This window comes from Myxocyprinus asiaticus, chromosome 13, assembly GCF_019703515.2.
Source record: "Myxocyprinus asiaticus isolate MX2 ecotype Aquarium Trade chromosome 13, UBuf_Myxa_2, whole genome shotgun sequence".
NCBI classification, from domain to species: Eukaryota; Metazoa; Chordata; class Actinopteri; order Cypriniformes; family Catostomidae; genus Myxocyprinus; species Myxocyprinus asiaticus.
The window spans coordinates 36,897,489-36,969,577 of record NC_059356.1 but is presented as its reverse complement, the minus strand read 5'-3'; the positions used below and the strand labels follow the sequence as shown (position 1 = coordinate 36,969,577).

Sequence of the window (72,089 nt, the reverse complement as noted above, 5' to 3'; positions counted from 1 at the left end):
AATCTTTCAGGAACAACTGTGCATTTGAAGATTGAAGTGCACCACCCTCACCTGTCCATGAACCACTGCGCTAATACAAGAGTTTTAACTTTGCTGGTTACTTGTGGCTTTAAAAGGAAATAACCATCTGATTGAAAAATTTGAAAAAACGTGTGTGTATATATATATATATATATATACACGCGCAGGAGAACTTCATGGATGTTCTTCAGTGTGCCTGATATCAACATGCAACGACACAGATGAGAAGCACACACATTTGAAGCTCAGATTAATTCAGGAAATCCACTAAAATAACAGATAATTCTGCTCGAAATGTTGCGTTTGTGGTTAAATTAAATTTCAGCTGCATCTGGGAGAAACATTGCACTGAAACATTGTTTTTTGTGTGTGTGTGCTTTATTTTATATTTATTTGCTTTAATATCATGCAGTAACACAGTAACATAATGATTCATGTATGTCGTCATGAAATCAGAGTCCCTCCCTTCGAAATCCGAACATAAGTGGTCACAGGAGACTCTTTTACAGTTTTTTTCTGATTGCTTAGGCACTATCTTTAAATCTATAGGCAATTTTTGCAAAACTCTACACGCTAACCACAAAATCTTACACCAAACCAGAAAAACATACATCTCTTGCAAAAGCAAACAATTCTTGCAAAACTCTTTTAAAAATTTGTGTTTTTGTATCAATACAGTACACACAAACCATCATTTGAATAAGCACACGAAGCGCCAACTATGCACTTATACCCTATATGGCCAAAAGTTTGTGGACACCCCTTCTAATTAACGAATTTGGTTACTCCATTAAATCCAGTAAAGAAAAATCTTAATGTTTCTTTATGTAATGGCTTGAGCTTTGTGTGTCTGAATGAGAGCAAATCCCTGCAGCCATGTTACTACATACAGTATAGTGGAAAGCCTTCCCAAAAGAGTGGGAGCTGTTATTACAGCAAAGGGGGAAATTGATGCCTAAGGTTTTGAAATCAAATGTTCATCAAGCACATATGGTGTCCACAAACTTTTGGCCATATAGTGTATTTCTGTTGACTGCATCATTACAACTAAAATACTGGCTTTTGGTGCCACTCTGTTGACATTTCTCCTATAAACTGAGCTTTTGATCTACTGTGGCCAAATTCAGTGTGATCAGTCTGATCTGGTAAAGGCAGCATTCCACTAGAAAACAACAGCATCTGCAACACTATGGGCAAACTTGTGATATGCCTTGTTGTGCTCTTGTGGTTTGATGCACACCTTGCCATCTATCTCCTGTGGTTCTTCTAGTGCCAGTACATGTCATGACCATGGCTATTTCTATATCCAGCAGCATAACTGTGACCATGTGAATTCATTCTATGTCCACTACTATTCTGCTGGCTGGTTTCATGTCCATTTTAGCATGTGAGCCCTGAGCCGCTGCTGTGCCCTTGTCTATGCCCAGTGCCATATATGCTCTTCCTGTATTTTCTCTTACCATGCGCATTTGCTCTGGTTCTGCTCCTGTGTCTCTTTTTCTCTAGTGTCATCCTGTGTTGTAAGGTTTCCATCCTCTCGAGTGCCATTGAAAATGCTTCATGTCGGAGGGCTGGGTGACACCATGCAAGGAGCAGACGTGTGAGCGACGAGCTCTGCGCACTTTGCTGAATTTTCGATTATTCTCGTTATAATCTGGTGAAATTTGATACACCCAGTTACACATTTGCCCTTTGTTGCAAAACATGGCAAAGAAGTCAAAATCCTTGGGCTCTGGAGACATTAAAAGACACTTACTTGTTCAGGATGAAAGCCCCGACAGGCCTACAGACCAGGGACTCGATTTGGATGGTGCAGCGGGAGAAGGAATCTTGCTGACTTAGAGGATCTCGCTGTGATACGTCGATCAATTACGGTGATGGAAATAAAATTCTCTGAGTTAGGTACAAGAGTGACTGATGTTGAAAAACGAATCGATTTTCTGGAATCTTCGGAGAGGGAATTAACTGCTAATCCACCCGCGACCAAAGTTGATTTGGAACATCTCCTTGAAAAGTTTGAAGATCTTGAGAATAGAAGCCGCAGGAATAACGTTGGAATTCCTGAGCATGAGGAGGGCAGAGATATGGTGAAATTTCTAGACGAGTTTTTCCCGAGTCTGCTCGACATAACAGGCCACAAGCTGGAAATCGAGCGAGCTCACAGAGTCCCAGCTCACAGATCTGCTGAGGGAGATAGGCCCCGACCGATTCTGGCCAGATTTCTGAGATCATCTGATAAAGATCTTGTGTTGCGCCAGGCGAGGAGCAAAGGAAAGCTTTCTTGGAAGAACCATAATATTTTCTTGTTCCCGGACTTTGCGAGTTTGACAAGAGGGAAACGCGATCGGTTCAAGGAATGTAAGAAACTCTTACATCAGAAAAAGATCTCGTTCACTCTGATGTTTCTGGCCAAACTGAGAATAGAAACGAAAAACGGTCGCAAAGTATTTACATGTCCAAATCAGGCAATATCTTTTATAGAATCAATGTCTGAGTAAACCATTGGATGTTTCTCATGTGAGTGGGTCTGACTCACTGTACTTACTCTTGAGGAAGCTGGGCGACATTTTGGGTTTAATGCATTGGCTCCGCCGAGCGGGTGGAGCTTGTTTTGTGAATAACACTTTTCCTTAAAGAAACCTTTGCATTGATGAAAGATTACATTTACGTTGAAGTTCCCGGACAGATTGAGAGTGGACACTACGGATGACAGGCGGCTCACTGAAGATTAATTTGTCTGTCTGAGGAATCTGAACTGTTTTATATTGTCTGGAATTTGTTTTGTGGAAGATCACACCTTTAAAACAATTCTGTGAATGAATCTACACATTCTTTGTGTTTATTCCTATTGAATGGGTTTATTTCACAAAGTATTTTCTGTTATGTAATTTTGCCTCACAAATTTGTGAGGCAAAATTGAGCAATTCGAAGGCAAAGTTGTCATGGGGGCTCATGGGCGTTCATGGACTCTTTGAGTTTAGAGGGATTGATGCCGGTTGGTGCTTTCGTGCGTGGGGTTAATGTGCACGTTTTTCTTTTTTCTGTTTGTTTTTTTCGGGGGGATTTTCGGGGGGTGATTGTTTCACTAATGGGGAATCTGGTCTGTATAATTTTGTTTTTCAAACACAATTTTTTTTTTTATTATATCAATATATCAGTTGTTAATATGAGTGTACTATCTCTCTCCACATGGAATGTGGAGCCCCATAAAAAGAAGAAAGGTTATTTCTTTTCTTAAACGTAAGAAATATGATATAGTATTTCTTCAAGAAACACATCTCTCCCTGCAGGAAGCTGAAAATTTGGGAAGATATGGGGTGGACATGTTTTCTTTAGTGCTGGCTCAAGTAAGAGCAAGGGAGTCATTATATTGGTAAATAAACATCTACAATTCAAATGTCTCAAACAGATTAAAGATAAATTAGGAAGAGTAATTATTGTTTTAGCTGGAATTCAAGGGCAAAGTCTGATTTTGGCTAATATTTACTCACCTAACGCTGATGATCAGGACTTTTTTATAGATCTTGAAGGGATGTTGCAAGCCACTGGCACCCCTCCTGATATAATATTGAGAGGAGACTTTAATCTTTTGATGGATTCAGTCCTTGATCATAGTGAAACAAAAGTGTATAAACCCCCTAGAGCAACACTGACGCTTCACAGGATGTGTAAAAATCTTTTGAACTTTTGAAGAGACTTTTGAACTCATCCGGTAGGGACTATACATTTTTTTCATCAGTCCATAAGATTTATTCTAGAATATATATTTTTTTTATATATCCAAATCCCTAATTTCATCTATTGTTGATTGCTCAATTGGAAACATTTTAGTCTCAGATCACGCCCTGGTGAGTTTAGAGGTGATGCCACATATAGAGAAAAAGAAATCATATAGTTGGCACCTTAATGTATCCCTTCTGCAAAATCCTGATTTCCAACAAATGTTAAAGACTGAAATCAGTGTTTATATGGAGACCGACTGGTCCTTTTTGGAAAAGGCCATGAAGCATCAGTTTATTACTCCCTACTAATTCAGAGTCTGGGGGATGGAGCCTTGAATTCTCTGGAGAGAGTATGGGAAAAAGATTTGAATTTGGTATTGGAGGATGGAGTGTGGACTAAGATTCTTAAAAATGTCAAGTCTGTATCTAGAGATGCAAGGGTTCGCTTTATGCAATTTAAGATTTTACATAGATTTTATTGGACCCCCTCTAGATTAAATAGGCTTGGTCTTAAAGTCATACCCACTTGCTGGCGATGCCAGTCAGAAGTTGGAGACACTACCCATGTCTTTTGGGGGTGTGTTAAGATCCAGGAGTTTTGGTTGAGGGTTCAGAGGTATTTGTGTGATGTTTTGAACACTCAGGTTTTGCTTTGTCCCAGACTCTGTATTTTGGGTGATGGGGCGGTCATGCATTTAGGGGATAATCACATAAAAAATTGGGTTATGACCAGTCTCATGATCGGCAGGCAAGCAATTTTAAGGGGTTGGAAGTCAAGTGGAGCACCCTTTTTTTCGGAGTGGTGTGTGGAAATGGGGAGGGTAGCTGCATTTAAAGAGGCAGTAAGTAGAAGGCTGGGGCAAATATTTAATTTTTTGGGGGGACTCTCGGGGAGGGGATGTGGAGAGTGTAGTTTAGTTTAATCATGTATGTTTATTATTATTTTAGTTATTTGTGTATATATATATATATATATATATATATATATATATATATATATATATATATATATAAACATATATATTATATATATATTTTATTTTATGTGTAATATATATATATATATATATATATATATATATATATATATATATATATATTTTTTTTTTTTTTTTTTTTTTTTTTTTGGATCGTGTGTGTTATGTGGGACCACAGGGGTGTTCGTTAGGGGTCAGGGTGGGATTGTATTAGTAGGGTTTAAATGTAAAATGTTGATTCTTTATATATGTGTTGAGTGTTTTCCACTGTCATATGCATATGAATCAATAAAAATGTTAATTACAAAAAAAAAAAAGAAAATGCTTCATGTCCTTGTTGGCCATCTTAGACACAGGGTACAAATGAACTGTTGGTCCGTCCGACAGTAAACCCCCAACAGCCTGTTGTGCTGAGAGCAAATATTGGCTTAAGGTTCCCCGCTAACAACAATTACTGCGTTTCTCTCTGGGATAGTCATTATTACGATGGCTTGGATAGGTCCTGCAGCATGAATCCTCACATTATGGACAGAACTTCGGAGACTTTAGTGTTTTTGCAAACAAATTTCACACTCCATGTGTCCAGGTCCATAAAAATGCTTTGAAGAATCCTGAAGCCCTGTCTTTTTAAACCTCTCCAAACATGGTGTTCTTGTTGAGAATGGGTCTAAGTACAAAGGTCTTTCTGCACTGAGGGCAACTATAACCTGTCTCTTATAACCTGTTTATCCCAGTAGATTTTAATGCAGTTCATGCAGTAGTTGTGTCCACATGGAATCGTAACTGGATCCTGGAGTGGGTCCAGACAGATAGAACAGTTGAAAGGATCGAGGTCTACAGAACACTCCTCTGCCATTTCGCACACTTTTGTACTAACAAATGGCTGAAAAAAAAGATTTTCACTCTGTCCACATGTCAGAAGAGTTCATGAAGCTGTGTAATAATGCTCTGCAGAGTATGTGAGACTAATTTGTAAGAAGTAAAGAAAGGTGTGTTTGAGTAGTGTAAACTATTCAACAGGAGTTTCAACCCTGTCAAAGTGTTTGTATTTTTATTTCTTGAGAAATCACTGCAAAAAAAAAAAAAAAAAAAAAATTTATTTTAACATTTATTTAGCCATTTAGCAGATGCTTTATCAAAATGAGGAACATAAGCACTTTGTCAGTTTCTTCAGTATTGGTCTATGAAGTTACAATAGTAGTTATATTTTTGTCTTATTTTCAAGTAAAGATATCTAAACATCCTTAAAGAAAACTTTACTTGAAGTCTTTTCAGATCAAAATTGTTAAATTTTTGTGAATTGTGAATTTTATGCTTAAGAAAAAAAAAACTATTTGCCAATGGGCTATGAAAACATTTACAGTGTTTTCCCCTTTTGAAAAAAATGTGATTTTTTTTTTTTTTTTGGCTACAAAAAATTCAGTTGTGCAACAGCACTGTAATCCAGTGCAAACTATACATTGAAATGGGTGCAAAATCAATGATAAATTGGTAAGGATGTTATCAGCGTAGCAAGGTTGCTGAGGCAGGAGTGTTAAGATCCATATGAAAATTTAACAACAGAATAGTAAAACAAAAACAAAAAAATAACGAAGGCAGGCAGTGGTTCGGTATACAGGCAGACAGTCCAGGAACGCTAACCAAGTAAATCCAATAGGCAGAAGGGAAATCCAGTAAACGGGAAATAAATCCACAAAACCTCACAAGCAGGCTGGGAAATACGAGAAACAGGCAGGAGTCAAAACACAGGGAAAACAGGATGGGTTAATAACGCGTTTTTTGCCTTGTTTAACCCCCCCGCGAATGGCTCCTGACGTGAGGTTGTCTACATCGGGGTCTACCTCGACCTCTGGGAGAGGGACGATTAGGAAAATTGTGGTGGAATTCAGCGCAGGATCAAGAATGTCCTCTGAGTTCGTCCCGGAACGCTCCTCAGGGCCATATCCCTCCCAGTCCACAAAGTATTGAAGCGTCCGACCTCGGCGCCGAGAGTCCAGGAGCTTGTGCCCGATAGGCTTCCTCTCCATCAATGAGGAATGGAAGGGGTCTCTGGGGGTCTTGAGGGTCCTACTCTCATGGAGGTTCCGCGGGTTTGAGCAGAGAAACATGAAAGGTAGGGGAAACACAGTAATTAGCAGGGAGCTGAAGTTTAAATGTTACTGGATTGATTTGACGAAGAATCTTGAAAGGACCCACATACCTGGGACTTAGTTTCTTCGCAGATGAAGATCTCGGGTAGACTGCCAAACCCATTGTCCAGGAGCACTGTTAGGGCCAGGGCGCCGATGGAGATTGGCGTGTTCACTCTTTAAGTAGACGTGAGCTTGATCCCAGATAGCCTCACTGCGCTGTACCTGCAGTCGATGACTGGATGCATCGGATGGCTCCCCGGACCAGGGAAAGAGTGTGGGTTGAAAACCTAGGATACACTTGAATGGCGTGGTTCCGGTAGCTGGTTTGAATAGTGAGTTCTGAGCATATTTTGCCCAGGGCAGGAAACGGCTCCAGTCGTGCTGGTTGACTTGACAGTAGGCCCAGAGGAATTTACTAAGGTCCTGATTTAGATGTTCGGCTTGACCATTGGATTGATGGTAACCAGAGGTTAGACTCACATTGACGTTGAGCAGTTTGAAGAATGCAGACCAGACTCGGGAGGTGAATTGAGGACCACGGTTGGAGACAATATCTTCGGGTAGGCCATAAAAGCAGAAGACGTACTGAAACAGGACGTTGACGAGGGGAGCTTGGGCAGAGGGATGAATTTACAAGCCTTAGAGAAGCGGTCCACCACGGTTAAGATGGTAGTAAAACCTCGAGTTGGGTAGATCCGATATGGGACAAAGGACGTCGAGGGGCAGGTAGAGGCTGAAGGAGACCAGACGGGAGCTGTCGAATAGATTTAGAGGTAGCACACACATTGCAGTTCTTTACATAGTCAGCAACCTCAGTCGCTAGGTTCTCCCACCAAAACCGGTTTTGCACTAACCTGCAAGTAGCTTGAGTGCCTGGATGTCCCGAGCAGGCCGAGTCGAACCCACTGTAGAACTGTTGCGTAAGGAGCTGGGAACAAAGATCTTATCTGGAGGGCAGTCAGCGGGAGTGTGTTCTAGGTTCTGAGCTTGGGTGATGTCTGCCATTATGTCCCATTGTACAGGAGCGACAATGAGAGTGGGTGGAATAATGGAAGTCACAGGGTTGTTACCAGTAGTGGACCCATGAATGTGGGACAGGGTGTCAGCTTTGGTGTTCTTGGAGCCAGGTCGAAATGTGATGGTGAAATCGAACCTGGAGAAAAGACCATAGAGCTTGATGAGGATTTAAGCATTTAACAAATTGAATGTACTCTAGGTTATGATGACCTGTGATCACCAGAAAAGGATGACGAGCTCCCTCTAACCCAGGGGTGTCAAACTCAGTTCCTGGAGGGCCACAACCCTGCAGAGTTTAGTTCCAGCCCTGCTCCAAAATGCCTCCTTGTAATCTTCAAACACTCCTGAAGACCTTGATTAGCTGCTTCAGGTGTGTTTAATTAGGGTTGGAGCTAAACTCTGCTGGACTGTGGCCCTCCAGGAACCAAATTGGACACCCCTGCTCTAACCAATGTCTCCACTCCTCAAAAGCCAGTGCAGCCACCTTCAAGGCTAAGAGCTCTCGATTGCCAACTTTGTCGTTTCTCTCAGCCGCAGATAACATGCGTGAGTAGAAGGCACAGGGATGGAGTTTGGTGGGAGATCCTTGTCATTGGGAGAGTACCGCACCAACACCTGAACCAGAGGCATCAACTTCGAACACGAAGGGTCGATTGGGGTCTGGTTGAAGAATAGGGCAGTAGAAGCGCCGTCAAAGGCTTGACAAGCAGGAGGTGTCCAGTTTAGTTTCTGGGCTTTACCTCGGAGCAATAAGGTGAGCGGGGCCACCACAGAGCTAAAATCTCAGATGAATCATCTGTAGAAGTTGGCAAAACCAAGGAAGTGCTATAGTTCTTTGACTGACACAGGCAGTGACCACTGCAGTATGGCTTGTACCTTGGAAGAGTCCATGGTGACCCCCTCGGAGGAGATGACATACCCCAGGAAAGAGATGGTAGACTGGTGAAACTCATATTTCTCCATCTTGGCATAAAGTTAATGTTGGATGAGGTGGTTGAACACCACTCGGACGTGTTGAATGTGCTCATCAAGGGAAGAAGAGTATATTAAATGTCATCAATGTAGACTTTAACCCATTTAACAACGATGTCGCAAAAAATGTCATTTACAAAGGCTTGGAAGATGGACTGTTGGAAAGTCCGAAAAGGCATTACCCGGTATTCGTAGTGGCCGGTGTGTGTAGAAAAGGCTGTCTTCCATTCATCCCCCTCCCAGATGCGGATTAAATAGTGTAGGCATTACGAAGATCCAATTTAGTGTAGATTTTGGAGTTTCGTAATGGCTCCAATGCTGCTGGTACCAGGGGAAGGGGATAGCGATACTTGGTGACAGTGTTCAGGCCTCGGTAGTCAATACATGGACGAAGACCCCCATCCTGCTTTCCTACGAAGGAGGCAGCAGAAGCAGGAGAAGTGGATGGTTGAATGAAACCTTTTTCAAGGGAAATGTACTCCTCCATAGCTTTAGTCTCAGGTTCGGATAAGGGGTATATCCGTCCGCGTGGAGGAGAGGAGCCTGGCAGAAGGTCAATGACACAATCACAGGAACGGTGAGGAGGAAGCTGTGTAGCCTTTGATTTGCTGAAAGCCTCCTGGAGATCAGAATAAAAATGTTGTAGGATCGAAATGTCCTTTTCAGGGAGAATCATCGTGGTGCTTACAGGAGGGAGAGAGATGGGTTCAGGAAGGTTGAGGCAAGACTGGAAACAGGAAGTACTCTGAGTGATTTGTCCATCTCTCCAGGAGATCTCTGGGTTGTGAAGTCTTAGCCATGGCAAGCCAAGAACAATCGGATTCTTAGGAGAGTGAATGACAAGGAACGGAGTCTCCTCATGATGAAGGATTCCAACTTGATGAATGGGTTGAGTGACTTGTAGAATCTTGCCAGAGCCCAGGGGTCATCCGTCTATTGCTGAGACATGTAGAGGAGGGACACAAGGGATAAAAGACAAATTAAGATTCGTGGAAAGACCCAGGTCAATAAAGTTACCTGCAGCCCCTGAATCTAAGATAACAGATAATTCATGTTCACTATTTTGAACATGCAATGTAATAAGTTCAAACTGTTCAATAAGAATTGTGTTTGAAATTTCTAAACTCACCGCGGCATCCCCCTTCCTAGGGGGACGAGTAGGGCAGGCAGCCAGTAAATGTCCCGACTGTCCGTAGCAAATACACAATCTCTCTCGAAGACGGCATCGTCGTTCCTCGGAGGTGAGAGAAGAGTGACCCACTTGCATGGGCTCATGATGACTGGTTACAGCGATATCAGAGTGAAGTGTCTAAAGGGGACTGACTGGACGACGGGCTCCGATTAGATTATCCAGGCGAATGGCTAGTTTGATTAATTCATCAAGACATGCTAGCTCAGTCTGAAGATCAGGATTTAACCCCTGACGGAACAACAGCTTCAATCTGTCCTCCACCCACAAAGTTTGCACTGCTAGCATGCGGAAGGATAAGGCAAATTCAGTAGCAGACCTATTCCCATTTTAAACTCAATAGAAGTTCTCCCGGGTCCTTCCCACCCTCAGAGTGTTTAAAAGAAAAACTCCCGTAAACGAGCAAGAAAGTGAGACAGGGACCCCTTTATGTTCTCACGACTCCATATTGCCGTAGCCCAGTCTAGTGCTTTTCCTGACAGCAGTGATACAATGAAGGAAACACGAGCTTCATCATTGGGATACATGAGGTAGTTAAGACAGAAAAAGCTGACATTGTAAGAGAAATCCTCGTCATTTACTGGGTGATCCATCAAACTTCTCTGGAAGCGAGAGTCAAGGATTGACAACAGTTGAAGAGTGTGATGTGCAGCAGGCAGAGTTGTTAGTGGAAAACCCCTTCGGAGATACTTGCGGGTTTGGCGGCACAGACTTAAAAAGTTCTTCCATGATTGAGGCGAGCTTGCACAGCTGCTGGTGGTGACTGGCAAGCATGGCTGCTTGTGCTGAAACAAGCTTGTGTAATTGTTGGAAAGCTGCTGGATCTAAGTTTGGCGAAGTCTTCTGTAGCAAGGATGCCGAGGCAATAGTGTTAAGATCCATATGCAATTCAATAACAGAATAAATAGTAAAACAAAAGTAAAACAGAGGAAAAAGGCAGGCAGTGTTTCAGTACACAGGCAGACAGTCCAGGAAGGCTAACAAAGTAAATCCGATTGGCAGAAGGGAAATCCAGTATACAGGCAATAGTTCGACACACAGGTAAATAGCCCAGAAAGGCAAACCAAGTAAATCTGATATGCAGAAGGGTAATCCAGTAAACAGGCAATAAATCCAGATGTGAGAGTAATCAGTCTGTGCGGAGGATTATGGGAAATGTAGTTCATGAGAAGTTAGTACTCTGGGGATGGCGACCTCCAGTGGCGTACAGGAGAGATAGCAGGTGCTGCAGGTGTACAAATCAGTGATTTCATGTTGAATCCACATTTTCTATTTAGAATTATAAGAACTTACAAACCATCAGTTTTTAACAATCATAACGACACTATCTATTAAGGTATATATACCAGGGTCAGAAAATAAAGGGCCTCAGGGAAAAATGGTACCTGAAATTACAAAATTCTAAATGCAATGACAAAATAAAGCCCTTGTAATGAATTCTTCTGTTTTTTTATTTGTAACATCTGATATAGTTGGAGTTGATTACATTTTTAGGGTAAAAGGTAATACATTCTCGATCTTTTAAGAAAATCTTGATCCTGATTGATTAAATTGAAGTCAGTGGATGAGACACTCTTTGTTTTAAATGGTTAGGGAAAAAATGGCCCTCATAAAGGTAAAAATGCCCCTGAAAAACAAATCCAGTGACAAATATTGCCCCTTCATAAAAATTACAAGCACAAGAGGCATTGGAGAAAAGTTCTGAGGCCCTTTTTCTATTCTTTGAGTCCCAGCAACCGCTACTGCAATCCATGCAGAAACTCTGCCCATAGGGAATCGTCACTGAATCCAATAGATTGCAGGGCCAGTCTGAGCAGCAGATCTTATGGCTCAGCCATTTTGAAGAAGACAAAACAGTGGTGAGACTAAGAATGCTGCTTAAGTCAGGTTTTCTGTCTTAAAAGCAAAGAAATTAGGTTGGTTCTCTAGTTGACTGTGTGTAGGCCCTGCATTGTAAGGTAAAGATGCTGGGAAAATAGATAACCAGAGATTGCAAAATATTTGAATATACACTGACAATGTTCAAGATGTTTAGGCATGATAATAACAATTTGAACGTTTACTGTATTTGAAAATGTACCAACATACTTCATTTAAAGATTTAACTAATATGAATTCAGTCTGATTTGTTTTCTTAAAACAATGTTCAACATGCTAGTCCAATTTAGAAATCCAGTTTTAATTTAATCTATCAAACAAGTTAAATTGGTTACTGATTAGCTCACTAACTCCTAATGAGCCACATGCGCCTCTCCAGGGAAAATCTTTTGTCTGTAATAGCTCTCAAATCTCATTCACTTTCACGTGCATTCAAATATGACACATCTAATGTGCCGCGCCAGGTTTGATATCAGTGATTTCAAACGTTATTGGTTCTCACCTGCAACACTTACATAGTGTCTTATCTTATTTTTCTGTAAAAGTAACAAAGCTCCTTTAAACAAGAAAACATTACTTGAGAGGCAGAATGACATAGGATATTAAGTCTTGTTTTCAGAGAAATGGGGCTAAAGCTTAAAAAAAAAAAAAAAAATTATATATATATATATATATATATTTGCCAATGGGGTAAGAAAAATAATATTGTTTTATAATAAAATACCAACATATTTGGTGAATAGTTATTTTTCCTTGTCATAAGTATAAACATTAATATATTTTGTTGTCTTTAAAAATTATATTGTTTAAAGGATGTTTAAATATTTTTTCTGGAAAACAAGTCAAAAATACTTGTTAATAAACATACTTTCTGCAGTACATACCTAGTCATTGACATCAAACGCTTCTTTACACGCCATATGCTGATGTACACAAATGAGATTTGAAAGCTGCTGTGGAGGGGAAGATTTGAAGCAAGTAACAATTCATATTTTGGTTAAATCGCAGTTTATCATGATGTGAGCACAGCACTGCCTAAAAAAAGTCCTGTGTACATGAATGATCGTGTAGTTCCTCCAAAAAAGAGCTCATTTTTGGTGAATTTCAGTGTATGAATCCAAACACACAGTACAAGATTTCACTGCCTTTAATTGTTTTCTATTGCAGACTCCACATTTAACCTCAATTTGTTTACAGATGAAATTGGTAACCTGTCTCTTTAAATATCCCAATCACTGTAGCAATTACAGTGTTTTTGTTGAGAGCAGATCTCAGTGTAAAGGTCTTTCCGCACTCAGGGCAGCTGTACCCTGTCGCTTTTGTTGATCCCAGTACTCCTTGACCCTGTGTACACCTGGTATTAAGATGCGTCTCGGGTGATCCGATCTCATGCGGTCAGGTGAGACACATCACTGTTTACACAAATCAGAGCTTGAGCACTATAAATAGGCCACAGGTAAACATTTAGTTTGGACAACCATTTTTTTTTTCTTCCCCTGTTTTTTATTTATTTATTTATTTTTTTTTTAACAAATGTTTTTGTTTTCTTCTACTGCATTTTTGTTGTTTGAGAAGTGTAAGAACATTGAGAAAACAAATACAGTAAATAACTTTTTCCCCTTATTTGTATTGATAGTGTGTTATGTTTGGAATACACATCCATACTTTACACATTTGGATGCCTGTGTGTATGTGTGTATACTACATGTATGACAAAACTTTATTGCAAACTGCTCTGCCCTGCACACAGAAAAAGCAAAAGCCACAATTGTTTTTCATTTAAACTACACTATATGGCCAAAAGTTTGTGGACACCATATGTGCTTGATTTCAAAACCTTAGGCATCAATTTCCCCCTTTGCTGTAATAACAGCTCCCACTCTTTTGGGAAGGTTTTCCACTATACTGTATGTAGTAACATGGCTGCAGGGATTTTCTCTCATTCAGACACAAGGCTATCAGTGAGGTCAGGAACTGATGTTGGTCGATGGGGCCTGACTTACATTTGCTGTTCCAGTTCACCCCAAAAGTGATCAGTGGGGTTCAGTTCTGGGCTTTGTGCAGGCCAGTCAATTTCTTCCACGCCAGACACAGTAAACCATTTCTTTATGGACCTCACTTTGTTCACAGGGGCATTGTCATGCTGGAACAGAAAAGGGCTATCCCCAAACAGTTGCCACAAATTTGGAAGCACACAAAGCCCAAGCCATTACATAAAGGAACATTACGATTTTTCTTTACTGGATTTAATGGAGTAATCAAATTCGTTAATTAGAAGGGGTGTCCACAAACATTTGGCCATATAGTGTTCAAATTTTATGAACTGTACCCCTTAATCGAAACCCCAATCCTAAACCTAACCATCCCTTGAGAAAAAATAGAAATTTAGAGCAAAAATCATCCTCCGAATCGTGCACATCATTGATTATGTGAACGCGATTACTTCCTGGTTCCCATGGGACTAGAACTGGAGTCTCGGAAGTTGCTCATGCAACATGCTATCAGCAGTGCTGGATGGAAATTTAACAGTAATTGAAACGATGCAAAAATGTCTAGTATGGGATGGCACTTGTCAGTAATTCAGCATTATGGGGTTGATTTCACGGTACATGAAATTTCGGAAGCAACATGTTGATTTCACGTGTGATCATTTTGACCAGATTCAGGTGTTGAATGCAAAGCTCACGTGTCTTTCCAAAAGTCACATTTCTTTGTGAGTTTCAGCAATCCACTTCTCTCCTTTTGGGCACATTGTGTATTCTCTTACATAACTGAATAGTATTAATTAGCCATGATTTTTTGATAATGTTTTTTTCTTTTTTCCAACAATTCACAACATTGGATGTAACAAATACTGTATGATTAAGATGGGAGCAAGAAAAAAAATAACATTGTACACGCTGACTTCTTATTGATGTTAAAAACAACCAAACTAATTTGATTTGAGGAGTTTATGCCTATATATGTTCATTAAAAAAAGTGTTTGTTTTTTTCCATATCAATACAACTTTGGTCACATTCAGATAATGGCCTACTACCTTACTATTACTGTTTCTACAGTTAAAAGATATGGTAGAAATAGTAAGAGTAGTATGGGCATACCATTTTTGATGGCTGGATAAGGATTTTTCAAAGAAAATAATTGAATAAATGTTGCACTCACAATAAGACATTTATTTTATATTAATTACAAACTATATTAACTACAGAAATTATCACAAATTTCCATGACTTCTTTAAATTGTTATTAATTTCCATGACTTTCTTGCCTGGGAATCACAATTTTAAAATTTCCCTAGTTTTGCAAGAGCATGGGAACATTGATTTAATGTGAAAGACATTTAAAGCTACACTACATGTACATAACTTTGTGCTCTCTAGTGACATCTGTGGAGCCGGAGTTCAAAACACGGGCGGATTATGACTAGCCAGGGCCCAGGGGCCAATTTTCTTTTGAAAATGGTAATGAGTTCAGGCAGTTCTGGCTCGCGCTGCTATATCTTTTCTAACTCATCTGAATGATGGGGTGCGTTCCATTCAGAATCGATCATCCCTGCACCCTGTTTCCTTCAAAGACTTTATACATTGTGAGAGCTTTGAAGGGCTGAAAGGTGTGGGGCTCAAAAATAGAGGTAATTTGGTCATTTTTTGGAAAATTCTGTTTGGAATGACCCTACAGCTTGGCTACCATTATTATTCTTCCATCGAAAAGCCCTGGAAAGGCATCATTTAAGCCTTTTCAAAGTGTCCAAAAATCCCCTAGACTACAGACATAATATTTAAATGAGCTACGAGTCTGTTTTGGAATGTTCATAATTTCAAACTTCAGCTCTCAAAACTTACACACAAGCCTTTTATAAAATAATAAGCACATGTTGCTTGAATTCAATAAATACTAATTTTGAAATATCAGTAACGTTATAAACGTTATTGTTAATTTTACTTTATTAAAATCAGCAAAGATTTCAAATGAAAAAAGATGAGTGAATCAAAACATGAAGGTAGCTATTTTGGAAATTATTTTACAAGGTCTTCTACCTCCAGAAGAGCATAGAAACTTTCACCAGGTGGCATTATAAGATTAAAGAGTGGCTCAAAAAATTTTATTAGAAACAGAAAGGCAAAAGGGTCCTATAAGAGGGCTGGGGGCCCTCGTAGTCACAGGGCCCTGTTGAGGGGGCCTTGTGTAAACTGCGGGGCCAACAAATTTAAGCACATACAAACATTTGTTTTCAAAGTAGATGGGCCGCGAGACTTTTCAGCTCAGGGCCCCCTGGGCCCCTGGTAGTCAAGGGTCCCTGGGCACTGGCCCTATTGGCCTGGTCCGTAATTCGCCTATGGTCATAATGTGCTATTTTCATGTTGATATTATGTTATACGATTAAACATTTGAAACGGATATATTATTTGCTTTGATGAAGATAAACAACACTCTTATTTACATATTTGAATGAATTTTACACTTAAATCGCTTTTCTGACACTACACCCAAAGCACTTTTAAATAGAGAACAGGGGACTCTCCTCTCCACCACCAGTAGCTTTTAATAAGATTATTCAAGTGTTTTATCTACTTTTAATGTTTGAATTGTACTACAATTTTCAATTTAAGAGTTTCAACTCGTGATATGGCTGATGCGAGTTCAATAGAAGACTTCATTATTTTTAAACTATATTTTCCAGCCTCAGTTACTACAATAGCATGTCTATGCAATGCACAAAATAACGCCGTAATCTAAAAACATAAAATGAGGATTCAGTAATGATGGGGATAAAATATACTTTATTAAACGTAAAAATAATATGCTTAAATATGCAATATAACAATTACAAGAAGTCAATTTCAGAAGTCATACATATTATACATGTCACAGTAACTTCACCAGACAACATAGATACATCACGATCGGTTAACACACGAGTAATGTTCAATTCATAAAAGCATGACAAGCAATATTAGCTTCAACAACCCTACCAGAAAACATATCCAAGCATTATAGCAGGTAAATAACTTCGCCAAATGGATAAAATAAACATCCATCTAGACTGCAGCAATGCTGTCCTGAACTGTGTGAGTGCTACTGAACTGAGTTAAACAGTGTAGTTATTTTCTCCAGCAGGAACATGAGACAGCCGGCACTTCTTTCCTGTGTGTACAGACATGACGTAATGACGCAAGGATGACATCATAAGCCAGTGATTTCGCGCTAAATCGAATGCGACAGCTCAAAATACAAATAATTTTTATAGACTTACCGTAGTGAATCGGGGTAAGGTAAGGACATTGTTTTGAACACTGATTGTTTATGTACTCAATCAATAATGGCAATTTGTTCATTTTAAACCAAAAATCTTACATAGTGCAGCTTTAATGTGTTTGTACTACCTCAACAGATAGTTAAGAATACAAGTATGGATTTTCTTTCTTGTTCATTTACACCAGGGGTGCTCATTACGTCGATTGCGACTGACTGGTCGATCTCATTAACTACTCAAACGGTAAAGGGAGTAGAGAGAAAAACTATTCAAATAATGAAATTATATAAGATCACTTTTTATTTCCTCATTTCGGCTCCCATGCGGGTGGATTTCCATAACGTACGATGGCAGGAGAAGACTCCTTCATATTTATGAGGAAAGCTCTTCCTGATTGGTTACGGATATGATTGGGGTAGGGCTATAGCTTCTCCAGCCAATCAGGTAGCGCTTTCCTGATAAATATTACCGAATCATCCAATCAGGTATCACTTTCCTCATGAATATAGAGAACTCTTCCCCTGCCATACTACGTTAAAGGGATAGTTCATCCAAAAATTAAAATTCTCTCATTATTTACTCACCCTCATGATATCCCAGGTGTGTATGACTTTCTTTCTTCACCAGAACACATTTGAAGAAAAATAGAAAAATATCTTAGCTCAGTAGGTCCTTAAAATGCAAGTGGATGGTGATCAGACTTTTGAAGCTCCAAAAATCACAGACAATCAGAATAAAAGTCATCAATATGACTCCAACGGTTAAATTAACATCTTCTAAAGTGATACGATCACTTTTGGTGCAAAAAAAAAAAAAAAAAAGATATAAGTACATTTTAACTATAATCCAACATTTTGGGTAAGTGGTCTCTTGTGTGACGTATTCGCATTGCCATGATACCGATGTAATCTCACGTTCTCCACTTAGTTGAGACATCCAGGATACAAGCACACAAACGCACCATTGTGAGAAACAGATACAAATTCAGATCTAAACCGAAACCAACTAAGCTTCTGTATAGCGTTCCTCCTTCTCACTTGTAAACAGCGCTGTTCTTCCGGCTGTGACGCACATGCGTTAGTTCTTGCATGTCTCAAATGCCAATGCGATTACGTCACATGCGTACCGCTGCTGACCGAAAGCATGATCTAGAGTTAAAAAAAAAAAAAGTACTTAAATATTTATCTTTTTCACACCAGAAGCGATCGTGTCACTTTAGAAGACATTAATTTAACAGCTGGTGTCGTATGGATGATGTTTATGCTGACGGTCTGTGATTTTTGGAGCTTCAAAAGACAAATCTCAATTCACTTGCATTTTAAGGACCTACTGAGCTAAGGTATTTTCCTCGAATGTGTTCTGGTGAAGAAAGAAAGTCATACACATCGGGGATAGCATGAGGGTGAGTGAGAGAATTTAAATTTTTGGGTGAACTATCCCTTTAAGAAACTCGTGTGTGTTGTGAGATGCGGATACGCGCCTGTGTTATGGTCAAATACATTTCAAAATGAATGTCTTAACGCACTATTTATATCAATACCTCGCTACGTCTGAAGTAAGCGTAAACACCGGGACAAAAAAAAAAAAAAAAAAAAAAAAGAGCAGACTTGTATAAAAATATCGGATCTGTGCATTAGGACTTGCAGTGTAAATGCAGCCTAATAATAGCCTTGCCACTGTCCATGTCATTAATATTAACAACAATAACAAGAAAACCATTAATTGCTCTTGGCTGGATAACTTTAGTAGATTTAAAATAAAGTATTTATGTATTATAATCACACAGTGAAGACCTGCAATCAACGAGAATGAAAGAATGTTTACTTGAATACTGTTATAAATTTTAAGCAGTTTTCTTCATTTGTTTCTGTGTTCTTACTTTATTACTGACTGTTTTCTTGTCTTGAATTACTTGAGAACTTGAAACAATGTTTACCCAGTTAACACATTAGTTTGTATTAGTTTTTGCATTGAGAAATCAAATTCACTGGTATTGGTTCCGACGCCTGAAATGTTGGTATCGTGACAACACTGCCTGCAATGTATATTTAAATTGTGCATGGTAGATCTCACTGTAAAAGCATTATGAAAAGGTTGATCTAATGTCAAAAAAGTGTGAGCACCCCTGATTTACACTATTCGAAAGCTTATTCACAGTAACTTCAATTTGATTTTTGACGTGTATGAAAACGAGTCTGTGATGGACTTACCATCTTTTCAATGGCATCCGCTGTATAAAGCTATAAACCTCCTAGATCACATAAAATTTTCCACAACTAGTGTTTTCTGGAGTTTTTCGTCAACTGAAATGGACATTTTTCAATGTTTCTTCAGTGGAATAACAGTAGCCTACAAACACATTGTATGGAGGACCAAGTCTGCCAATTTTTAAAAAAAATCAATAAATTTGGAAATTTTGTGCAAGTTCTAAGTGTACATAGAAATAAATTCATTTTCAAATGTGACATAAAAACTATTATTTTTACTTTTAGTTCCTTATGTATTTATATATTTGTTTATTTCAAATATATATTAAATTCAGACATGTTTGCTGAAATATATATGATACCAATTTTAAAACTTAAGTCAGAAATGTAATGTATTAAACTAATCAGTAAGAACATGATATAATGCTTTGTGAATCATAATGTGGGGAGTAAAGTATTTGGAAAACTAATAATTTGATTTCCTCAGCAGACTGAAATGAAATCCCATTTACTAGATACAATGTGTATCTGTGTGTGTTCCTCTGTATATGTGAGAACATCATAATATGGCAACACCTTCAATAATGACTCCATCAACAACAAGCATGTTTATTTTTTTTTAGTTATGCTCTTTAATTAGTCCTGGAAAACATGTAAGGCAAAATGGTCACATCACACACAGAAGCGTTATGAACTCTACGGTCCTCACGACCACACGCAGTCCAACCAACCCAGAGTCAAGCACAGAAACAGCAGCACTTTAGATCCTCAAAATGACATGGAGACAGTTCTGATGGAGGGTTTCAAAGAACAAACAACAACAAAAACAACAACCCGTAGTGCTTCTCTGACGTGTGTGGAGTGGGCGTTGACTTAATGCCGACAGATAGGGGTTTAGAATTTATAATGAGCCAATCAGTATACAGGCACATCAGCTGCTTAACTGTTTAGTAGAGAAGTCAAGCAGAGTGCAAACGGAGCCTTATGCGGTCACAAAAATCTACATTTTCGAAGTCACCATGCATCTTTGTTCTCAGTATGCATTTGAACGCACATTAAGGTGCATCATTACCACAGTGTGATGTGTGTAGTTTCCACATGTGAGACAAAGATAACCCTCTTTTGAAGAGTATTTATGAGTTGTGGGAAACAATCTGGAATAACTCACTGTTTCCAGACAAACTGAAGGCAAATACATTTGATAACGCCAGCTGTATAAATGTATAGCTTTTAAAGGGATAGTTCACACAAAAATTAAAATTTTGTTTTCAAAACCAGAATGAATGACTCTCTTTCATGGAACACAAAGAGTGTCTCAGTCACCATTCACTTTTATTGAATCTTCCATATAATGGAAGTGAATGGTGACTGAGGATAACATTGTCTAAAATCTTCTTTTGTGTTCCATAGAATAAAGTCATACACATTTGCAACAACATGAGGTAAATGACCAAATTTTCATTTTTGAGTGCACCATTCCTTTAATTTCAATAGTTTAATTTCATTAGTGATTTTATTAACAATTACTTTTCTCTGCTGGTATACAGGCATACTAAACTGTGAAATATAGGCATACTAAATTACAGTTTTGAATCTAATGTCTAGACATGATGTTGTTTAGCATAGGTTAAGGCTGCATGTGTAACCAGAATTCTGCACTCTGCAAACCTGAGGGCTGTTTCCTGTTCTGGGAAAGCTATTGGATTGAGGGACTGAGGAAGGAAGCAGCTTGGCTCTATCGGAGCCTCTCTCTGGCTCCCAGTCGCACAATTCCATATCCACTTGAGGCACTCACACCTGCAGCTGAGATCATTTTGGAGCCGTATGCACTCAAAAATGGAAGGAGAACACTCCAAACCAACTTCTTATGACGTCTAAACCTTGAGAGATTTAATGAAAGCATTTCCAGCCCAGATGTCATTGTAATTGGGTGTGTGTTCCTTGCGGTCTCTGAACAGACCCAGTGGCGATTAACGTTAGCCATGCAGACAGAATTAAAGAACAGCAGAGGGACGAAACCGAATCTACAGCCACTCTGATGTCATAAGCAGCTGAGTTCCAGAACCGGAATACCGATGTTGGAACGCATGTTAAAATGACACAACGGGGTTTGGTCGTGATCTAGAATGTTAAGATGACCCACTGGATTTTTACGGTTAGTGAGAAAGAAACCAACAATAAAATCACAGCACAACTGAACTGGACTAAGCTGTTAATGCCCGTCAAAATCAAGAGGCCTCAACAAATACAATTAAAAAAGCCCCAAGCAAAAAAAAGATTTGTGGCCTAAAATGACTCAAACTACACTCACGTTAATGACACTGCATAATCTTTTTTTTTTTAATTAGTATATTTTTGTTTTTCTTGCCAATAAAAATACATAAACATCCTTGACATTTTTTAAAAAAATTTTATTGAGAAGCAAAATGACAGGATAAAAAGACTTGTTTTTAGAGGATATTTCTTGAATTAAGCTCTTCTTAGCCCACTGGCAAAGAGTTCTTGTTTTTAAAGGAATAATCCGGGTTCAGTACAAGCTAAACTCAATTGACAGAATTTGTAGCATAGATTACCAGAGAAAATAATTTTGTCTTGTCCCTCATATATTTAAAAAATTATAAAAGCAAAAATCGTGGTTACAGTATGGCCCCATTCACTTCCATTGTAAGTGCAATACTGTAACCACGATGTGTTTTTTCGTTTTATTAATAAACGAAGGACGAGTCGCAATTGTGGTAATCAACATTACGTCACAAATGTTGTCGATTAAGCTCAACTTGTACTGAACCCAGAACATTCCTTTTGATGTTTTACACTTACAACACAATTTTTTTCCCCCAAATGAGTTAGAGAAATAAATGTCATTCAAGATATACTCTCTGCAAACAAGTATTGATATCTTACACAAATTTGCTTCAAGTAAATGTATCTTGTTCCACGGATGTTTTTACAAGACAAAAATACTGATTAAGTAAATGACTTTTGCAGTGTAGTTTGTTCTGGCTGCCGCTGGATCTTTTTGTTGGGTTACCTCTGGTCATTAGCAAATATGCTATCTCTCGACCTGCCTAATAACCTACGAAAGCACACAAAATACACAGCAGTGTATCCGTAAACAACAGTGCACCTGATCTGGTGGTGCTCAGATCAGTGGGAATGAGTTATCAGCCCTTCAAGACAGCAGAGCTGAGACTGGGTGTAGGGGAGGGACTAGCATTTACAAGTGGTGTGTATTTGCGTGTAAACGTGCTGAGGCAATCTGGTGTTGGTCTACGACTGAGGCACAGTGAGAATGAGAGGTTTTTCATGGATTTGAGCAGAAAAAAAAAAAAAAAGTTGGAAATCAGTCAGCACCAATAATATCCAGGGCGTAGTCGACCACACACGACAGGAGTGCAATCACAATCTTAGATATTTTAACTGCGAGGTCATTTCGACAATCACCAAAGAAAGTTACGGAATTTCATCTTTCATTCTCTTTTTTTTTCTTTTTCAGTACAGTAAGCACATTTATAGCGAAGGTCGCGCCTTCACAAACGTTTGGCACACTTGGTCAGGACCAACGAAACATGATTCATCACATTTTAGAGGAACTGCAGCAAAGCCTTTTGAACTCAAACTACTTAAGTGCAGACCACAAAAACAAACAAACAAACAAACAAATGAAATCAAACAAAATACAAAGAGGACGGATATATATATATATATATTTTTTAACTGAAGGGTTAGTTAGGGTCACATGGTGCTCTGAGTCACCATCCACAAAAACACAGGAAGAGAACCAGTGGAGAACAACAAAAAAACAGAAAATTGAAACTCAACCTCCTGATCCACAACTCAAACTGGATCAGGATTCAGTTTCAGGCCGTAAGTGGGAACGGGGTGACTCTACAGACTAGTATGGCAGTGCCACACCCACTCCAGTGCATTCTGAGCTAGAATTGTTAACAGAGTGCGAAATTATCTGCACGTTATATATGGATTATGTAAACATGAGCATGCATCAAACAATACAGCCTTCTATGCATCTCTGTGCATGTTAAAACACTTGTTAAGGGGGCATAAAGAGTGAGAGTGTTGGTGGGAGAGAGACAATGTGACTGAATGTGCTGAAACTGAGGGTCTGAGCAAAAACTCGGATGGGAATCAGAGAAACAGTGGATTGGGAGTGGAACTGCCATCTTTATAAGTGCAAGCAGAGTGCAAATGATAGCAAACCAACACAGGCAATTCATAGGAGTCTGAATATTTCAGAGTGATCATGAAAGTTGGAAATTGATACAGGAGAAGAGAGTAAGAGACAATGTTAAAATGCCAGACGGTAGCATAAGGTAGTATGAGGGAGGTAGAGAGACAGGAAGAAAAAAAAACATTTGAATTTAAATTTGACAACAGACCTGAGGACAGGCGGTCAAATACAGAAACGAACATACGCACTGACTCATATACAACAAACACACATATACAAGAGGGGTCTGGTTTGTTTCACACAAACACTTCAGGTAGATCACTGAAATGAACCAGACTCACAGTGCAAAAAGGAAAAGAGTCATCAGCAGGTGTCTTGAACACTTGAATGATAGCACTGCAATGCAAATAAATCACCAGCAGAGGCAGTAGATAACTGCTCTCTGAGAAATAGGTGGGAGGAGCCAGAGGGTTTAAGTGACAGGACTCAGAGAGGCAGCAGGGGGAGTGGCCAGATCCCTCATATTTAAACACACTAAAATAATGCCTCAAAATCTCTTATGTGTTGTATGTTGTTTTAAAGCTGGTTTTGTGATTTTCTTCCTTCCATGGAACAGAGGAGATATTAGACAGAATGTTAGCCTCAGTCACCACTCCCTTTTATTGCATATTATTTTCTATACAATACAAATAAATGAAGACTGAGACTGAACCTTCTACCTGAAATCTCCTTTTGTGTTACAAGAAAAAAGAAAGTCATACAGGTTTGAAACACCATGAAGATGATAAAGTGATGACAATTTATTTTTAAAAGAGTTTATATAGGTTTTCAAAGCATAAGGAGGAAGAAAACAGCTGTGATTAACAATGCTGTATGTTTGTGTGTCTATTGGGTATGTGGGGGTGAGACCTGACTGTCATCTCTAACTGGCCTAACTGCTGTTGCTATGCCAACCATGATGACGAAAAGGGTAACAGCAGGAGAGAAAGTGGAGTTAGGAGGGCCAGACAGTGCAGATCATATTTAAATGTTATATGCAGGGAGTGTGCTGCAGGTCAGGCCGATTGGATGGCGACCCGTCATGGGAACGAGGGGAGGAAAAGCACCAGGATCCTGTGGAATCCTGTAGGAGGTTCAGGAATGAAAGGCCACTCCTCTCTTTATCTGACCCATTGCTTCCACATCTTAGAGTTTATACAATGAGAGAGAGAGAGAGAGGAGAGAGAGGGATGGGAAATGGCTGAGAGAATATTGTCTACAATTGATCCTGCTTGCCAGCTAGGCTCATTAAAATCCTGGCACTTGCCCGGTCTAATGACATGACACATTGATCAGCTAGCCACTGAAGCCTGAGCCACCCTCACGGTTGTTCCCGTCAAGCTTAAAGGTGTCGATGGGGTTCTTTAATGCTGATATGGGTTATTTGGGGCACATCAAAGAAGCTTCTTGTCTCTCTTAGCCAATCAGAAACCACCCTGACTCCTCCAGGTTATGAGGCAGGGTGCATATCAGTGAGTCTGGTCCAATGGGAGAACAACATTAACAATGGGAATGTAGGTGGGTGCCCTTGTTTTGTGTGCCAGTGGGCACAGAAAGCTCTTTCATTGTTCGAACTAGCAATCGAGCACACTTTTGATGACGTACGGCAAATCAAACAAGTGCACCCACTCCAGAACAAAAATCAAAAGGGGAGGGGTTTGGCAAAAAGGGCTGTTTTCACGGAAACGGGGCTCCCGCATAACCCAGGCTTTAGCACGTGAACCTCTCGTTTTGTTCGACTGTTTAATGGGCGAGTACACAAAGACACGGAGGGGTGTAGAGAACGAATGTGGGAGTGTTTTTTTGGTTTGCGTCTACAAAGATAATTTTATAGTGCATTAGTTTGGCAGGAGTAATAGAGAAAATGGTAGTATATTTTAACAGGGTGCTGAATAAGATTATTCACTATGTAATTGAAGACGTTGGATGAGTAAACACTGAAGTGATAGTTATAAAAAGGATAATACTGCACTAACACGCCTCGGTAGCGTGCAATCATACGAAAGAGTTAGAAAGGACTCAGCAAAACGCAGAGGAACTGGGAATAAATACTACCAGGTTACAATAGAACAATTAAGTGGTGTGTTCCCTTGCTGTATAATATGTGTGTGTGTGTGTGTGTGTGTGTGTGTGTGTGTGTGTGTGTGTGTGTGGATGAACACAAGAGGTGTGTTTCTGAATGATTGCAGAAATGTGGTTTTAATGTCAGAGGAATCACCTGGGGTTGAGCTAATTAAACAATACACCCCCCATACACACACACAAACACACACTCAAATAACACACACACACATACACACACGCAGACCACTCCCAAAACCCCTGACACTGACACAAAGCACATCCACGATTTTTTTCAGCCTGTGGTTCCCTTTCAGTTCTCCTCTTTCTTGGCTTCTTCCTTCTTCTCATCCACTTTCTTGTCCTCTTTCTTGGTCTCTTCCTTCTTCTCCTCCTTTTTCTCGTCCTTCTTGGCCTCATCTTTCTTCTTGTCCTCCTTCTTGTCCTCCTTCTTCTTGTCATCTTTCTTCTTGTCGTCTTTCTTGGCCTCCTCTTTCTTCTCCTCCTCCTTCATGGGTTCGGTGGAGAGGAGGATTTTACCGATGTTGTTCCTCTCCTGCATCCTACGCATGGCATCACCGACCTAAAAGAAAGAGAGAGAGAGATAGTGAGAGAAATTGAGTGAGAGTGAGGAAGGGACCCACAGAGAGAGCAGCTTGACTGGCCATCTGCTGTGGTAAGAATATCTAACAAGCTGTTGAAAGTTGATCTAATACTAACTTCACGCGCACACAAACACCATTTATGAGATCATATATGCCTCCAGTTTAGTGGCTGACTGATGGCAACCTCAGTCAGTAACCATTCACTTTCATTGCATATTTCCCAAACATAAAATTTAACGGTGACAAGACTGAATGTTCTGTCAAACATCTACTCTTGTATTTCACAGAAGAAAAAAAAAAGTCTTATGGAATAGGAAATAACATGAGGGTGAGTAAATGAGATCATATGCCTCTAATTTAGTGGTCAACCAATGAGTTTTTTGAAAACCAATGCAGATATGAGATAAGAGCAATGGCCAATGCGAGTATAATGGCTATATATGCATATTAGGGCTGGGAAATTTAACGCATTCATTTCTGCGATTAATATTTTTTTGTTTAACGATTAAAAAAAATTAACACAATTAATGCAGTGTTCATTTTTTTGTACTTCCTGAAACCATGCAAAAGGAGAAAGGTGTCCCGAGTTGTTCCTGGCAGGCTACTCAACCTTACAGGCTCCAATTAGGGTGGGGGCAGGGATAGAGCATCTGCTGCCTGCCAGGAACAAACCTAGAAGCCTTGTACAACTGCCAAAACTAATTTTTCTCCACTTTCAGTGGCTAAAATTGCATATACATTTTCAGGAGGTACACGCTGGTCTCAACTGCACATCCTAGAAAAGAAACGGCTTGTTCGGAGCAGCGCACGCTTAATTATTACGAACGATGCATGTCAAATCCCTTTTATCGTCACACAACCATATACACACCTGTCCCGGGCATAATAAAAACCGAAGCGGATTTACTGTACAGAGAATTGAGACTTCACCCGTAAGCGATGAACCAGGCATGCGAGAAATATGGGCAAGCTGCCGAATCTATTCGCATCACTCGAAACGCTCATCTGGACCAGTGTCAAAAGCGGAACCACCTGAGAGAGACCCAGAGTGTGTGCGATACAGACCGAAGGACCTGGACGTTCAGCGAGCTGCAGCCAGGTATACTTCTAGAGACTGAATGGCAGCCAGAGAAAATAATAGTTTTGAGATTTCAAACTTGAGCAAATTTTAGTTTAATTGCCAATAAATTTTATATGAATTGAATTTGCCCATTTGATCCTATTATTAAAAGAATTCCACTGGAAAACGGTAGAAGATTTTGCCCAAATTTTAATTACAACATGTCCACTGATATTATGGCATGTTTACATATACTTGTATCCATGATTAATACCTGTAAAAATGTGTCTAATTAACTAGGCTGATATATCAGCCTTATCAGCCTGGCTAATACATTTTTTTATCACTACTTCAGTTTATGGTTATACAGTGCATCTGTAAAGTATTCACAGCGCTTCACTTTTTCCACATTTTGATATGTTACAGCCTTATTCCAAAATGGATTAAATTCATTATTTTCCTCAAAATTCTACAAACAATACCCCATAATGTCAATGTGAAAGAAGTTTTTGAAATCTTTGCACATTTATATATTTAAAAAAAAAAAAAAAAAAAAAAAACACATGTACATAAGTATTCACAGCCTTTGCTCAATACTTTGAAGCACCTTTGGCACCAATTACAGCCTCAAGTCTTTTTGAGTATGATGCTACAAGCTTGGCACACCTATTTTTGGGCAGTTTCTCCCATTCTTCTTTGCAGAACCTCTCAAGCTCCATCAGGTTGGATGGGGAGCGTCGGTGCACAGCCATTTTCAGATCTCTCCAGAGATGTTCAATCGGGTTCAAGTCTGGGCTCTGGCTGGGCCACTCAAAGACATTCACAGAGTTGTCCCGTAGCCACTCCTTTGTTATCTTGGCTGTGTGCTTAGGGTCGTTGTCCTGTTGGAAGATGAACCTTCACCCCAGTCTGAGGTCCAGAGCGCTCTGGAGCAGGTTTTCATCTTTCATGATGTCTATGTACATTGCTGCATTCATCTTTCCCTCGATCCTGACTAGTCTCCCAGTTCCTGCCGCTGAAAAACTTCCCACAGCATGATGCTGCCACCACCATGCTTCATTGTTGGGATGGTATTGGCCAGGTGATGAGCGGTGCCTGGTTTCCTCCAGACATGACGCTTGCCATTCAGGCCAAAGAGTTCAATCTTTGTTTCTCATGGTCTGAGAGTCCTTCAGGTGCCTTTTGGCAAACTCCAGGCGGGCTGTCATGTGCCTTTTACTGAGGAGTGGCTTCCGTCTGGCCACTCTACCATACAGGCTTGATTGGTGGAGTGCTGCGGAGATGGTTGTTCTTCTGGAAGGTTCTCCTCTTTCCACAGAGAAACGCTGGAGCTCTGTCAGAGTGACCATCAGGTTCTTGGTCACCTCCCTGACTAAGGCCCTTCTCCCCCGATCGCTCAGTTTGGCCGGGTGGCCAGCTCTAGGAAGAGTCCTGGTGGTTCCAAACCTCTTCCATTTACGGATGATGGAGGCCACTGTGCTCATTCGGACCTTCAATGCTGCAGAAATTTTTCTGTACCCTTCCCCAGATCTGTGTCTCGATACAATCCTGTCTCGGAGGTCTACAGACAATTCCATGGACTTCATGGCTTGGTTTGTGCTCTGACATGCACTGTTAACTGTGGGACCTTATATAGACAGGTGTGTGCCTTTCCAAATCATGTCCAATCAACTGAATTTACCACAGTTAGACTCCAATCAAATTGTAGAAACATCAAGGATGATCAGTGGAAACAGGATGCACCTGAGCTCAATTTTGAGTGTCATGGCAAAGGCTGTGAATACTTATGTACATGTGATTTTTTGTTTGTTTTTTATTTGTAATAACTTTGCAAAGATTTCAAACAAACTTCTTTCACATTGTCATTATGGGGTATTGTTTGTAGAATTTTCAGGAAAATAATGAATTTAAATCAATTTTGGAATAAGGCTGAACATAACAAAATGTGGAAAAAGTGAAGCGCTGTGAATACTTTCCGAATGCACTGTACATACTGAAATGAGAAATGTATAAATTAAAGCTTTCAAGAGTGTATTATGGATGAAACTGTATTGTTACATTGAAATTGTCTTTAAATTTTGCATAAAAAATAGTTTGGGGAAGAGAACAAAGTTGCATGGTTACTGGTATAAGTATTATACATACTATTGATATCGTTGTTTACTCATACATTATGTGTGTGTTTGCAATTTATTGTTTGGTCATATCCATTTCTTTTTGTTGTATGTTTTTCTTTTGTTTGCATGTGTAATAAAAAAAAAAAAGAAAACATTTAGGCCTTTATAATTTAGTTTAATTATTTTGTAATTATACAAGTAATTGAGTAAAATAGCAAAAAAAAAAAAAAAAAACAAACAAACATACATACATACATACATACATATATATATATATATATATAAAATAATTTAATCCCCCAAAATAAAAATAAATAAATTAAATTTGGGGATTTGAAATGTGCATTGTCTATTGATAACCTCAACATGGCCCAATCTGGATGACATCAGTCTAGCACTACACACATTTCACGTTAAAATATAACCGAGCATAATGCTCTCTTTCTCTCTCTCTGGCTGTGGTACGGAGCGCAAGACACTGAATGTCCAACAGATCTCAGCTGCTCTCTGGTCACCTGTCTTCCTCTCGTTTTGTTCTCCCTAATTCACCTCTCCTTTACCTCTCTACCCAACAACCAGCGCCATGGCAACAGCCAGCCATCTCCTAGCAACGGGAAAAGCAATTGGCCCTGACGATTGACTGGTGGACAGAGGAGGACAGAGAATGAGACAGGAAATCAGAACGAAGGACAGAGTTATGAACAAACAGAATGCTTAAAAACAAATGTGAAATTTCATATTTTTGTGTTACTTGAATGCAAAAGTACTTTGTAATCCTTTAGCAAATCTTCAATAACACAAGTGTGATGAGTGATAAAAGCCCAGATCGTCATAAAAGCATCAGCTCTCATTCACCGTGACATACTGTAAGCAGGAAGAGACGTCTCCATAGCAACAGGAGAGAGAAGAAAAGACAGGAAATAGAGAAAGATGGATGAAAGAATGAGTGAGTGATTGAGAAAGAAAGAAAGCTTGATCAAAAGGTAGAAGGACTACAAGGCATGGATGGTGGTTCAGGTGACAACCACAAAAGAATAACCACGCACATCGATCTGCTCAAGGTGAAATTTCGATGGATTTTCAAACATTTGGCACAAATGCATAAAGAAATACTTTTTCCAATCACACATCCAGCAGTTCAAATTTCCACTGTCACACACTCATTTATTCACCTGTTCTAGATGGTAGGTGGAGTCAATTCGGGGCTTGATCTTGCCTTGTCGGTACAGGTCCAGAATCACCGTCATGGCCTGGGAAATGAGCTCGGTCTCAGAGTCCAGGTATCCCAGGTGAAAGCCACACACAGATCGGTTGCCTTGGATCAGGCTCAGGGTGTGTACGGAGAACTGCTGGTACCAGGTCTTAGCCACGGCAAACAGGTTCTTCTTCTGGCCCGCCAACATGTTGGCGGCACCTGCCAAAAACATAATAGCAAAAGACATCATTATAGAACAGCTCATGCATTCTTCTAATCTGATTGGAAAAGAGGCGTTCCAAGAGTGCTGATATTTAGTATAACAACACTGGGATGCTTCACTGTTTGTATCACTCCGCTTGCTTGGCAACAACGTCGATCCTTCTTTGGCTTCATTTTGAACTATTTTGGTTAGCGAAGCAAAAATAGACAAAAAAAAAAGTAACTGGCCATATTGTGTCTAAAATGTAAGTAACTCAATATGAATTCCTTGTTTATCGAACTGTTGTATAAAAGCATTTTATTAAACGGCCATTGCATAGACCGATATATCAGCCAGGGTGATTAATCAACCGATATTTGACCATTTTGCGATTATTGGCATTGGCCCATAACCGGGTTCACTTGGCCAATTATTAGAAGTGTTAACTTTCTCTCGTGTCAGTTCCAAAATCTTCCAATAGATTTGACAATGGATAGTCAACACTTTGTTTTCAAAGTTTTTTTCTTTTCAAGTTTATGCAAATTTGAGAAAATATTGCATAAATCAGTGTTTGTTTCATTCTAGAAATTGGTGGTGTACATCTGATTTGCTGTTGTTACATTGTTTTGTTTATCTGCATTTATATCGGCCATCCTGCTCTCTAGATATTGGTAACGGTATCAGCCATATAAAAACCCTTATCGGTCAACCACTAATTATTTCAATGCAAATTAATATTTCATGCCCATTTATTTGGTAGGTAGTCATGTAGCAGGTTAAAGTACAGTCGGCCGGTCGTTGTCGCAAAATAACCCCGACAGGGTGGTTAGGACTCCGGCACAGATGCTTTAAACCCAGTATCTCTCTTGCAATCGTGCTGTGGTGCTAAATATCACCAGAGCTGTGATTTGATATTTAGTACTACAACACAATTATAACTATCAATACAAAAATATTTCCAAATGAAGTCAAAGAAAGATTAACTGTTGCGTGTTGGACAGATTGGAAGAGACTGGAAGCCTGTCTGGCACCCTGCAAACACAAACAAGCAGAGTAATACAAATAGTAAAGCATCCCAGGGCTGCAATACTTTCATCGTTATACTATAGAACAGTGTTTGCCCAATCAAATTAGAGGACTGAAATTCAGTTCAACAGCCCTCTTGCTAGTGTTATTTTGCTTAATTTTATATTGATGCATATGGATCATGGATAAGGATCCAGTTTCAGGATCCAGGTGCTCAATTCTGGCAATGGATTACGATGATTTATGGGTCCAAGAATGTAAAGCTTTCTTTTTATGTGTGTGCGAGGTATCTAAATTGTGAGCATGCTCCTTGAGTATGAATAAGTGTTTGTGCTAGTTCATTTTCTGCATGTAATGTGTGTGGTTCACCAACGGCTGAGTTATTACTTTATGACTCCCAACAGTGAGAGTTCTTCATTTACAGAGGAATGACATGATTCTCTGTCCCTCCTTCCCTCTCGCTTTCTCTTTCCAACACTGCACTCTTTGACCCGTCTTCATTCTCTCACTGTCCGCACATCCTCTCACATCGTTTCCCAAGTATGTCACTCCCTCTCTCACTCTTGTTTTAGTGTTTCTCCACACGATTATCCTCTCCCTTTGTTGTTGTCTTTTGTATGTCCTCTCTTTCATTTTCAAGCTCCTTCTTTGGCCAGTCCAACTCCCTCTATTCTGATCCCATTTCTTTTGCTCTCGGTTCACTTCAAAGTGATTTATTAGCATGAAATAAGAACTCCATATATTGCCAAAACAAAGGATAAATACAGGGTAAATTATATTATGTAGTACTTAATTCACAGTAGAAGGGTCACAAATTTTAAATGTATATCGGTGTTCAATCAATGAATCACAATGACCTATCCAGCCATTTGTGATAAAGATTTTTTCTGATAATTAATCAATTAAACAGATTTGTAAAACCATCATTAGAAATAACTGATTTAAAAGAGTGATTTGCTCTTAATACAAACATCACTATAGCTTGCGAGCAACTTTAACGCTACCCAAGAGCAGTATTTAGCTCTTGGTATTTCTTAATTTATGAAAATGTTATAATATTCATATCAATAATGTTTAATATGTAAAATAATAGTAATAATAATTATAATAAAATATATAATATTTCAGAAATAATGTAAATGAAAAATGTACAGGTATATTCATTACAGGAATTTCCATGACTTAAAACTTTTTAGGCTGGATATTTCCAGATTTCCCATGACTGTGGAAATACCGTTTTATTAAGGGGCAATATTTGTCCCCAGAAATTGATTTTCAGGGCCACTGGGGGGGTGGGGGTGGGGGGGGGTCACTGTGAGGTCTGCAGAGGAACTCAACCCATAACTACAAAAACCTGGAGTAGAATATTATGAAAAACATCAAATGTTAGAAAACATAACAGATAAATGTGCCTCTTGGGCATTTTTGCCCCCAAATTTTAAATATCTGGGGCATTTTTGTCACTTTTAGTGGCATTTTGGCAGTGAGCCTTGGTTAATTTCTGACCCTGCTCTATAGTAGCATTAGAGGAGGAATAAATGTACACAAAGCAATGAATGTCTCTCTCTCTCTCACACACACACACACACACACACACACACACACACACACACACACACACACACATTCACACAAAGCCAGCTCTGAGTTGGAGTGAGATTTGGACCTGACCCAGTCTGCTACATTCGGACACATTCTGGGTTCTGTGTCAGATAGAGGAGCCATTGTTCTTATAAAGCAGGATAGAGGAAGAGAGTGAGTGAGAGAAACTGGGAGAAGGAGATAGAAGGAGAAAGAGAGATTGGGTGGAACTACAGACCTCCATGATGTTTAGGGGGTCTTGTTCCGGGTATTGTGTTTCTGAAGATGATTTACTGTAATATGTCACTTATCCAGTGTCAACTGGGGTTTATTCAATTTTTCCAGTAAAAACATAGGATTTTTTGCTGTGTAGAGCTTTCTTAATCAGTATTTTAGTCTGCTCTTTTTCCCAGTAAAAATATCTAAACACCCAGAGAACTAGATCAGTTTACTTGAGAAGCAAAATTGAATTGAAGAAATGTTTCGGGTTTAATACAAGTTAAGATCAATCAACAGCATTTGTGGTACTGTGTAATGTTGATTACCACAAATTAATTTCAACTCGTCCCTCGTTTTGCAATATGGTGCAATATGTTACAATTTTCATGTAATATTCACCTTTTTTTTTTGCCAATGTGTGAACGGCTTGTAACGCAACTTAAAAAAAATGAGCCCTTCCCGGACTTCCTAGGTTGCCTATTAAAGCCTGTAGACTGAAATTCATGTGAAGGGAGCGGGTCGCTTTTGCCGGGAAACTCCAAAGGATGTGACGTGTATGCATGCTCCAGAAAGCCTTGCCTCAGTGCTTCCGCTATTCAACAGCGACAACAAACCGCAACACTAGGTAACGTTATCTTAGAGATGGAATCCAGCAAACGTCCGGCTCCCAGCACAACACTGACTCCTACAAAAAAATAAAAACCATTTATCTACTGAATCCAGTCTAGCTAAGCTAAGCGGTATGTAGCTGAATGTGTGTATCAGTATGCTATGTTAGCTGATCAGTAGTTTTAGTTTAGTCTCAAAGTTTGTAGTAAAACAATCATAACTGTAATTTTAATTATGCTACCTCATCTGTCAGCATGATGCCGGTGAATCACGTTCAGCCTCTTTGTACATTATGTCATTGTTTTGGTCGATGCTCGCTCACTCGTGTCCCTATGTGAGTGTGTGCACGAGCGCGAGCAACATTTAGCTGGCTACAGTCCACTTAACGGCCACAGGTGTCATTAATAACAAGGGTTTCTGAATCTTACATACTGCACCTTTAAAAAAGCAAAAATTGAGGTTACAGTGAGGCACTTACAGTGAAAGTGAATGTGGCCACATTTTAGAGGGTTTAAACGGAAATGTGAAGCTTATAATTTTATAAAAGCACTTACATTAATTCTGTTAAAACTCATGTATTATTTGAGCTGTAAAATTGATCAAATGGACATTTTTACAGTCATTTTAGGGTTTGTTGATTACATCATGGCAACGAAGTTGTAAAACTGGTTGTAAAAAAAGTGATTTTATTACACTAAAATAATTTTTACATGCTGTGTAAAATACTTTTGTGGCTATACTTTTTAAACAGTGAGTATTTTAACATAAAAAAAACTGGCCCCATTCACTTCCATTGTAAATGCCTTGCTCTAACCCATATTTATGCCTTGTTTATTTTTGTAATTAACATTTTTTTATTGATTCCTACATTAAATAAAGAACAACAAAACATTTATACATATTTTGTGGGGTTCAACATTTAAACCCCACAACCACCCCTCCCCCTCCCTGCCCTGACCCCCAACAAACATCCCTGTGGTCACATGAGTATATACCTATGATTATAGACACACACACACACACACACACACACACACATACACAATAAATAAATAAATAAATACACACATCCAGCAACGTCAGATTTCCGCCCCATTTCTCCATAAACAAATTCAATTTCCCTAGTCTTCTAAAAGACCCTTCTTCACCCTCCCCATCTCGGAGCACCACTCCTGAAGTGAGGGCGCACTAGCTGACCTCCAACCCCTTAAAAGAATCTGTCTGGCGATCATGGTGCTGGTTAGGACCCAATTCTTTATGCGTCTATTCTCAACGTCGATGACCGCCCCAATCGCCCAAAATACAGAGTCTGAGGCTAAATGAATCCCGAGTGCCAAATACATCACACACACAAGACTCTGAACCTTCAACCAAAACTCCTGGATCTTAACACACCCTCAAAAGACATAGGTTATGTCTCCATCCTCTGATTGGCATCGTCAGCAGGTGGGTGTGTCTTTAAGACCAAGCCTATACAATCTAGAGGTGGTCCAATAGAATCGATGTAAAATCTTGAATTGCATAAGGCGAACGCTTGCATCTCTAGATGCAGACTTGATGTTTTTTAGAATCCTAGCCCACTCTCCCTCCTCCAATACCAAGTTTAAATCTTTCTCCCATAATCTCTTGAGAAGTTGAAGCTCCGTCCCGCAGACTCTGAATTAGCAGCGAGTAATACACTGATGCCTCATGACCTTTTCAAAAAGCAGTAATCACCACTCAAAGAGTATCTGCCGATTTAGGGGGGTGTATGCTACTCCCAAAAATAGTACAGAGTAGGTGGCGCAGCTGTAAATATCTAAAGAACTGAGATCTGGCAATCCCAAAATGTTGAACCAGATTTTCAAAGGATCTCAACATTCCGATCTCATATAGGTCACCGAGTGTATTAACCTCCCTCACAATCCACTCTGACAAACAGAAAGGGGACTTATTAATACATAATTTTGGGTTCAGCCATTTGCTCGAGGCAACATTTAAATAAATGTCCAAATTAACACTCGAGACAAATGAAGGACTTCGCCATGCTATCAAATTGCTTGAAATAAGAGAGGGGGACATCTATAGGGAGTGACTGTAGCAGGTTGAATTTTGGAATATAATTTATTTTAATAACATTACTCTTCCCAATCATCGATAAATGTAATGAAGCCCACCTGCCCACATCACTCGAAAACCTCTTTATTAAAGGGTCAAAATAACTAACTAAAATCACACAAATTTGCTGGGAATAAAATACCCAAATACTTTATGCCCTGTTTGTGCCACTGAAAAGTTGTTATCGGGCAGTATGCTGTCAGAGCCAAAGCTTCGTATTTAGACCAATTAACTCTGTATCCCAAGAACTTAGAAAAGGAATTAATAATTATGTGGAGGCAAGGCATAGATATAGAAGGGTCAGAGATGAATAATAAAATATCATTTGCGCAAAGCAGAAGCTTATGCACCACACCTCCCACCATCACCCCCGGAAAATCCTCCTTTCTTATCGCAGCTGCTAATGGTTCCAGGGCAAGACAGAACAATAATGGGGAAAGAGGGCAACCCTGCCGGGTGCCCCTATCTAAAGTAAAATAATCTGAAATGAATCCATTTGTTTGTACCGCCGCTACCGGGTGTCTATGAAGTAACTTAATCCATCCATTAAAAGTATTCCTGAACCCATATATTTCCAAAATCTTAAAAAGATAATCCCATTCTACCATATCAAATGCCTTTTTGGCATCAAGTGAGATGGCCACGACCGGAGTCTTATCATTTGCCACTGACCACATGATATTGATGAAACGCCTAATGTTATCAGAAGAGCTGCGGCCCTGAATAAACCCCACCTGATCTGTATGTATAAGAGATGTCATAACTTTATTAATCGGTTAGCCAGAATATTTTACAATATTTTTTACATCTAGCTGGATCAGGGAAATTGGACGCTAACTCTTACACTCGCTTGGATCTTTGTCCTTTATAAGAATCAGTCTGATCCGGGCTTGCATCATGGTTGGTGGAAGCTTTCCATTCTTTAATGTTTCCGTATAAACTTCTAACAAAAGTGGAGCCAGTTCTGTAGCATAAGATCTCAAAAATTCAGCGGCAAAACCATCTGGCCCCAGAGCCTTGCCTGTAGGCAAGGCCTTAATTACCTCGCTGAGCTCCTCCAAGGTTATCTCAGAATCAAGAGAATTTTTTTGCTCAGTCGTCAGCTTAGGGAGTTCTAATGGTTCCACAAAGTATCTAATATCTTCATCGGTAGACGAAGATGTGGAACCATAAAGATCAAGATAGAATTCTTTAAAAACATTATTAATATCAATGGCTGAGGTAAATATTTCACCACCTGCAGATTTCACTGAGGGAATGGTAGAAAAAGACTCTTTGCTTTATATATCTAGCCAAAAGCTTCCTTGCTTTTTCCCCCAACTCAAGGTATGACTGTCTTGCCCTGAATAGCCAAAACTCCACCTTCAGAGACAAATTAGTATTATATCTATTTCAATCAGGTCAATTCTCTGAGGCCATCAGACGACATTCGCCGCTTCAACTCTGCCTCGGCACTTTTAATATTCCCTTCAAACTCCACGAGTTCTTGTGCTTTGGATTTTTTGATGAATGAGGCATACTGTATGATCCGACCCCTAAGAACCGCCATAAGTGCCTCCCAAGCCACGCCCACAGAGGATACTGAGGACCAGTTGGTCTCCATATAAACATTGATTTCAGTCTTTAACATTTATTGGAATTCAGAATTTTGCAAAAGAGATACATTAAAGTGCCAACTATATGATTTCTTTTTCTCCGTATGTGGTAACAGCTCTAAACTCACCAGGGTGTGATCTGAGACTAAGATGTTTCCAATTGAACAATCTACAACAGATGAAATGAGGGACTTGGATATATACAAAAAAAAAAAAAAAAATCTATTCTAGAATAAATCTTATGGACTGATGAAAAAAAATGTATAGTCCCTACCAGATGGGTTCAAAAGTCTCCAAATATATCTAGAAGTCCAAGATAATTTACACATCCTGTAAAGCGTCACTGTTGCTCTAGGAGGCTTACACACTTTTACTTCACTATGATCAATGAGTCCATTAAAAGATTAAAGTCTCCTCCCAATATTATATCATGAGGGGTGCCAGAGGCTTGTAACATCCCTTCAAGATCTATAAAAAAGCCCTGATCATCAACGTTAGGTGTGTAAATATTAGCCAAAAATCAACCTTTGCCTCTGAATTTCTGCTAAAACAATAATGACTCTTCCTAATTTATCATTAATCTGTTTGAGACATTTGAATTGTAGATGTTTACTTATCAATGTAATGACTCCCCTGCTCTTACTTGAGCCAGCACTAAAGAAAACATGTCCACCCCATATCTTCCCAAAGTTTTCAGCGTCCAGCAGGGAAAGATGCGTTTCTTGAAGAAACACTATATCATATTTCTTATGTTTAAGAAAAGAAATAACCTTCCTTCTTTTTATGGGGTGCCCCAACCCATTGACATTCCACGTGGAGAGAGACAATCCACTCATATTAACAGTTGACATTCTGACATATTAGAAAAATAGACTGTGTCAAAAACAAAATTATAAAGACCACATTCCAACAATAGAGCAACAAACAAACCCCAAACTTCCCCCAGAACAAAAAAATAAATAAAACAGAAAAAGAAAAACGTGCGCATTAACACTGCGCATGACAGCGCCAACTGGCGTCCATCCCTCTAAACTCAAACAGTCTATGTACACCTACAAGAGACCCCGCGACAACTTTGCCGTCGGATTGCTCAAGTCCGGTGCTTCTATTCAAATTTTGTGACAGAATTACACAACAGAAAATAATCTGTAAAACAAACTCCAGCCAATAGGCGTGATAAACACAAAGATGTGTAGATTCATCCACAACTGTTCCAAAGGAATGTTATTCCACAAAAAACAAACTCCAGCCGCTAGGCGGAACCAGCACAAAAAGAAACAAAGGCAGCGCTCAGTTCCTCGGACAGTCAAGTGAATGTTCAGTAAGTCAGGTCCACTCGGCTGCATAGACAGTATCACACAATAACTTACACATTCCATTAACTTTATGAAGGTTATTGCTTGCTGTGGGCATGTAAATATTTTGCAGCCATCCTTAGAATCTATTCTCAATTTGGCCGGGAACATCAGTGCAAAAGTGACCTTCCGTTAATGTAAGAGTTTCTTGCATTCCTTGAATTGATCACATTTCTCTCGTCAAATTTGCAAAGTCTGGGAACAAGAACATTTTGTGATTCTTCCAAGAAAGCCTTCCTTTACTCCTCGCCTCGCGTAACACAAGATTTTTATCGGATGATCTCAAATTTGGCCAGAATTGATCGGGGTCTGTCTCCCTCAGCGGATCTACGATCCGGGAATCTGTAAGCTCGTGTGATTTCCAGCTTATGGCCTGTTATGTCGAGCAGACTTGGAAAGAGCTCATCTAGCAATTTCACCATATCTCAACCTTCTTCGGTCTCAGGAATTCCAACAATTCGGACATTGTTTCGCTGGCTACGATTCTCTAAATCTTTCAACTTTTCCCAAATACGTTGCAAGTCCGTCTTGGTCGCTAGCAGATTAGCAGCTAATTCCCTCTCCGAAGACTCCAGATAACCGATTCGTTTCTCAACATCCGCCATTCTTGTAACCATCTCAGTGAATTTCATCTCCATGGCAGTGATCAATCAACGTATTACAGCAAGATCCTCCAAGACCACTACGACCTTCGCCAGCATTGCCGACATGCTCGACAGTTGACGATGAATCTCTCCCACTGCACCGTCCAAACTGAGTCTCTGGTCCGCGGCCCTGTCTGGGGTACCAGCTTGAGCTTGTAAGTGTCTTTTAATGTCTCCAGACCCCGAGGCTTTTGAATTCTTTGACATATTGTCTTCACAGAACAGTTATGGATCAGGGTGTATAGAATCTCACCGGTTTATGACATAAAAAGTACTAAAAACTAGCAAAGTGTGCAGAGCTCTCCGTTCGCACGTCCAACCCTCGCATAGCACCACACGACTCCCCTATTTTTGCCTTTTTTAAAGAAAAGGAGGGACGAGTCAAAATACATTTTTGTGGTAATCAATATTATGCCACAAACGCTGTCGACTGAGCTTAACTTGTATCGAACCCGGAATATTCCTTTAATTGAATTACATTTATTTTTCTGACATAACTGCCAAATTATTTTGTCTTGTTTTTAACTAAACTGTATGAGATTTATGCTTAAAACAAGAGAAAACTCTTTGCTAATGGGGTAATAAACTTAATTCACAATATATTCTCTGAAAACAAGTCTCAGCCTAATACCTATTGCAATTCTGCTTCTAAAGTAAATTAATCCTGATTTAAAGATGTTTAGATTTTTTTTTTTTTTTTTTTCCTCTGGAAAACAAGACAAAAATACAGATTAAGATAATTAGGTTTTGCAGTGAACTGATCCAACACTGCACTTTAAAACTGTGGTATTAAGCAAAAGTTACATGAACATTTCAAGGTGTCCATCTCACCGTAGCTGATGAGCTTCCCCATTGGTTTCAGTAGGTTGTAGCCCTTATGGGTGTCAGAGCCTCCAAGAGGATCAAGAACAATATCCAATCCTGACAGACACAGACAGAGAGAAAGTGATGCTAGGTTACTCAATTAATTCTCTTCTTGCATTTACAAATTGCTATACTTCAGTAATTGTGATGCCAGTAGTGGCCTGGCTGATTAGGGTGCTGATATTTGTCCACTTTGAGATTCAGCATCAGCTGATAATGTGCACATTCTCCGTTTTCAAACACTTATACAGTAAACAATGGGTAGAATGGTCAAATATATTTCAGAAATCTTGCTGTTGTATTGAATATTTTGTTTAATTTCAGCAAAATTGTGGCTATAATTTATGGTATACATTGTGTACTGCAGATTCACTATATGTTTTCTCTGGATATCTTCAGCCATTCAGAAAGAAACCCATATCAGTTGGCCATTACTACTGTATGTGTACTGTAAAAACCTATCAAATGATTACACAAAAATCCATAATTCGAGATTGTTCCAAAACAAAGTGAGCTTCCATGCTGTTTACTCCCTACAAATGCAGCTCCCTTCTAAAGGGGGGGGTCACACATTGGACGTGTCTGGCGGACTACATGGCGCGTTCTAAAATTCGAAACGACCATTTTCAATGAAAGTACACACACCGCCGCTCACTGTCTGTCGGTGGCGCCCAGCTACGACTCCGGATGCTGGTCAAATTTCTGTCACGCCACGGATCGCAACTCTCATATTTCCCATTAAATTCGACCCAAATCATTATCAAAGAACATAAATTATTTACTCTTGCCTTGTTTATTCTTGAAGAAGGAAAAAACCTTGGTAACTTGTGCGTACTGTCTACCACCTGAACCGCATCGACGTGCCCTGTTTTTGATACCTGTGCCGTGTCCTAGCCGCGACAGCAGGGAGCTTCTCGATGGTGTGTGACCACCTTAAGGCGGCATTCTGAAATGGAACCTAACATGGATTTGGAACGCAATATACAACAACTCCTTGCATCAAATAAATAAAACTCCTCACGTGAAGAGCACAGCAGACTCAACTTTTAATAATTTCAACAGAGTTGAGTGTTAGCAAAACTCATATTATATATATAAAAAATAAATAAAAAAAGTGATACAAATTTTGTGTTACGTAGAATAATATTGTCAGGCACCAAGATTTCCAGACTCTCCATTTACAATACTGTATTTACCCTGATTTTGTGCTATTTACCCTGATTTTTTTTTTTTTTTTTTTTTTTTTTAAATTGTTAATTTTTTTTAAAGACTGTTCTTGATGGGTTAACACTGAGCTAATTTTGGTCAGAAAGGAATGTCATCATAGTGATAATGTGTTTCTACATTTCTAAGATTGTTATGTTCAGGTCAGTGAAAGAGCAAAACAAAAAATAATTTGTTTTGTACTCCTTGTGATAAGACAAGAGAGTAAACAACTTATTGGGCTGTGTGTTCGTTACGGCTAACTAAACACTCACAAAACCTCTCAATATCACATACAAAGATATCCAACCAAAAAACTCAAACGTAAAAAGGCAGAGTGGAAACATAAATTTCAAGATTAAATTGGCATGTAAACGGAGTGTTAGAGGTCACATAAAACTAGCTATTAAACATGAAAAAAGGTAATACATTTTCACATGCAAACATTCTCTGATTGGTGTACACACAACAGTATAACAGTGCATTCCTGACAGTCGTTCGTTTTATTTTATTTTATTTTTTTTTACAATGTGTTTTTGCCAGGGTCAATTTGACCCCATACATAAACAATGTTACTATACTGGAGAGGATACTTTGATACAACAGGAATTTGCTAGGCTTTTACACACATACAGCAGTACCCAAGGCAGTGCAATTTTCAAACACTCATATCTAGTGATTAAAGGGATAGTTCACCCAAAAATGAAAATTCTCTCATCATTTAATCACCCTCATGTCATCCCAGATCTGTATGACTTTCTTTCTTCAGCAGAACACAAAGATGTTTAGAAGAATATCTCAGCTCTGTAAGTCCATATACTTGAAGTGAATCAGACCTTTGTAGCTCCAATGTAAATGACGAAAGAATTTTCATGTTTGGGTGAACTATCCTTTTAAAGAACAGTGTCCAGACCAGATGCGACAAGTTTACAGCAATTTGTCCACACCAAACACTACATTTCTGCCCCATGTGACCAACACAGCCAAGGAGATATGTAATGTTTAATGCATCATTTATAAAGACAAATGTCCTGTCGCTTGTCGAGATTGCACCTGGTAAGCACAAAAAAAAAAAATTGTCGCTGTATCGCATGTGCTTGTTAGGACACATTGTTCGAAAACCTGCAGTAAATGTAAAAAAAACTGCACAAACAAGTCTTTCATGACCCACTCATGTTTAACTATAAATTTAAAACATTGATCTATGTCTATGCTCACCTTTGGGGCTTATTTTACGGACCTCCTCCACGTAATCACGTGTCCGGTAGTCGATTGGGTGCGTGACTCCACCCTGGCTGATGACCTCGTGTTTGCTGGCGGAGGCGGTGCCAAACACTGTGACATCATTTACCGTTTTACACAGCTGAGTGGCAGCGATACCCACCCCACCTACAGAGAGAGAGAAAGAAAGAAGGAAACAAACTATGAAACAAGAACAACCATTTATCAGAAACAGATTCAGAAATGAACATCTCCTCAAACATCTGAAATCACAGCGTTTAACTATTTCGTGTTTTATGGGTGTACGTTTATGGGAACTGTTTACGAGATGTGCAGTTAAAAAAAAAACACATTTTGCTACCGTTACTACTGACAAACAAAGCATTTGTTTGGCTGATTTCAAAGCATTGTATATTCGTGCTAAGCTGCAACCTCAAGGCTGAGAGTATGGGCTGCAGGTCACCAATCATGAGCTCTATCTGGGCTCTAATGTCTTAAAGATTCCATTTACATCACACAGGCTACATTCTTGGTAGATCCATTTAATCTTTTACTGTGTGAGTGAGTGAGTGAGTGAGTGAGTAAGAAAGAAAGAAAGAAAGAAAGAGAGCACTTGCCTAAAGGTCACTAGTACATGAACTTACAAAGGGTAAAGCTCATCTTATAACAAAATTAATAGAGCATGCACACAGTTATATTCATAAAATGTGATCAAGAACTCTAGGCCACCAATTTTGAAGAATTATGCTTGCAAAGACACACTTTTACTAGCTAAATGAGGACAAACCATAGACATTTATTGTTTGATATCAAAGCTAACTATAATTGCTACAGACTTAGGACAGAAACCTACTCTACGCAAGTATGCAAATACAGATTTGTGTGTTTGGCCAATGCACTACAAGCATGTGGTCCCAGTGTACATATGTAACATGTTCTTGCATTACTGTAGCACTAACAAACCTTCAAATATCTATGCATTTTAACCAGACATATTATTATTAAGGTAACTAGCATTAAATGTTTTTATAAGAACTAATTTGCTTAGCAAGATTATCTTGAAACATTTGACCTGAAGAAAATACTGACCATAGAAGCAGATTTGTCCAATAATGCTGACTGCATTGTGCATTGTGGCAATGCTGAGAATGCATCATGTACCTGCTCTGTCTTGTATATGCACACTGGCACATTTCATAAAGCAACAACACATGAAACTGACCTTGCACAGCTAGTCACTTTGTGTTCTTGTACTTTCATAAAGCATGTTTTGCACATTACCCTAACACATCGTCCTAATTAGGCATGACGCGATGTCACGACAAGCGATAACAGCACACTCTTTCACAAGAGTTTTTTCCTAACCAGACCCAAGTGCGAGAGGTTGCCCCGTCCACTGTGAAATCCCATTGGTCCAAAATCTCACTTCTGATAGCTGTACATTCAACATCAAATAAAATACAGTATTTTCTGATTGGCTGGGACTGTATCACATCATGCAGTAGTTTTGAGAGCTATGGAGTGCAACAGTCTGGGTCATAATTTAATGCTAACCTATAAAACTTTAAAGATGGTTGTTAATCGATGGTATATGCTCCTGTTGAAGCCATCAGTCCACATCATTTCAAAATTGTGTTTAGTAGTGGAATTCCTAAAGAAGAACTACACTATCCGTGAATCCTGAAGAGAATAGATCCACCAATCAGAGAGCCATGGCAAATAAATAGTGGCAAATGAGCTCTACAGCGCCCACACCCTCCAACGACACAATCCAGTTGGTCTCTCTACACTCTCAAACTACATATATATATGTATATATCTGAATATATACAACTTAATATCAATAGTTTTATACTGTATGTTTACATTGTATTTACATTCAATTATGTAATTCAAAATGCTTAATGGGATTGTAGTTCATTCCCTCAATAAATATTAGAGCCTGACCGATATTTTAGACCGATACCGATTTTAGAGGGGGAAGATTCACAGATTTCCGATATGGTGGCCAATATAGTTCATTTTTGAGCTGGAATGAAAACAGACCTTTTCTATGTGGATTGTGCCCCGATTATGCACCGATGTGACTATGCAAAGGTACTCAGAAGGCTGCTTTCTTAAACAAATATTTTTTATCAAAGAATATTTGACATTATTAATATACATTGTCAACAAATTCTAGAAATGAACACTGAGAAAATAAAGAATAAATAAAAATACAATAAATAGTTAAATAAACATCAGTAGTAGTGTTTAGTATCAGTCAAATGCTGACTATTTTAATATTACCAATCAGTTAGGGGCAGGTTGTAAAACAAGAAGCATTTACACCTGCCGAGTCAAGAGATAAACAGCGGCAGTGGTGTTACACCGTATTCTGCTATACAAGTTCAGGGGAACTTTCAATGGTGGAAAACCAGACTTTTAAATATTACATTTTGTAAATGCAACGACTGGAATTGTTCGGTTGAAGGGGGTACCAAACTGCAAACCCTGAATAAAACAGTTTGGTGAATACATGTTTACACATAAGCTTATAATATTGTGATTCACCTCAGAGGTGGTTGATTTGGTTCATTGCTTAAAACATTTTTATGAAGAATTTTATGAAATCTCTATGGAAACTATGAATGGGAAAAAACATGTCTGGAAACAATAAGGTTGAAAAAGTGGACGGATGCTGTTGCGCTCTACTGCTTGTGGCTGGAAACTTGCATTGCATCAAGTAATGACAACGTGTAACCCAAACTCTAAATTAAAATAATAATTTTGTCTTCAAACTATGACCTGCCCATGCACGCACACACACACACACACACACACACACACACACACACTCAGGCTGGCTGCAAGCAAATCAAGTATCCATCTTCTGTCCTCAATGGATCAGAGTTGAATGAAGGGTGACCCTGAGGGGTGATCAAACTCATGAAATGGTCATATACAGTGTCCTCTGTTCCATCACTTCATTAAACGAGCCCTCTCTTCATCTCCTCCTTTCACTAGGGGGTGAATGAAGTTTGTGTTGCCATGGAGACTCGGGATAGAGTTGATTTCTCTGAAAGCAGCGGGGCCGCCATTTTCTCTGTCAGGGGCTCTCAATGCATGAGAACACACGTCTCTCTCATGCTTTTTAACCTGCTGTCTCTCTCGTCTTGTCTCCTGTACCTTAGTGTTTAATGCCAGGCCGCCCCATGACCACTGAGCTCTGATCACAAGACCTGCAGCGGAGATGCTAAGAGAGACCCTGAACCAACCACACACACACACACACACACACACACACACAAAATGAACCTTTCATGTGTCCTCATATCTGCTAATCTCCAAAATATGTGCACTTTATATTTCATTCTCTTCCTCTCTCTCATTCCTGGCTTTTGCCAAGTCTTTTGGGGGAAATACACTTTCTGCACATGTAGGTGCAGTTACACTAGGCTTTGAGCATACAAAGTTACTTCGGACTTAATAAATATTAGGACATGATGGGAAACCTGTTTGATAATCATTATTTTTGCGATTATTTTTTTTGTTATACTTCTCTATTTTCTTGTAACACTGCAAACTATGCAGCTTTGAAGTTGCAATTCATTGCATTAAGAGGTCAGTCTGTGACATTTAGATCCTCTTTTTGAAACATCTGAAGCTCTGCAAATCAGGTCAGAGTTCACCAAACTTGAATTTTGGTATGCAGAGAAAGACGAAACTTCTACGCAAATGCTCCCACTCTCCCACATTAGCATGCAAATGAATGGTAGTGAGTGAAACACAAATTGTAGTGTGACTTCACCTTGTGTCACTTTAATTCATATAAAAAAAATAAACAAAATATGAATGAAATACAATAAGTGTACTGAATCTGATGAATTCTACTCCGGGGTTTGTGGAATGAGACAGAGAGACACACAGAGGAAGAGGACAAAGAATATGTAGCAACATAAGCAATTCTCCAGTTTAATTCCATTTGTTGCGCTCAGGATTGTCTGGCATTATTTTTTGAGAAAATGAAGTGCAATGTTCATCTAATCAGGTCGTTTTACACGAGGGTGTACAAGGACAACACACACACACACAGAGAACTCTTTTTGATTCCATCTATCCACACATTCACGCACACACAGATTTGGCAAGCAACAATCGCGACCGCAACAATATTTCCCTCCCAGCATCCCCCAAATCACGGAGGAATTCTACAGATTCCCAACATACGAGCGCTCAGCCCACACCCTCAGTGCAAACAGAGGACAGAGAGAGAGAGAGAGAGAGAGAGAGAGAGAGAGAGAGAGAGAGAGTGTGTGTGTGTGTGAGAGAGAGACTTGTTTTACTGCAAGTTGTTTGCCAGGATTCAAAAAGGAGATTGTGATTTTTTTGATAATCCATGAAAAGCTTCTTACCCGAATCTGGTTCTTGAACACTTCAAAAATGTATCTCAAACCGGCAAAAAAGGTAAAACTTCATTAAAACAAGTACAACAACCAAACATTGGTCAATTTAATTTGACACATAAATAAGACAATGAAGGAGCTGTACTCCGCTCTGATTGGTTAATTGGATGATTGACCACTGTTTTATAAATCCACAAGCCTAACAGATTTGTTTATGCCCTTCTTTCTAGGAGAGTGAGCTAAAGCCAAGATACAAGAATGCTTGAGATGTTTACATTTACATTCATTCATTTGGCAGATGCTTTTATCCAAAGCGTCTTACAAAGAGGAATAATACAACATAAGCGATTCATCTAAAGGAGACAGTAGTACGAAAAGTGCTGCATTAAAGTTTCAATTGCATCAGAACAATACTATCCAAGACAGATTAGAGTGCAACAAGATTAATAAATAAATATAATAATAAAAAAAGTATGAGTGTATGGTCAGGTGGTCATGGAAAAGATGTGTCTTCAGCTGTTTTTAGAAGACTGAAACGGAATCTGCTTCTAGAATAGAGTTGGGAAAGGCATTCCACCACCAAGATACAGTGAAACCAAAAGTCTGGGAAAGTGATTTGGTGCCTCTTTGTGTTGGTACAACAAGCTGCCACTCATTAGCTGACCACAGGCTTCTGGTGGGAACAAAGCTCTGCAGGAATTATTTTAGGTAACCTGGATCAAATCCAGTGACTGTTCTGTATGCCACCATCAGAGCGTTGAACTTGATATGTGAAGCAACCGGGAACCAGTGTAAAGAGACAAGGAGTGGTGTAACATGCACGCTTTTAGGTTCGTTGAAGACCAGACGTGCTGCTGCATTCTGGATCATTTGTAGAGGTCTAATTGCGCATGCAGGAAGGCCGGCAATGAGAGCATTACAGTAATCCAGTTTAGATGTGACAAGTGACTGAACAAGGAGTTTTGTGGCATGTTCAGAGATTACAGGTCTTATTTTCCTGATGTTGTAGAGTGCAAATCTACACGATCGTGCCATCTTTGAGATGTGGTCAGTGAAATTGAGTTGGTTGTCGATGGTTGCCCCTAGATTTCTGACCATTTTGGAAGGGGTTATGTGGATGAACCCAGCGGAACGGTGATGTTGTGGCTCAACAGCAGGGTTGGCTGGAACGACAAGCAGTTCAGGTTTCGCTAGGTTGAGTTGCAGGTGGTGATCCTTCATCCAGGCCAAGATTCGAGCCATCATCGTGGGGTCATCGGGGTGGAAAGACAAGTAGAGTTGTGTCATCGGCATAGCAGTGGTAAGAGAACCCATGCGCTTGAATGATGAGTCCCAGTGATGTTGTGTATATAGGGAAAAGAAGTGGTCCAAGCACTGAGCCCTGAGGTACCCCAGTAAGTAGCTGATGTGACTTGGAATCCTCACCTCTCCAGCCTACCTTGAAAGACCTACCTGAGAGATAGGACTTGAACCAGTTAAGCACGGTTCCAAAGATGTAACCGTAATTAACAAGGTTAAAGGAATAGTTCATCCAAAAATTTAAATGCCGGCATTTGCACAAAGTTTGACATCAATGTTGCCAAATAGACTTGTCACTATTTACAACATGCTAAGTTTAAAATGCAAAGTACACGAATTCTGAGAGTTGTGGCGACAAGGAAGATTTTCAGCACATTCCACCTTACTTTTGGCTTGTTCCTCACAAAAAAGCACTGTACAGCTTTAGAAGCCTTGAAACAAACGAGTTGTACATACTAGGCCTACATTTATGGCTTGTTTATTAATTCTTATTTTATTCTTCAAAATATGTTAGTTTATGTTGTACAGAAAAAAGTCAAGTGGGTATGGAATGACATAAGGGTGAGTAATTATTATTCCTTTAAAGAATTACAAGAAAACAGGATTCAAAAACACCTTTAGAAATCGATTTCACAAACATCAAATGCCAGACTGTGACTGTTCTTCCTGGATGTTGCAATCCTGGAAAGCTGTTTTTGGTCCGAGTGTAACATTTGTTTTATTTTACAAGCCTAGCACACAGAGATCCACATCTTTCCTTCAAGGTTCTCCAGCTACAAACTATTGTAACATACGAACAAATGAAAACCATAACATACAGAAAAGTAAGCCATAACACAAACATATGACAAATGTTTTTATTGCTCAATTCGTAGAGCATGGCACTAGCAACTTCAAGTTCATGGGTTCGACTCCCAGGTAATGCACATACTGAGAAAAAGTATACCTATGATTGATTGATTACCTTTGATGAAAAATTGATTTTCAAGACAAGTATTTTTGTCTTGTTTTCCATTAAAAATATATAAACATTCTTAAAGTGATTTACTGTTTGCCAATGGAGTAAGAAAAATAAACTTAAGAGAAAACAAGTTTATTTTGCTTACTTTGGCAGATTTTTCCCATTGTTTTGAGTCTAAAGTTCACTAAATTGTCAAATTTATCTTAAAACAAGACTTAATATCTTAAATAAATCACGTTAAGAATGTTTAAATAATTTTACAGGAAAACAAGACAAAAATACTTGTCTTGAAAATAATTTTTTGCAGTGTTGAGGGCAAATTGAGCTTAATTCACAAAACAGTTGCTCTACTTTTGCACATTGTATTATTAGAGCACAAACCTGTGTCTTATTCACTAACCACCCTCAAGCTAGTTTAAGCAGGTGCAATCAGTTCTGAAATGTCGCTGGACTTTAAACATTTAAATAACATTTAAAGTCATTATCATTCCTTTCCACACAAACACGCCTCCTTTCTAGGTAGGCTAAATTAGGCTCATTACAGATTGCGCTTTATTCACAGAACAGGTTACCCGATGCAATTAAGGCCACATCCACACTATTAAAGGGATAGTTCACCCAAAAATGAAAATTCTCTCATCATTCACAGTACTCACCCTCATGCCATCCCAGATGTATATGACTTTCTTTTTTTCCAATGGAACACATTAGAAAAATATCTCAGTTCAGTAGGTCCTTAAAATGCAAGTGGATGGTGATCAGACCTTTTAAGGACCTACTGAGTGAGCCAAGATATTTTCTTCAAATGTTTTCTGCAGAAGAAAGTTTTTGGGTGAACTAACCCTTTAACTTTTTTGTTTGGAAACGCATTAATTTTGCTACATTTTGGCCTTCCCTCCACATGGAGTCTTTTTGTCCAGCAAAGACAGAGCTTTTCGAAAATGCTCACCTAATTTGATACATTTGAAAATGGCGTATTCTGGTTGTAGTGAGGACAGGGAAAATGGAGATATTCGAAAACGATGACGTATTTGTTGTCATATGATGCAGTCTTTCGATCCATTCAACACAAAACAATCAAGATGATGGTGGCCCATGTTGTAGCGGCGGTGTTGTGCATGCTATCCACTTTGATAGATAGCGTTGTTAAAGAAAAATTTTACTTTGGACAACATTCACATTGTATTCCTTTCAAATGTGATGGGAAGTTTACTATGAATTGCTGTCCAGTGGTGGAACACAAAGACAATTGCGTTTCATACCATACATGGCAGGGCCATGCTTCTTACATTCTTACTTCTTCGTTTTGTCGCATGCGTAGCCTAACATCGTGCTATTACTGCCTTAGGAAACTAAGCACTTAATTTTTATTTTATTAAAAAAAAAAAAATGATGTTTGTGAATGCTTTGTATGTCGCTTAGGTAAAAAGGTAAGTATACCATAAGTAAACCATTGAAACCATTCAGCCAGTTCCCGCCTCCTCCTTGCCCAGCCTTTACCTGTTACAGTGGTGCCGAAACCCGGGAGGGAGGAGGGATGCGCTGCCACTCGGTCCTCAACCGCTCCTCCCCTTCTCGGCAGACGGCCACAGTTCCTCCTGCTCTCGGCGGCCAGCAGCTACCCCTCCGTCCCCAGGCAGATGGCCGCAGCTGCTCCCCTGGCGGATGGCAGAGGCGAGAACTCCACGACAGCGCATCCCTCCTCCTTCCCGGGTTTTGGCACCACTGTAACAGGTAAAGGCTGGGCAAGGAGGAGGTGGGAACTGGCTGAACAGTAAATTTAAAACCAACATAAACGTGCAGTGCGGCCGCGTGCATCTCTCTCTCTCGAACAGGCGTCTCCGACCGTGACTCTCACTCTCCCGCTGATCAGCTGATTCAGCGCCGGCCGTGCTCCATCATGGCCCGGCCATGCCCTCCTCCTCGTCACACAAACGCATCCTGTTTATACAAGAGATTAATCACTATATCCAAAACGTATATGTAATATTACAACTTACATCTGCACAGACAATAAAGCGAATGAACAGGTGAACTTGAACTAATTTACGCTCCAGTCATAATGAGTAACTTCTGCATAACTTGCTTTGTGAATACGCCGTTTTCGTAAAACCGTACACGCAATGTAATATCCTTAGTAAAGTCTCTAAATCATGAAAAATTCAGAATATAGTTCTAAAGAGTAATACTAAAACTAATATTAATACTCCTGTATATCCAATATTATTTCAGGAGCTCAGGTTTTCACAATAAGGACAGTTTTATTGGCCTGTATATGTTTGATAGATGTTTAAATTAAGAAAACATTTATGCATTTTTCTAAATGTTTGAATATTTGATTTAAGTTTGGTCTGTTACAGTCTGACACGTTTTTTGTCATTTTGCAAAAAATAATGAATTTAACATGACGAAATACTGACTAATTTTAAGATATAAAATAAAACTATGACTCCAACAAAAAACTGTGCAAAAATTAACACTGCACTACTGACAGAAATGACACCTTTCAAGTGAAGGTGTAAGATAGCGCTCTCTCTGTGAAACTCAAAGGAAACACATTTCAAATTTAACAGTGAATGAAAAAAAAAACAAACATCCTAAGCCCTGCGATATTGAGGGCTTCTTGAGCACAACACACTCGCATACACAACACATGCACTCCAACATTCATTCACACACACACATATAATCACACATGCACAAGAAAACACAGGCCTACATGCTGAAACATGGAGAGAGAGAGAGAGTTATAATTTCAAGAAACACGCAGTGCAACTACAGTTTACTCATCTGTGACTGTCTCTTTTTGTCTGTCTCCCCGCCTCCCTCTCAAAGATGACAGACCAGTGATCCATTTCTTTTGGTTTGATTTCTTTTCAAATCTTTGTGACTACTTTAATAAAACATTCTCTCCTTGTCTCCTTCGCCCTTTATGGGTGTGGTGGTTTAGAAGTTTGAGCTTTTTGAGAATTCTGGTTTCTGCAACTCTCCAGTTGGACAAGAGTGTTTCCTTCCACCCTGAGCCAAAGCTTAATCCACACCCACACGCACCCTGTCTGATGCATGTGTCCACCAATATATTCACACAGAGACACAGGATATCAGACACATTCCAGACCCCAGAGAGACATGAATGAGAATCTTCCAATTTCATATTTCTTTCTCTTTTTTTCTCATACTGGCAAAAACAGGAAGTTTTTTTTTTTTTTTTTTTTTTTTTTTTAGCACCAATGCAACAAAATGAAGAGAAAGCCACACATTAGGTGTGTAATTAATGCTTTATCTATCTATTTAATCATTTTTAATGCGGTTACATATAATGATTGGAAATTTAGTTTTATTGCACAATCCTGTCGCTTCATAAACCAGCTCAAATGAGTCTTATTTTGAGGCAAGCTTTATTGCCATTTTTCATTAACAGTACAAAAAATAATGCATACAAACTAAACTGCCCTGTCAAAATCCACAAGCAAAAAAGAATTACAGTATTACAAAAAACAATTTGCTTCCACCCTAATTCTCAAATCGACATCCCCAAACTCGGAAAGTCTGGGCTTAAAGAAAATCCCCCGTTTCCTACTTTTAATTACGACTTTGTGGTGGCGTTCACGTGCTCTCAACACGTAAATACGCTCATTCCGGCATGTGTCTGGCATGAACACACAGATAGACATGTCAGAAGTCCTCCAGGCAATTCTCAGGATGTTTTTTTTTAATCAGCTAATGCAGATAAGTGCTGCACACAGAACACTGAATTTCTTCTGCCAGGGTGTTTTGTACAACAAAAAAAAATGCTTTGGAAATTCTAGAAATGGATCTCTAAAGACTATCGTGAATTCTAGTTAAAATTAATTTAATTGAAATGTAACAATATAGCAAGACATAAGAAATATAGCTGCAAGCGGAAAAGTGCCAATCATTGATTTTGCTTTGCTGTAGTTGCTGCTAGAGTTTAATGGTTTTCATTCGATAGCTTTTTTCCTGCACGGTCTGAACATTATTAAAGCCAAATTTGATGAGAACTGGACACTTATTGTATGAGTAGCGAAATTCTACAGTTCGCTAGGTGCCGCTGTGTCCAAACTGCTCAGATACCCTCAGGATAAGTTTCATTTTGATATGACAAAGCATTGAAAACATTCTTCAGTTTATGATAACATTCAAAAATGCAAAGACAGAGTGCATTTACATGAACACCAACACGCTGATATCTACCAAAAATCTGTTAATACAAAAAATCCAAAACAAGAAAACCGTGCTTACATGTGTCATGATATCATCAGGTTATTTCCTGCTTTTGACATCAAAACATAACACTTGCACACATTGGATAAACCGAGAAGAATGCTGGTAAAGGTGTTTACATCCAACAATCTACCTGTGTCAATCATTTTTTTGAAGTAAACTGTATATTACCTTACCCTGATATAGGAATTCCATATAAGGCATTTACATGACACATTGTTGGCTTTTAAACATAATCAGTGTAAGATTGTAGAGCTGCACAATTTGGACAAAAAGTAATATTGTGATTATTTTGAAAAATATTGCAATTGCGATTTGAACTGTGATATGATGACAAAAATAAAAAACAACAAAATAAACTAGTAAGGGATTCATTTTGACCAAAATTTGGTAATATTTTGTGCATGTTCTACTGACAAAAAAGGGATCACATGAGTCCTCTTAAGAAGAAACAAACTGAGAACTTTATTACTTCAGCCACAAACAAACAAATAAATAAAACAGTGAAAAAAATAAATAAAAAAAACAAAACAAAAAAAAAATTAAAAAAAAAAATGTCTTTGTATTAAAATTGTACCGGTCCACTGTGTTTCTGCTGTTGGTAATACCATAGTTGTTGCTTAGTTTTTCCTGAGACAAATACTGTAGATTGGTTAAATAATCAAATAAACACACACAAAAATATTATTTTTTATGATAATTTTTTAATAGGCCTTTAAAACAAGTAGGATTTCACAAAATATTCTCTAATGTATATAAAGCTATTCAGGTTGTGGTCCATCTGGATTTTTCTGTGGGCTTTATAATGGCAGTTTTGGATTTAATAACAGATTTACTATAAAAATTATTATTATTATTATTATTATTACTGTATAAGTAAAATAAATTCTGTGGTAAACATCACTTTAAGATACATGGATGTTTTGTTCTACAACATAAATTACACAAAATCATACCCCAAATGTGAATTTTAAATTGTAAATTGCATACATATATTAAAAAACACACGGCGGCTTCAAAATTCACGTTTGAATTATTAATGTGTGTAATTTAAGTTCTAGAAAAAAACGTCCACATATCAAGTAATATTCATCACAGACCTAACCCATAAGTTCAAAAACTCCATAAGAAAATCCAGAAAACCCATGGCAAGTTAGCTTTCTGGGTTTGCCTACAAATGGACGTCACAGCTAAACAGTTCAATTAGGATATAAAGCTCTATAAAGCTTTATATATATTAGGATATATAGCTCTATAAAGAATGAGACAGTGTCAAACTGAAGTTAAACTGATAACCCATGTGTGTATTTAAACAGTTTGTTAGTAAGTCATTGTCACCATTTATTTATTTAATTTTTTATTTTATTTTAACAATGCATAATTTTATAGTATCTACATATATATATATATATATATATGTGTGTGTGTGTGTGTGTGTGTGTGTGTGTGTGTGTGTGTGTGTGTGTGTGTGTTCCATGCCTTTTCATTTTGTTGGATGCAATAATTTTAGTTCTGCTTTCACTTGTTCCGCTCGAGTGAGAATGAGGGGGAACACATGCTCTCTCCTGAGGTAAACAAATGACAGGAGAAAGGAGGAAGAGCACATGTTTCTGGACTCTACAGGTGCTACTGTTAATGCAGTTTGCTCAGTAATAATTTAATAAAGATGTTTGAATTATACCTTATCTTTTATCCCACGTTATTATTAGCCTACCTGTGTCCGGCGGAGACTGAGATGCTGCTACCACAGAGGATAATAAAAACCGCTTCACCCAGGATGCACAAGTTTCCCTGCTTTGCCTAAAAATAACACGCCCAGCGCACGTAAGCAAACGGAACTGAACATCTGTTACTCTGAGCATAAGATTGAGTTGTGGAGCTCAGAGCCACTCTGAAAACACTGTAATAATGCTCAGCCCACATAAACTCTGAAGGGAGCAGACTTTTAATTTATTTAATTAAATCGCAGCCCTTGGTGGTTTAAGAATCTCTACAGTGTGCAAAAGATGTGCACCAATTAGAATAGTGAATTACACAACAGAATTCTAAAGAAAAGAAAATAATAAAATTGCAGCTTGCTGCAGTTTAGAAATTGTACATGCTCATCTCATGATTATACTGTGACCACGATTAACTATGCAAGTGCGCAGCCCTAGTTTAATACTACAAAAATGTGTCAGATTGAACCAAATTGGTTATTTTTTGTCAAATAAGTTTATTAAATATAACAAAATAGACCCTCATGAGTAAAAAACTCAGCAATTTGCATTGCATCCAGATCACCTCATTTTGATTGGCTAAATCATTGTCAAAAACACGTTCAAGAACACACACACACAAACACTACCCTATTTCAAGAAGCTAACCCTTAATCACTTGAAATGTCACATGATTAAATGTATAATCATGTAATCACAGTTAATTTAACTAAATAACCATCATCCCAAGATCAGTCAACATCTTGAAACTTGACCAGACGATCTTTACTGTAGTCAGAATGTTGTCTAAACATTTATACTGTAAATTAAATGACTGCTAAGGGAAACAGTCAGATTAATTTATCTATATGCGGTAGGGTTACTCCGATACAAAAATGTTGCCTTCAGTATGATACCAGCCCTGGTACCTCGGTATCGATACCAACTCAATACTCAGGCAACAAATAAAAAAAAACTCTGATTTTTTATGAAATTACACAGAAAATGACATGACTAAAAAAAAAAAAAACTTCATAAAGTCTTATAGATACAAATTATGCCTTTCCTGTTTTATTTTTTCTGGATTCCATGTTAAATGTTTTAATTAAATGTTATGATCAAATAGTGTTTAATCAAATACATACTGTACAGCTTTAATCAAATAAAAATATAATACTTTTCAACTAATATATTAGTATATGGATACTATTGGACACACTGCATGAAAATCAAGCATTAATAGTGTGTTGCGTTTGTGTGTGTGTGTGAAGGAGATGACGGCAGAGAGTTGCCGCGCAGCGCATGCGACTGTATATTATTTCATTAAATGACATCCTTCTGCTGTTTAATGATCACACTTGGCCATATAGAGGCTTTATTATTATTTTCAAATGGTCTTTGATTTCATCTCAAATCTCTCACATTACATTTAATTTTGCTAATGACAGCATACTTTAATACGGAATCGAAATTAATACGATGATATCGTACCATTAAAATATTTTTGGTATCGCGATATTTCGTTAGTACCGGTTTACCACGCAACCCTAATATGCGCCTACAGGAATATTCTTTGAGAACTAATAAATCCATTCAACACTCGCACCTGCACTTCCAGTGTCTCCCAAAGTTCATTATTTGGAGAGCATAGATTCCTAAAACCCCCACACATACACACACCTGCACAGTGCTTACAGTGCACAAGATCCCTTAGGGAGGACACTTGGCTACAATTTTTTGCAATTGCCATAAGAGATTTGCTGATGCATTCTTACACACACACACACACACACACACGATGATGTGAGCGCATGAGTAAATATAAAACATTACTGTACTCTCTCGTTGAAATAAAAGCCCCAGGGTTCCCTTTCACCAGCTGCAAGCACACACACAAACACTTACACACACCTGCAAATGATGTACGTGTCCATTGTGCTGTTGGCTTGTGAAAATATAACTGCATTAGGTTGCATGTACATCAAAGTTATTTAGCCTGTATTACCTTCCATAATCTCCCAAACCACATACACACTCACTTACCTGCTGCCATATGGATGAGTACACTCTGGTTGGGACGCAGGTGTCCAAAATCAAAGAGCATCATGTAGGCAGTGATGTAATTCACAGGAAGTGCCGCTGCTTCCTCAAAGCTCATGCCCTCGGGCATCAGAAAGGTGTGTGTGGCTGCTACCACAACCACTTCCTGCCATAGTCCACTCCGGTTCAGAACCAGAACATTATCACCCACCTACAGATGAGAATATAGAGAGAGATCTGCTTAGGGAAGGTCTGGAAAACATCTCTGGAATGTTTCAGTAACATGTCTCAGTTTTTAAAGGAGTAGTTCACCCAAAAATGACAATTTTGTATACTTTTATTCACCCTCATGTCATTACAAACCTGTATGATGACCTGTCTTAAGTGGAACACAAAAGGAGAAGCTTAGCAGAATGTTTGAGCTGCTCTCTTTCATACAATTAACATGGATGGTGACCAGGGGATGACAAGCTCCCAACTAGGGCTGGGAATTGTAAGGAATTTAACAATTCCGGTTTCTGATTCCAATTCCTCTTAACGATTCAGGTACCTTAACGGTTCCATTAACAATTCCAGTAATATTTTTCTTACCTTTTTTAAAAAGAATTATTTGGAAATGAGAAATGCAATTCTTATTTTATTTACTACCCTCTGCTGTCTGTTACAATTCTTGTAAAAGGTGTGTTCACAGACTTTGAGACATAATGCAATCCAATAATTTATCCTAATTATATTTTAAAAAATCTAAACCAACAAGAAATATGATGGCATATATCATTAATTAATTTAATCTTTTATAAAATTCCACTTATTACACCAAAACTCGAGTATCTTTAATTATATAGTGGCAAATGAACAATCAGTCAATAACTGCACTTCTTGATTTAATAGAGACACAGGTCATCATTAAATAAAAAGAAACAGAGACAGTTTAGACTGTGTTTTGTAGTCTGATATTGTACTTCAGGATTGTGCAACTTCAACAGTTCTTACTTAATTTTGAGTTGGACATTCATAACTTGCACATCAGTCTAAGATTACTTGCATACCGGACTATAAACAGAAGCACTGTATGTTTCACATTGTAGATTCAAAAGAACTGGCTCATTACAATAATTATTTCGGGACCACAAGCACCATATGTTTTGTGCTGTAGATTCAAACGAAAAGGGAATAAGTCTTTCAGGAATTGAACTATACCGTAAGTGCATTTGTTTCATGCAGTAGATTCAAAAGAGCTGGCTCGAGAGTCGTTTGATCAGGAATCAAGTACACCCGAGGTATGCTAACTGACTTGAAGGATAATGACAACACAATGTATACAAAAGAATCCCCAGATTTGTGCAGTTGTTTTCCTGCCAAAAAAAAAAAAAAAAAAAAAAAAACATTAATGAACATCAAAACATTGAGCTAACAGCTAATGAACAAATAAATCACTGTTGTAAAGATTTGATGGTCATAATCAAATCTTTACAACAGTGATTTATTTGTTCATTAGCTGTTACCTCAATGTTTTGATGTTCATTAAAAATGTTTTTTTTTTTTTTTTTTTTTTTGGCAGTAAACAGCTGCACAAATCTGGGGATTCTCTTGTATACATTGTGTTGTCATTATCCTTCAAGTCAGTTAGCATACCTCAGCAAATATTTGAACCTGTAGTTGCTGTTGGCCATCTGGACTGCTTTCATTTTTATCTTCGAGGAGATAAATGTGCTTTGTTTGGGGTTGTTTGATAATGTCTGCCATAACTGAAAATCCTCCAATCACCATAGAATCCCATTCTCTCTCTCTCTCTCTCTACACACACACACACACACACACACACACACACACACACACACACACTAACTGAGCAGACTTCCACAACTTCCTCTGCATGTCAGATTCCTCGTATCTCCTTGTTCCAAACAAACACACACAAATTGTCAGACTTTGGGCCATCATGACTTCACAACTCAAATGTTTTATAAAGACAATTTTGTTTGGGTGCCTCCATTAATCTACATCCAAAAGGATTTTCTCTCCCATTTTATCGTCTGCCAAGTCTGATCACTTACAAAAAGTAACAGTACACTTCACCAACTTTGAGTTAGCATTCATGTCTGTTGTACAAATGGTAGAGAACGAGTTACATGCCTAAGTTTAATACTTATTATTAGGGGTTTGTTCAAACCCTAACCACATGTATGATCAATAGCAAGCCCTAATAATGAAAACTGTTGAAGGTGAAGAGTGATTATGAAAATTAAGTTGAAGCCACTGTGGCTTTTTTAAGAAATGTTCTAAATTAGGGGAAGTGACCCAATTAAGCCCACCCAAATCTAAGTTTTACATACTTACGTAAATGTTAACAGCCTTCCAATAAAGTGAGTTTTAAATCAAAGATTAATCCCTCATCTAAAATATCGTGACCAGTTAATTAAATATTTAGTCCTTACAATTTTTTCTCTGCCTCTTCATTTTCTTCCTGCGATGAAAATAGATTCAGTGTTTAGAGTTCACAATTAACTCAGTTTACAATTTTTTAATATGAGGTTCAATGGGTTATTTGCTCAGTGGGCTTATTATGAGGAATGGGGTTCGATGGAAAATAAACCTCAATAATTTATAGTAGTGTCAATGTAAACACAATGTTTTCTGATTAATAAAACACACTACATTTTACAATGTAGCGCATGTTTTTTATTGGTGTTTTAACAAATAAAATCATTATTCTTCCATTAGTCTATGACCAAACAGGTTTTTCAAAAGGTGCTGTTCCTTATAAAACCACATGAGAAGAAAGTTATATTTCTGGATAATTACAGACAGAGCACTAAATCCTGTGCAAGATACTTCTTAAATATTTTCATTTAATGTGGTTATCAGCAGTTATCATTTTTCTTTTACCGCATCTATCTTTGTGAGCGTCACTCAGGAAGTGTCCTGCACTAGCTCCAGATAAACATCAAATCCATATTTTCAAATACAAAGTATTGCTGTTAAATACAGAGAAAATAAATATTATCAAGTTGCATTTGATTTATTAATCTTTTAATTTGTTTTTGTTTTTTAATCATTCCTCATCCAGTTTGTTCATCTGACTCCAGAAAAAAAAAAAAATTTGTTTAGGTGTTCAAAACAGTTGATAAAAAGTTTGAGCAACTTCCAAAATGGCCACCAAACAGTGGTAGCACATGTTCTCAATTACTCAAGAACAAAACATTTGATTGGTTAAAAATAAAAATAAAAAAATAATCCAAACAAATATGGGCATTTCCTCTGCAACTAATTTTTCTATGTCTTGCTTTGTCTTTTTTTCCCATTTTAAAATAAAACAGTAAGTAAGGCTTATATGGTACATGGGTTTAATAGGATCACTTCCCCTACTTGCAGTTTAGAGCGTGCAGACAAAACGCTCTGACGAACTTCATGTTTGCTAGTGTTCAGCGGCAGATGCCTTACAGTATGTCTGGGAGTGAAAGCATGTCAGACAGTTCTGGGTGGTAATAGTAACCAATAATTTTGATGACAAGCATTTTAGAATAACCACAGCAAGATTTTAGATGCTTTTTGATGATAAAAAGCGAAATTATCGAAGCAAATTATGTATTCACATGGCTTATAAAGTCAAAGTCACAACATTTTATATGCGCGGCATTATTCCTTATCAATTCAATACGAATATACTTAGTAAATGTGCTTCCATTGTAGTTTATAAGCATGTCTTCATACCAAATAAAAAATGATCCACCTCATGCAAGAGCACAAGCTTTTTATGCACAATTTATAGACTGTTTCATATTGGTGTTTCCATCCAGCATTTTTTTATTCAAAATCATAAAATTTGCATTAAAAAGGTGCACTCAGCAATTACTGAGAAAACACTGTTGATATTCGAACTCAACTGCCAAAACAAACACACCCCTCCCTTCAGTGCTCCTTTGGAAGCTCCGCCCCCCAAATTCATGCACAAAAATGTATTCCTTTTGCCTCTCGAAGGTCTCTCCACCACTGAAAAGCCTCGCTGATGTTAATGCAGCTCCTAGCCCTCAACTTATCATAATCCTTCTTTAGTTTATGTTCGTCTGACCTTTTTCTCTCGGTCCGTTTCTCAGCCATTTGTCCTCCTTGGAGTTTAGAGAGTTCGCTCATCCAATGCCCCTACCCCCCATCCTGTGCACGTGCAAGAACCACCCCCTGTTGCTGATTGGCTGGAGTAGTGTTGTGTGGATCGGTCCGATCCACTTTGTTTTTGTCCCATTTACAGAGCCAGGACTGTGTACAAATACTAGATTTCTTTTCAGCCCATCCACAGAACGGACAGCTAGCAGACTGTGAGGTGATATTTGCAGAATTTGACAAAGTGTACTGGATTAGAATTACTGAGTGAACCCACTCAATTACTGTTCAAACATATTTCCCAAACATTTCTACAGTCTTCCATTGGTGGGATAAACAGACAGCACCACCATTGTTGGGCTGGTCTGAGACATCAAACAAATTGAGCAATATGGTTTTTATAGAGCCTCAGTGTTTTACTTTCAGCAGAATCAAACTATGATTGGCTTACTTATAGTTGCCTCTACATATTAAGCTGGGATAGGAAAAAGTAGGCTATTTTAACATTACAAAAATTACACACTTCACTTTTAAGCTGCGTTCAAAATGAATAAAGGCAGTGACACAAACTGATCCGACCTTTGTAATGCTCACAAACAAAAACACTTATGTTTCATCCTCCAGTTGTGTTTCCTTAATCAGTAGTATCATAAACATTCCACTTCCTCCTCCACACTTTCTCTGTCTATCAATTATTTTTATCTCCCATCTCCTATCTCTCTTTACCACTCTCTCCCCCTCCATCCCTCTTTATTTCTAAAAATCAGTTCCTCTCATCAGGGGGCAGGCAGATCCTTCAGCCTCAATGAGCTTGAGACAAAATGGTACGCACACAAATGGCAGAAAAGCACCTATACTTTTATTCTCCAAGGACACACAAACCTGGCACAAACGATCATCTGCAAACACACTCATTTACCCAGCATTTCCTTCACAGACAGGAAGGCACGCACAGTCTATTAGACCCTAGGGACACATGGGCATCTTTGTCTATACTGTCCAATTAGAGAGAGGGACTACTCCCAAGCCAATACATCTGTGCCCCAGTTCATCTCTCCCTTCTTCTCTTCGGTCTCTGTCTTGCTTTCTGCAGTCTGTCTCTGCCATTCCTCTTCCTCCTCCTCTTTTAATTGGATGATCAGCACATCAGAAATCAATGGACATTCAAGTCTTGACCAGGCTCCATGATCATGACTTACCAGATGGTGAAATCGTCCCTTTCTCCCTCCTCTTTCTTTCACACACACACACACACACACACACACACACTTTTGTCACAAACTTATACTTTGTATTCTGAGCTTGTACAATCAGACACACACAAACACACTTTTCAGCCGAGATAGCAAAGATCAAGGCCAGCTGAAGGTCTTGCGAGATGTTTGTCACTGGCTGCGCTCCTCCCTGAGTCTCTCCTGTCGCTTCTTTTCCTTCCATTTACATGCACGTACACTCACCCACACATGCATATCTACACACAGACATTTGAGGGCAAAGTAGTCCGCATAGCAAGGCTTTTGACTTCTGGCATAAAGTCTGGTCCAGTTTGCAACGTGTTCTGACCAAAAGCTTCCCACTAAGACGGGAAAGGTCTAACCAACAAAAACGACAAATCGCATTCTTTTTGCTTTTTCAGAGTATTATGGTATCAGCTATTGTAATGTAATTTAGGCATTCTATATAGTCGCTTTCCCAACTTCAGTCCCAATACTTTTCCCTTAGTAGCTGAACTCTTTTTTTTTTTTTTTGCAGACTGCTTTTCACAACACACATCGTTTCAAAGCAGCTTTACAGGAAATCATGCATATAGTCTTCGTAGGCAGCATTTTCCAGTTACCGTACACAACCTGGTCCTCAGGTTAAGTTTTTAAATTGGGTGTGCGAGCCGTGCGTGCGGTGTACTTAAAGCCAGAGTGAGTGGAGAGAAAATGCACTATAAACCTATTTATCAACACGACTTTTTACAATAAAGGCATTTGTGACTCAACATAAAATACTTTCCTGAACTACTCACTCATTTACTAAAACAAAGACTTTTAACCACGCAGTAACAGGCACGCAACACTTTCGTCATGTAAATTAGACTTCATGACAGTTAAGTTTATAACAGATTTAATTTACCTACTCTTGATAAACACCTTATTTATAACCTTTAACGCTGGTGGGAAAAAAAAAACAATGTAGTAATCCAGAAATCACTTTATTTTCTGTATAGTCAAAGTCCAGATGCGATAAAACTTGAGCATCTCCCGATGAAGTCATGCAGTAGCTCTGCTCACCCCTCACACACACATATGTGAAAGAGGCGATACTCTTTGGATACAGCTGGTTTTATGTTATTTCTGTTAAGGAAATTGGAAAATTAGCACAGTCCTCTAAATAGCAAGCTAGCGGCTACAAGTTTGTTTATTCTTGGCAGCTGCTGACTCCCCGCGTTTGTGCTTCAAACAGGCTGCGGCACGCCTCACAGTCCCTCTATGCCCCCCAAAAGTACACACTCTGGAGTAGAAGCTAAAAAGTCCATCTAAAGTCCCTCTTAACGGCTAAGAGGAACTATAGTTCCTCACGTGTGAAAACAATGAAAAGTACTAGTTCTGGGGAAAGTACCTAAAATGGGCTTTAGTTCCTGAAGTAGTAAAGGGATTCCACAATAACAAACCAGCATAAAAAATACAGCAGAGTCGGCCTGTGACTGAATGTACAGAAAACACAGAAGAAATTGCAGAAATGTTGTGTGTGTGTGTGTGCATTTGTGGCCATTTTGTGGGAATACCATCTGATACTAGAGATAAAAACTCATGCAATATGTCTATCGGTAAACATCTAACCATGTTGCTGTGGAAAGGAGTAGCATTCTCCTCCATATCTTGGCTTATTAAAGCTGTGGTGTCTTCCAGCACTGATTCTGTCGATTAGATCTGTTTGTTTTGTATGGGATGGAAGTAGCCCTACGGTTAAGGCTCAGGGCAGCTGACAAAAAGGACACTGTCTCCGAAATGTCAAGTAGGGGTGGATAGATATTGAGATCACAATCCTGTTTTATTAACACTGTGCCTTTGAGCAAGACACTCAACCCTGGCGTTTGGGTGTTTTTGTGTGTGTGTTGGGGGGGAATCATATCCCTGCAATTGCAGTGCTGTTGCTTTAGATTAAAAGCACGTAGTAAATTAACTAGAGAAAAAAAAAAAAAAAAAAAAAAAAAAAAAACACAAATTTAAGCACTATCCTAAAAAAACAAAAAAAAAAAAACATATACTAATATATATATATATATATACACACACACACACACACACACACACACACACACACACATACACACACATACACACTTCCTGTTTGGGACCATGTTTCTGTTGTATTCTATTATTTATATCTATTCTGCATTTTAACAAATAAACTTAACATTTTGCAGGCAATATAGTACACAATTTCATACAGGAATCACAGGACTGCATTAAAAAAAATTACAGAAAAGGAATGTAGTTTTATTAGGGCTGCGACACACAACCCCCACCCCCACTCGCTCAACAACTTTTGGGCCAGTTTCTATGTAAAATCCAAGGCCGATTTCTCTTCCCAGTCCGCCCCTGAACATAACTCATGCATTGGTCTACAGTACACAGCAATCCATTTTGCAATTTAATTCGTCAATCTGTCCAAAACAGATTGATTAAAAGTGCTTTTTGAAGGATGCGTCAGAGTACACATGCATCAGACAGATACATTTAGAGAATCTTACTTTGGATGCATTGCATCATAAACAGCATTTCTAGGATGCCGTTTTAATTTAAAAATAGATTTAAACTTAGAAAAACATGTCTTGAGAGCCCTGCATTCTGAGTTATGCTCCGTCCAGTTGTGCTTAAATGCAAGGCGTCCTCGTCTTTAGCTGTCTGCTGTGGTTCGTCTATACAGCTGCACTTTACCTGTTAAGGTGGAGTTGAGCTTACTGCCCCTGCTGACTGAGACTCAAAAAAACATGAAGGTGGTACTTAAAGCATGAATTGCTCCCATGGTAGGAAATTCCTTATTACAGTCAGGGAGAATTACTAATTGCGCCATTTTTTGTATAATTAAATCGCACTGAAATAACACGTTAAATAGACAGCCCTAATTTTATATGTACTTATCCACAGTTAATCTGACCGCAGCCATAATGCATCTGGACTCTGTTTTCTGGTTCCTGTCTCCCTGAGAAGCAATGTAAAAACCATTGAAACAAGTGATTCAGATGGAGAACAAGGACCAGTTTAAATGTCAGAGTAAAAATTAGTTCAGGCTCAACTTGTGCAGTTTTTGGATGTCATAACTTAAAGTAACCTGGAAACTAACCTCGATTCGTCGCTTTATTTCATCTACCCACTCCTTAAACTTTGATGGGTGAGGCACTGTCAAAAGATGGTCGTTGCAACTCTATAAAGTATGTGCACTATGGAGCTTTAGGCCAATTTGTAATCATTTAATATGCTAAACATCACATTATCTGCTCAGAACATCTGCAGATGCGAGTAAAAACACTGGAGACAGGAAAACAAAAACGGAAAAGAGGGACACTTCCACGTTTAGGGAAAAGGTGGATAAAATAGATGGATCTGGCTCTAAATTATGATTTGATGAGCCCTGTTTGAAGTCATTGAAAAATCCAGATAAACGCACACCTGTCATTGCACATTCTACATTAATGGTCCAATTTGCTATGTTGCTTGGCAACCATAAACATCAGTTAATGAACACCCCTTTTCTGTTGTAAAAACACCGTAATACACAGCCTCTCATGACTCTTTGATTTAAAGTGTCATAAAACCCCCTTTCCAATTGCTCATCATTTTAAATCAAGCTTTTTTTTTTTTTGTCAATTTCCCATTTTATTCTTGCTTGTTTTTATGATTTTTTTTTAAAAATAACACAGCTTTTAATATTTTAATGTGAAACCGTGTTTAGTCACTTTAACCACATCTGCTCTGTTTAAGCCGCAATTGTAAAATTAGGTCATATTTCCATCATAGCACCAGCATTATTACATCACAGAGACTCTTCTGTTCAACCATTGTGAAACATTGTCACCCATTCTTGTTATACTGTGACATTATGATGAAGTGAAACTTTTTATTATTTTTCCACAATGAAACAACTCTAAATATGATTCTTCTTTTAGTACCACTAACTGAAAAATCTCAGCCTACAACTCACAAATCCATAAATCTTTTTTTATTGCATAGATAAACTGCTCTTAAATGGGAGTAACACTACACTTGAAACATCATGTTCCAGTGTCAAATAATACCCAAATCTCCTTTTCGTTATACTTTTCCTAGACCAGAAATGTTCCACAGCACCAGATTCAACTAAAACAGCCAATGTCCCTGCTGTTCACTTATTGATAATCTCTGCATCACTGTTTATCACCGACCTGTCAAATCACACACACACACACACACACACACGGAGGGAGAAAGTGTGAGCAAGAAAGAGGAAATTCCAGACTGACAATGTGGTCCAGAGGAAGATAATTGTGAACAGATGCATCTGATCCTTGCAGCAAAACTTTGATAAATATTGTGTGTGTGTGTGTGTGTGTAAGCGACATGTATTATGAATAATTCATTATGAAAATGCTAATACCAAGCCAAGAGTGGGCACAAGAGGGCAGTTTAGGCATAACATCTGTCAGGTCTTGTGAGAGGGTGTCATGAACTTCAACATTCTCCTCTACAGTTCTCAAGAGTGTTTAGAGAGATGTTTATAACAGAGACTACTGATGTCAAAAGCACCAGTACTTTGGTACCAAGTTGATACTGAAATAAAAATAAAAATCACAATACCAGTGTTTCTGCAGTACCGAGCACCGGCTTAATTTGGTCCTAGTGTGCTGTCTAATTGACACACGACTGCTTTCAAATGCTTAGGTGCTTAAGCGTGTGCTCCGTTACTCCTTTTACACTGAAATGCACAATCAAATTAAAATCGTGATATGTCCTAGTGTGATTATTAAACCACGAAAGCCAGCATTCTTAGTCTGCATCCGAGCTGACTGCTTTAAATGAATGTGTGAAGCTGACCACTCATAACTCCAAACTCCACAGAATCATGTGCACTTTGTGTTGTGAGAGGACAGAGCAGAGCGCTCATTGACTGTGAAGCGCACAGCACATATACATTATATATTTATATAATTAAATCACAGCATTTGCACTTTAATGATTACACTGGACCATGTAGTGAACTGTTCTTTCTGAGAAGTAAAGCTTCCGTCAAATACACGTCAAAATAAAAGCATGATTCAAAATAAAAGCATGATGCCTGAAATTGAAGAAATTGCAACAAAAATATATTACAACTGTACACTAAAATGTAATATTCACTGTAGTAATATTATTAATAATAATAAATAATGATTAATAATAATAAAGTTTGTTAAAAAAAATTCTGTTATGTTGAAAATAACCGTTCTATTTTCACTGTTAAAAGTTTTGAGAATTAATTTGATTAGACACCGTTTTGATGGTGAAATTTAGTTGAATTTTAAAACATGGAATTCTGAAAAAAATAAAAGGAAAACAAGATTTTGGAAATATATTTCATTAGGCCCTACTCAGTAACTCTTGCAATGCATACTTAACTGAGAAACACTTGAAGGAAACATGCACTTCTTTTCATTTATTATTTATATTGAAATGTAACTTTAAATACGCTAAAGAAGTGTGTTCAAAACCACATTACCATATGAGCATATTTTTGCTGTGAACCGTGAAATTTCACAGGTATCAGTACGGACTACTGAAATGTTGGTATCGTGACAACACTAACAGAGACAGTGGCATTGTCTCTCCATGTCTTCCTCTAAGAAAGAGTCATTTTCCGGACATCGTGATCAGCAAATTCCTCTCCTCACATGCTCCAAACAACATTAGCTTCCCAAAACACATATCAAATCTCCAAATGTGAGAAGAAACAATTGTTTGCTTGCTGACATGGTAATAAAGAGAGAAAGAGAGGGTGAGAAAGAGAAAGGGGTGGATGATGACCTTTTAAATTCAATATCGTTGACAGACGAGGCTGAGGAAGGACTAAACCAATATCCTCCTCCTCTGCATCACCAACCAGCCAACGCCTTAGTGCTCACCCTCTCTCTCTCTCTCCCTTTCATGTTAAACACATTACTAGATTTAAAGGGGTTGTTCAACCATAAATGCCAATTCTGTTATCAATTACACATCTTCATGTTTTTCCAAACCCTCCAAACACAAAAACATGACAACCTCAAAAGCCATACGCTTTCATTGATATATTTTTTTTTCCATACAATGAAAGTGAATGGTGAATGAGGCTGCCGCTAAGATCTCCTTTTGTGTTCCACGGATGAAAGAAAGTAATATGGGTTTGGAACAACATGAGGGTGAGTAAATGATGACAATTAAATATATTTATTTGTTATTTTTATTTTTTATTTTTTTTTGAGGGGGGAGGGGGTGGAGAACTTTCCCTTTAAATTTGCATTTTCGCTGTTTAAAGTGACTGGTTTTCATTAAACACGTTTATTCTGTGTAAAACAAATATCACTCCTTTCAGCCAACTCTCACAATGACAGAGGCAGCGCCGGTGTATGGCGTTGCCATGAAACGTTGTCATGGAGACCAGCGCAACGACCACCAGGCATGACTCATCGATTTGTTCATATGGAGCACGTAGAAAGGCTCGAGTCAATTAGTCCACCTCATAATAAGACTACGCTGTTTTCTATGAACCGTTTAAAAGCACTGTAACCCGATAATTAGGGTTTATTTACAGTTTTAATCATACAGAATCATCCCGGTCAACTAAATCAAAGTCTGTTTAATCAGATGGTAATACTAAGAAATTGTTTTTCACTGGCGTGATGCCAGCACAAATAGGCGTTGACGTTTAAAGGAGGGGGGGGGGGGAGCTTTAATTACTGTTTGAAATGAGAAAAGAGGAGAAAAATCTGGCATGAATGATGAATGATGTCACAATGCGCGAGGCAGATGACAAAGAGCGCGTGTGATTAGTATTCTCCCTCGCGCGCCTCGCCCTTTTTTTCTGCGCGTGGGGAGACTCTCCACGCGCCCACATGACACTGGGCATCGCTGGCACAAATCGGTGACAGTTCAGAAAAAAAAAAAAAAAATGTACAAACCATTCCCAAGTTACTTTAGTATGCTTGCAAGACATAAATCATCCACGCTCTTGGATGATGCACGCCTCAGGTGCGACAAGCTGTCACATATCTCCAGCGCGCGCAAGTGGGGCGGTGGTTCTATCCACACTGAATGCGACGCGACGAGAACGCCGTCATTATAATCAAAGAAAAAAATATATTGTGGTGTTGATTATAATTAAGGCGTTCATCAGTCAACCAGCTACCGTCAACTAACTGCGAACGAGCGGTGAAGAGGCGGTGTGTTACTTTTAAGCAACTCAAAAGCAAAGCTCGCTCTTAGGTCAACGCGACAAGAGCTTCGGTGCTACCGGCGCCCCTCCCGCTCCCCTTTTGTCTCCGGTGCAGAACGAGTGAGTGATTAAGACAGGAGTTTGAGAACGAGTATTTTTGCAAACAATTCTCAATGTTAGAAATTATAAATAGTCTACTTACATGAACACTAAAAGAAAAAGAAAAAAAAACAGCACAAATTAAATGCGTTGTGAATATTTGCAATGTTAAAATAGCTGCCAAACAAGCTCTTGTAAGATCTAAAGAAATACTCTAAACAGATGTCTGTCAAAGTGCACAGTTACTCACTTTTCTGTCCTTCACATCTTCCCCGACTGCCTCGATGATCCCGGAGCAGTCCATGCCCGGGGTGACCGGCGGGGAGGGGAGCCGATCGTACAGTCCCTGTCTCGCCATCAGATCGGCGAAGTTCAGCCCGCACATTTTCACGCGCACCATCACCTCGCCGCTCTTGAGCGCCGGCTTGCCCTTCTTCACCTGGAGCTTCACCTTATCATAGCCGCCGTAACCGGTGAGCACCAGAGCCCGGTAGGTGAACGTGTCCTCCTCGGGGACTTTCTCAGCGGCGGGCGCTGGGGTGGCGGTGGCGGTGGCGGCCTCGGTGGACGCGCTGGTGGGCGGTGGGTCAGGTTTGCTCTCGGTTTTCGGGGACTCGGCGGGCGTCTTGGTCTCCTGTTGTTGCTGCTGCTGCTGCTTTTGCTCCTCGGCGTTTTGCTGCTGGGCAGGTGCGTCTTCGCCGGACATGGTCGGAATTTGAGCTGAGAACTTTTTAGTAGAAAAGCGTGGAGATTTGTGTTTGTTTTTCTGCCTCGCGCAGGCGGATGAAAGAGCGCTCTGTGCCCACAAAATACTTCAAAATGGTTTAAAGCCTAACCAAGCCTTTGCAAAAGGATGCTGGAGCCTGAGAAGGTCAGGGAGACAGAGAGAGAAAGGGAGTGGAAGATGCCTCACGACAACTAACGTGTGACCCGAGGCTCTGACAACTATTGAGGGAAAAAAACGAGGCGAGGCGTGGCGAGCTGCAAAGCCCGGATAAATGGAATCGTTCAGGGGGCAGAATAAATGGATTGAGGAGTGCAATTAGGGAGTTTGTGTTGACAGGCAGCTGTGCTGACTTCAATTTAGTAAATGCAGTCAAGTTGTTTTTAACTACTCAGCTGAAATTCTGACGAGAGAATGAGAGGAAGAGGAATTCTGATTGTTATGCACTTTTAGAAATGAGTTCTTTTAGAAAGGAATATTCAGGTTCAATTCAAGTTAAGCTCAATCGTCAGTATTTTTGGCATAATATTGATTACCACAAAATTAATTTTGGCTTGCCCCTCCTTTTCCCTCCAAAATTTGGCCCTATTCAGTTCCATTGTAAGTGTCTTACTGTAACCTCGATTTTTTATTTTATTTTTTTAAGAAAAGGAGGGACCAGTTGAAAACAATTTTTGTAATAATCAACAGAATGCCACAAATGCTGTCGATTAACAATTCACAAATTAAAAACTATACAAATAAAAATCATTTGACTTGTTTTGACTTTTATGTTACAATGTTTTTTTCTACTTTGGCAACAAAATCTGTCATCAGAAATTTGCATAATTCTGATACAAGTAATGGCCAGCATCGTCCAATTACTGCCAACTAT

At 38.8% G+C, this 72,089-nt stretch overlaps 2 protein-coding genes across 4 annotated transcripts in view; one reads left to right on the top strand and one right to left on the bottom strand.

The window, feature by feature from the left end:
* The window catches only part of LOC127450705 (uncharacterized), an 8,138-nt gene extending 7,795 nt beyond the window's left edge, over window positions 1-343 (top strand). For all 3 annotated transcript variants that reach the window (XM_051714993.1, XM_051714992.1, XM_051714994.1), the window contains one exon: window positions 1-343. This exon is cut by the window's left edge and continues 726 nt beyond it. The gene's annotated coding sequence lies outside the window, so the exon portion shown is untranslated.
* Window positions 344-24,120: 23,777 nt separating this feature from the next.
* Window positions 24,121-71,438, bottom strand: LOC127450558 (synaptic vesicle membrane protein VAT-1 homolog). The gene is made up of 6 exons (XM_051714784.1): window positions 70,742-71,438; window positions 57,883-58,090; window positions 43,250-43,420; window positions 40,796-40,885; window positions 30,614-30,855; window positions 24,121-26,242 (listed from the first exon to the last, which is right to left on the bottom strand). Exons 1-6 carry the CDS (start codon window positions 71,195-71,197, stop codon window positions 25,973-25,975), a joined length of 1,437 nt encoding a protein of 478 aa, XP_051570744.1. The 5' UTR covers window positions 71,198-71,438; the 3' UTR covers window positions 24,121-25,972.
* Window positions 71,439-72,089: the final 651 nt, after the last annotated feature.

Bases quoted from the DNA above. Each gene is read 5' to 3' on its own strand.
- LOC127450558 (XM_051714784.1), bottom strand. From the start codon at position 71,197: ATGTCCGGCGAAGACGCACCTGCCCAGCAGCAAAACGCCGAGGAGCAA. The intron at 43,421-57,882 runs GTAAGTGAGTGT...CTCTCTCTGTAG, and splicing joins ACTCATCCATATGGCAGCAG to GTGGGGTGGGTATCGCTGCC. The intron at 40,886-43,249 runs GTGAGCATAGAC...TGTGTCTGTCAG, and splicing joins CCGTAAAATAAGCCCCAAAG to GATTGGATATTGTTCTTGAT.